General features: G+C 39.6%; 3 protein-coding genes across 3 annotated transcripts; all 3 read right to left on the bottom strand.

Annotated features, from left to right (window-relative positions):
- Window positions 1-41,844: 41,844 nt before the first annotated feature.
- Window positions 41,845-42,785, bottom strand: LOC118515209. The gene is made up of 2 exons (XM_036061904.1): window positions 42,153-42,785; window positions 41,845-42,073 (listed from the first exon to the last, which is right to left on the bottom strand). The coding sequence occupies exons 1-2, from the start codon at window positions 42,664-42,666 to the stop codon at window positions 42,069-42,071; spliced, it is 519 nt and encodes a 172-aa protein (XP_035917797.1). The 5' UTR covers window positions 42,667-42,785; the 3' UTR covers window positions 41,845-42,068.
- A 1,105-nt stretch (window positions 42,786-43,890) lies between these two features.
- On the bottom strand, window positions 43,891-46,113 carry LOC118515211. The gene is made up of 4 exons (XM_036061906.1): window positions 45,533-46,113; window positions 45,385-45,466; window positions 45,013-45,316; window positions 43,891-44,939 (listed from the first exon to the last, which is right to left on the bottom strand). The coding sequence occupies exons 1-4, from the start codon at window positions 46,111-46,113 to the stop codon at window positions 44,305-44,307; spliced, it is 1,602 nt and encodes a 533-aa protein (XP_035917799.1). The 3' UTR covers window positions 43,891-44,304.
- A 17,758-nt stretch (window positions 46,114-63,871) lies between these two features.
- On the bottom strand, window positions 63,872-65,822 carry LOC118515212 (HMG box transcription factor BBX-like). Its single transcript, XM_036061907.1, has 5 exons — window positions 65,127-65,822; window positions 64,979-65,060; window positions 64,607-64,910; window positions 64,142-64,532; window positions 63,872-64,091 (listed from the first exon to the last, which is right to left on the bottom strand). Exons 1-5 carry the CDS (start codon window positions 65,705-65,707, stop codon window positions 63,872-63,874), a joined length of 1,578 nt encoding a protein of 525 aa, XP_035917800.1. The 5' UTR covers window positions 65,708-65,822.
- Between the last annotated feature and the right edge of the window lie 6,267 nt (window positions 65,823-72,089).

Genomic DNA, 72,089 nt, shown 5'->3' with positions numbered 1-72,089 from the left:
AGCGGTTTTACTTCCCCATTTAGGTTAAGTTGACGCGCAACTTTTTCTTCTAATAGGGTTGAGGATGAACCTGGGTCTAAAAGCGCATAGGTTTTTATTTTGTGATTGCCGTTTATCAATTCAACTGGCAACACTTGGAAGTGCGTTGATGATGTTGCTTCTAGTTCTTGATGATTGTTTACTCCTGCGATTTCAAAATTTTGAGGTACATGAAGCATTTTATGATGCCTGTCGGTGCATCCATTTATCCCGCATATTTGCGCGGATCTACAATCATGTATTGTATGATTGTTAGATTTCAAGCAACCTAAACATAAACCTTTATTTTTAGCAATTTTTATTCGCTCAGGTGGCACCTCATTGACCAATGCATAACATTTGATCGATTCATGTAGCTTATTGCATATTAAGCAGTTAAGACGACAGCGCAGTAAGGAGTTAAGACGACAGCGCAACACGAGAAACGCCACGCAGCAGAACGCGCCACCGATAAACAAACAAACCACGCACGACCGATAAACAAACAAACCACAAAGCAGCGCGCACAACATAATTTGCAACGCAGCATTATTCAGCACGCAGCATAATTCAACACGGACCAGCGCACCAGCATCCATCCAAACAGTTCAGTTGATACTCAGACGCTAATCCGAACGGTTATTAACTCCGCCGGTCGATGGAAATAAAGTTAAGTTTTTTTTAAAAACACTTCTCCCGGACACCGTGCGTTAACTGGCGCCCGAATAGGGACCGCGCTATGTGAAAAATAAAGTTAAGGTGCAAGTGAAAAGTAACCACGTTAGAGTGAAAGTTACCACCAAATCCTAAACTAAAAAAGACTTCCTGATCGCCGAGTGCAGCCGTGTGAAAAGGATCCCGAGTCACCTGTGCAGTTAGCAGCTCACGCAGGACAAAAAGGAACCATCCATCACACTGAGAAGGAAGAATATCATAGCCGGTTTCCCAGCAAAAAACAACACATCGCCCGTTAGAGGAGCGAAAAACAACATAAGGCCCGTTAGAGGAGCGAAAAACAACATAAGGCCCGCTAGAGGAGCTGATAAAGACAACATAAGACGTACATCCAACGCCCGAAACAGTGAAGTTAAATCGTGAACTCAATCAAGTGAAGTTAAAAACGTGTTTAAACTAACGAAAAAATCCTGGAGGATCTAATTAATTCATTACAATCTCTAACATTGAAAATGTCGAGACCCGAACTTGATCAAATTATCAACCGCATTGCCGCACTCGAAGCGTGCAATATTGCCCCCACTTTTATCGATTATTCTGATCCACCGCTTTATTTCACAAAGCCAGATGGAACAAGTGTAAATCCTGAAACTTTTGAAAAAATTCCCGATTTGGTAAAAGATCTACCAACATTCACTGGGGATCCCAGCGAACTGAATAGCTGGTTAAATGATGTAGACAGTTTAGTGAAACTCTATCAAACTAAAGGTACAGATACCATCGAACGTCAAAATAAATACCACATGATCTGCAAATTCATTCGTAGAAAAATACGCGGTGAAGCGAATGACTCACTCGTCGCTTCAAACGTAGGCATAAATTGGAACCTGATCAAAAAAACATTGATCACCTATTACGGCGAAAAACGTGACTTGGAAACATTGGACTTCCAACTCATGAGCGTGCAACAGAAGAACCGCTCACTTGAAGTATATTACGACGAGGTGAATAGATTACTGTCCCTCATCGCAAATCAAATAAATACCGATGAAAGGTTTACACACTCCGAAGCTTCCAGAGCTTTAATTGAAATGTACAACAAAAAAGCAATAGATGCTTTCATGAGAGGACTCGATGGAGACGTTTACAAGTTCATAAGGAATTATGAGCCAACATCGCTTGCAGGAGCATACAGCTATTGTATCTCTTTCCAAAATATTGAATGCAGAAAAATGTTAACAAAACCGAGAACATACACTCCACCAACGGCACCAAGGAATATGATTCCCTTACCGCCACCAACACCAATAAGGTACACACATGCCCAGTCACCACCTAGGCCTCATTACCCAAAACCTCCAATGTATGGAAATCGAAATTTTAACAATTTCATTCCAAGGCACCAACAGCCCTTTCAAAAAATGCAATCTAATCAATTTCAACGTCAACCTCCACCAGAACCGATGGACGTTGATCAATCTATCAGAACTCGCCAAGTAAATTACGGAAATCGTCCAAATTCAAACAATGTGAGACCACCAAAACGACCTAGAGTCAATAATATCCAAACAAACGCCAGAAACATAAACAACATTAATCATATAGCAGATGCCAATCTTGCACAAACATTCGAAAACGTAAACAACAACGTGAATAACACAACGGTTGACAATGTGCAACAGTCATTCGAACGATATTTCAGAACAATTGAAAAACAAGAAGGTAATAACTTCAGAGAAACTTTTGAAGAAGCAGAGCTGAATTTTTTAGAATAAACTCAGCGTTGCCTTACTTCTTATTCTATGGTAACGCTTCAGAACCACTCAAAATGTTAATTGATACTGGATCTAATAAAAATTACATACATCCAAAATATGCAAAAATTTCACACAAGGTTGATAAACCATTTTTCGTATCATCCGTAGCAGGAGATATTAAAATCGACGCTTATTCTCAAGCACGATTATTCAAACCATATTCAGATAAAATGCTAAAATTTTATCATTTAGAAAATTTAAAATCGTTTGATGCCATAATTGGACACGATTCACTAAAGGAAATTAAAGCAGTAATTGACACAGCCAATGAAATATTAATCATTGATGGCACACATGTCATTCCATTACAACAATACCAACTACAGGAAGTAAATAAAATAAACATTCGTGATAATCATCTGAACCAAAACGAAAAAAGAAAGCTACATGACCTATTACAGGAATATCAAGATCTTTTCCAACCACCAGATTTGAAACTACCTTGTACATCGCGAGTAAAAGCGACAATAAGAACAAAAGATGAATCACCAGTTTATAGTAAAACGTATCCCTATCCCCAAGCACTTAAAGGTGAAGTTAACAAGCAAATTGAAAAACTCCTAAATGATGGAATCATCAGACCTTCGAAATCCCCATACAATGCACCAGTGTGGATTGTTCCAAAAAAACTGGATGCTGCCAATGAAAAAAAATATAGACTTGTCGTAGACTACAGAAAATTGAACACTCAAACAATAAGCGATAAATATCCTATTCCGGATCCATCTACTGTTTTAGCCAATCTAGGTTCAAATAAATATTTCACAACTCTTGACTTAGCGTCAGGATTTCATCAAGTACCTATGTCGGAAAATGATATCGAAAAAACTGCATTTTCAATAAACAACGGAAAATATGAATTCGTACGCATGCCATTTGGTTTAAAAAATGCCCCTTCAATATTCCAACGCGTCATGGACGACACTTTAAGGGAACACATCGGAAAAATTTGTCACATATACATCGATGACATAATCATTTTTAGCAAAACAGTTGAAGAACATCTGCAAAATTTAAGAATTGTTCTAGAAACTCTGAGAGCCGCTAATTTCAAAATACAACCGGATAAATCTGAATTTCTAAAGACAGAAGTTGAATTCCTCGGATTCATAGTCTCAAGTGAAGGACTTAAACCAAATATAAAAAGATTGAAGCCATAAAAAAATTCCCAGAACCACAAAACCTTAAAGAACTAAGAAGATTCTTAGGAATGTCAGGTTACTACCGCAGGTTTATTAAAAACTATGCACAACTGGCAAAACCCATCACAAAACTCCTAAGAGGGCAGGATGGCCATCGCCAAATTTCCAAACACGAATCAAAAAATTTCCCTATTAAATTTTATCAAACCGCAAAAAACGCATTTCAAACCCTTAAAGACATAATATCTTCTAATGATGTTTTAGCTTTTCCAGATTTCCAGAAGCCATTCGAACTAACAACAGACGCATCGGAAAAAGCACTAGGAGCTGTGCTTTCACAAAAATGTCACGACGGTGATAGACCGATAACCTTCATTTCTCGTACTCTTTCCAAAACAGAGGAAAATTATGCAACCAACGAAAAGGAAATGCTTGCCATCGTTTGGGCACTACAAACATTGAGAAATTTCATATACGGAGCTAAAATTAATATTCATACAGATCATCAACCATTAACATTTGCTTTATCTCCGCAGAACAACAACGCAAAACTGAAAAGATGGAAATCTTTCATGGAGGAACACGATTACCAATTATTCTACAAACCCGGAAGATCAAACGTTGTAGCAGATGCACTTTCCCGTATACAACTAAACTCATTAACGCCAACTCAGCACTCAGCTGACGAAGACGATCATTCTTATATACCTTCAACAGAAGCACCAATTAATGTATTCCACAACCAACTAGTATTTAAAATTGGAACTAATTCTTCATACCAATTAATTACCCCTTTCCCAAAATTCAGAAGACATATTTTTATTGAACCAACATTTACTTCTGATTTTATCAAGGATAAATTCAAAAAATTAATCAATCCAAATGTAATTAATGGAATTCACACAGATGAACAAACAATGGGAATTATCCAAGAAGTTTATAAAACTCTCTACAATCCAAAAACAATCAAAGCTAGATTTTCCCAAAGACAAGTACAAGACCTATGCGATGAAGAAACACAAATTGAAGAAATCAAGAATATTCATAATTTTGCTCACAGAAATGCTAAGGAAAACTCATTGCAATTTATAAAAAAACTCTACTTTCCCGGAATGAGAAAAAGTATTCAAAACATTGTAAAAAATTGTGAGATATGTAAAACAGAAAAATACGAGAGAAAACCCCAAGAATTTATACCAGTAAAAACACCAATACCGACATATCCTGGAGAAATTATCCATATTGACATATTTGCTTATAACGCAAACTTTTTATTTATCTCATCTATAGATAAATTTTCAAAATACGTTAAAATACGACCGATAAAATCGAAATCAATCGCTGATATAAAGGAAGTTTTACTACAACTCCTATATGACTGGGACTTACCAGCTCAAATTGTAATAGACAACGAATGTACGTTTGTCTCAAACGTTATCGAACAATCAATACTAAACCTAGGAACAAAAATATTTAAAACTCCAGTTAATCGTTCAGAAACGAATGGACAAATAGAACGTTGCCATTCAACAATTAGAGAAATCACTAGATGCACAAAAAAACTCAATCCAGAGATGAGCATTATAACATTAGTACAACAAGCTGTTTATAAGTATAATCACAGCATACATTCATTCATAAAGGATACACCACGAAATGTGTATGTAGGAGAAATATCAAACGATCCGCTAGAGAGATCAAGAATAAGAGAAAAAACAAATGAAAGAATACTACAGATATTCAAAAAGAATGAAGAAAAAATCAAAGATGAAAAATATAAGGATTACGTAGAAAACGAATATGCATTCGAAAAGAAAAAGACGAATAACAAACGCGAAAGTCGTTTTAATGCAGTAAAAGTAAAGGAGAATCATCCAACATATATTATCGATTCAAACAATCGAAAAATACATAAAGTAAACTTAAGAAAGTAATGAAAAAATATTAATACTTTTTCAAAATTGTTTTAACTATCGTTACAGAATACTTACGATCCTGTTGATCAAACTAATTTTCGCAGACATAAACATATATGATTTAAATAACAATCCATTAGCCATAATACCGATAGGTAAAGCTAAGATTCAAATTGGATACGTAAGAACAATACATCCAATAGATTTAACTGATATAAACGAAACAATAGAGAAAACATTACAAGATAGTCCAAATGGAAATTCTACTGAATCTATCGAAAATTTGATCAGCATAAAAGCTAGCATGCTAAAGGACACTTTTGCGAAAATCAAACCATTTGTGAAAAGACAAAAACGATGGGACACGATAGGAAAAATTTGGAAATGGATCGCTGGAACTCCAGATGCAGACGACCTACATGTCATAAACTCCACAATGAACTCCCTGATAGCAGAAAGCAACAAACAAATAATAATCAACCAAGGCTTCAACGACAGGTTGAAACAAATAACTGATGTCGCTAACCAAGTCGTAAATATCGAAAACGAACGCTATGAGTCACACCAAGTGGAAATTCGGAAACTTATTCTACTTTCCAACATAAATATGCTACAAGAAAAATTGGATGTCATAGAAGACGCTATACTGTTAGCTAAAAACGGTATTCCGAGCAGTAAGCTACTATCCCTTGAGGATCTGACATCAATAGAACAGTTTCTTGAGAAGAATAACATTAAATACAACACACCGGAAGAATTGCTAAGGCAATCAACTGCCCAAGTAGCAGTAAATGAATCTCATATACTATACATGCTAAAGTTCCCCAAACTATCTTCAAAAATCTACGAGTACGAATACATTGACTCGATAATACAACACGATGCACGTATAATCGTCACACAAAACTTTATATTACAAAATCAAACCCACGTATATTCCATGACAGAGAAGTGCCAACAACAAGAAGATGTTTATATATGTCCGCAAATCGGCATACAACAACCCACAACATGCATTCAACAAATTGTGAGAAGAGAAGATTCACAATGTGACTACGAAAAGATTTATAGTCGAGGCTTCATAAAAAGAATCAAAGACGACACAATACTAATCAACGACGCAATAGCAGAAATCGCATCAAACTGCAGCAAAATGAACCAAGTACTGAACGGTTCCTACGTCATACAATTCGAAAATTGTAACATTATCATTAATGGAGAAATTTATTCAAACGACGAAGTCACCATTCCTGGTAAACCATTCAAATCAACAGCAGGAATCAACATCGATAAGGGTGAAATCGAACATAAACCGCCTCTCCAACTCGTACAAAAACTCACCATAGAACATAGAGAAAAACTAAAAAGTATTAACTTGCAGAATGATTCTCTAAGATGGAAAATTAATGTATTCGGAGGAACTTTTGCATTCATATGCCTATGCGCATTTATAATCTGTTTATTCTTCCACTTCAAGAGAACGACGATAAAAGTAAACATGACTCAAGCGAAACGACCAGAAACGTTCGTTAGCAGACCAACTTCATTCCACGCAGCAACGAGACTTTGAGGGCAAAGTCATTTAAGAGGGGAGGAGTTAAGACGACAGCGCAGTAAGGAGTTAAGACGACAGCGCAACACGAGAAACGCCACGCAGCAGAACGCGCCACCGATAAACAAACAAACCACGCACGACCGATAAACAAACAAACCACAAAGCAGCGCGCACAACATAATTTGCAACGCAGCATTATTCAGCACGCAGCATAATTCAACACGGACCAGCGCACCAGCATCCATCCAAACAGTTCAGTTGATACTCAGACGCTAATCCGAACGGTTATTAACTCCGCCGGTCGATGGAAATAAAGTTAAGTTTTTTTTAAAAACACTTCTCCCGGACACCGTGCGTTAACTAAGCATTTGCCAGTTTCTTTCGAATTCTGTTCGAAACTCTTACCCCTTTTTGATTGGTTGTGTAAAACCTTTGTATGGGAGATTTTGTTCGTGGAGATGAATGCCTCCACGTTGTGTATGTGCGGATGTTGTTTTTAACATGTTTGCCGCTTTAGCGAAAGGTCTCAGCCAATCGCATAGCTTTTCTAAAGTTTGAACCTTTAACGGTGATTCAGCTTCAGCCATATACTGGGCTCTTCTTTCCTGAATTTGGTGTGGTAGCCTAGCAGTCAACTCCAACACTAGAGTGTGGTCTTTCAAGTAATCTGGTTCCTTCATTAAATTAACTACTTGAATGAGGTTTTCTAAAGCGTTTACCATTTCCACGACAATGCTTTTGGAATCTCCTCTCCAGATTATTACGTAGCTCAAGATACACTAAATCTGTTCTCCCGACGGAGTTCTTTAAGCGTGCCATTATTTCTGGCACGTTTGAAGAATCCAACATTAGTTGTTGAACGCTTTTGAGGGCTGGTCCATATAAGGCCTGTTTAAGGCGGTTTAAATTCTCTAAATTAGAGAATGTTCCCTCCTCATTAGTATCATCAAATGTTTGTTTAAAATTTGGCCATTCTACAGGATTCCAGCCAAATCTCGGCAACTGCATAAGCGACTGTCTTTTTAATAGCGTTTCTGTGTGCGGCGGTCCTTGCTTATCGTTTGTAAGTGTGGTTATCGCCTTTACAAGTTCTTGTATTTGCTCTTTTGATTGTTCTTGTTGACCAAGCAATAGTCGTGAGAACATAGCCTCTGTATCCTTACTAGCAGATTCTTTGGGCAATCTATTAAGTTCGTACGCTATTTTTTGACATTTTACGCAAAGCCAACATTCTTCCGGGTTTGGTTTACGTGATAGTTTGGCACATGTTAAATGAAACCATCTATCACATTCATAGCATGAGATCATGTTTTGTGCGGAAGAGTCTTCCGCCACGCACAATCGGCAACTGCCGGATGTGTTTGCGGTAAATTTATAAGGCGGATCTTTGAAATTCCTACTCTGAGCTATAAAATAAGAAAGTTTGACTTACCGTTTTCGGTGTTAGCTTTCCTTGACGTGCCCGGTAGTTTAATGTGGTCTCGATCTCGCTGATACTTCACTCCGGAGTCGTACTAAAATACCATCTGCGCCGATAGTCAACTGACTTACTCCGTTAAGATACGCCTTATGAGAACTCATTCCCACGTGCTTATTGCTAATAAGCTTCGTTTATGCACTGGTATGTTTTGTCCTTAATTGTTTCAACTCGAGCACTTTAATGCGATCGAAACGTCATTCACTCGGTTAACTTATTGTTCTGCTGTTGACCATTTACACTATAATACGATTTCTTTCATCAGCATAGACGTCTTCACTGAAGAGTTTTTCTTTCTCAAACATTTAAAGTTTCTTTCGAGTTGCTTCGGATGTGAACTTTTTTCGTTCACTCCGGAGCCGAATTGTAACACTATTGTTCTCGGATAAAATAACGTACTCCGTTTAGTTCTACCTTTTTGGAAGAACTTTATTACCCTTTGGTCTGGGTTAGTTCGGAGCCGTGTTTATTGCTTATATATATAGCTTATATCACGCACTGGCACTCACTGATGCTCTCCGATTTTGTTCTGCACTTGTGCACATTGATATGATCGCAACGACACTCGATCAGTTAACTTATAGCACTGTAGTTCTTAGTGTATTAATTGTAAACCGTTCCACTCGCTGCAATTCACTTTATTTTTCACGAGCGCAGAATTTAAAGCTGAACCTTTTTGAAGCACTGCTTGGTGCGGGTTCAGTTAGAGGCTGTTCTTTTGGCGACAGCACACCACGAACGTAAGTTCGCTCGAATGAGTTGTTAACGCGCGCGGATATTAACAACTCCTCTCTGGAGCCACCATTTGTTAGTTCGATAACGAACCGTTGTTGAACCAACCACGCGAAGGAATGATCGATTCGGGAAATTTCCGCGCAGATTCCTGGCCTTGTCAGAGTTGCTTGAATCAGGCGGCTAACCTTTTTTCCTGGAAAACCAGGAGAAGTTTTTAGCGGCGGACTCGCACTTCACTAACTCGGCGTGGACAACGGGAATGCCGTAGCTCGATCAGACGATTAACCTTTTTTCCTGGATAACCAGGAGAAGTATCTAACCGTGGTTCTTGCTTGGCTTATTATAGCCTAATTCTTCCGACGGAGTGGGGAGACACCAAAGTGCGGGACCAACATCCGGAGGGAAGGCAAAGGTGAAACTTTCCCGATTCTGTATGGATACCCAAACAATGAAACACAAGCTTCTTCGTTGAGGTCTGGATTACAAGTCGATTTAATTCTCAAAAAATCCTGTCTTATATACTAAAATAATCCCGAAAATTAGGTTGTTAGAATGAAAGGAAAAGTTTAAAAGAGATAGCACCTCTTTTTACCTGAGGTAACATAAATCTATAGCGTCGGGCGTATCCCGAACCTTGAAGCGACGTTTTCTTATCTGTTTATGGTTCTGGACCGTGAGATCGCGTGGGCGATCCTTTTTTTATGGCTCTGGGTAATGTATCGCGCATCGTCCTATGCATATTTTGATATGCTAAATTTATAGTGCAAGTGTGTATGTTTATTTTTTGCCTGTGCGTCGTTTACTCTATTCGCGAGTGATCTTTCCGTCACTGCACTACGGATAATACGATCGTACCTTGATCTTCGCGTTGGTCCTTTTTCATGAAACTAAATGCGCAGTGATAATGTATGTGTTAGGCTCTTTTCCGGTCTATGTTCTTTACTCTTGTATTTTATCACATGGCCTGAGTTTATTTATGATTTCCTGATGTCTGGATAATTTCGAGCAGTTTTATGACATGTTTTTACACGTTACCATTGTTTATCATAGTTTCATTATTCCTTTTGGTACGAGGCCTTTTTGTGAGTTTAGGTTTTTCCTAAATTAATATTTGCCGATGAGAATTTACCCTAAATAAAGATATTTAGTTATTTAAAGTTTTTCATCTAACTCTTGCAGGCCTTACAGTTTAGCTCAATTTTATTTTGTCGCGTTCGCAACATTCCGGCCCTCGTAAAACTACAAGTTTTACCAAATAATCGCGACGTATTACTGCGAGATAAAATTCAAATTCTCCCTTTGAGTTAATTTTCCTAATATTTTAATCAATTGAATTGTTTCGACTCTCATTACACCTGATTGTAATTGCACGCATTCTGCCGTTGATGGTTCATCGATGCTTGCAGTCGGTTGAAGAAACCATTTACAGATGTCTAGCTGGTGAGGATGCGTTGGTGCTCGTAGGTTGTCGCGGCGATAACGAAGAAGATGATAGTTGTGAGGCATAATTCACTGTTGGTTGCACATTGGACTACTCGTTGGGCTGCGCGTTGGGCGTTGAAGCTCAGATACGACTTTGATTGACACGATTTCAAGAATCTCTACAGGATAAGAGATGTTGTAGTTGCTCGTTGATTTCACATGTCGTCATCTTAAACACGATGACTTCAGTTGGGCGATTTCTCAAGTGGCTACGATGTGAAGAATAGTCGTCAACTCGATACTGGACTTTACGATAGTTGAAGATACATTCGAATCAGCTAGTCGACCAAGCTTATAGTTTAAACCGCAGTAAGGCGCTTTGCGGAAACTATTGTAGACTTGGGTGTTGTTCAGCTCTGATTTAGTTGCACAGAAGAAGTGACTCTCTCATCACTTTGTATAACAGGTTTTTCATCTTCTGGAGATCTCAGCATCTTGACCTTGCTTTCCATCAGAATCGGCCCATATGACCAAACAGTAGTCTCTCGATGGCGTAAGCAAGACATACAGCATATGTTCGACCTTAAACGTTTGATTGTTGAACATTAGCTAGCTTTCTTCGTAGATTATAGTTGTGACTTTGCACACCCTTTGAAGTTACACGTTTTTGTTGAGATAGCCAATTTCGTATCTAAGCACTAGCCAACCGCATATTACCGTTCCGTAGTTCCCTTCGAAGTTGACCGTTGTCATCTAATTGTTGATAGTAGACCAACTGTTTCTACCGGATGAAGAATGACACTCTGAAGACTTCTCTGATGCTGGTTGAACTCAGACGTTACTGATGAAATGCGTTGCCCTTGCGCGGGTGCGTTGCAATTACAAGACTTTTGATATAGAGAGTCGTAGTCGATTTTTTCTAACGTTTGAGCTAATCTCTTCACTTCTACTCTTTTAGAAAACTAATGTGTATTTTTTCTCGCAATGTCCATTTGACGATCGTTTTTTACTTTGCATTTTTGAAAGTTAAAATACTTGAACGCTTCATTTGTGTCGATTGGATTTGATAGATTTTCTTGTCTTCTTATATCATTTGGCATGCAAGAGGCTATTTTCTATTGCGAATAGTTTGTTGGTTGCAATCAAATATGTAATCAATCCCCTTGTTATATTACCCAGAACTTCAGCTGAAAAGAGAAATAACATGATTAATATAAAGGTCGATAAATTGTGGGACAATACCCTGAGGCCCATGATTAAACCAATAAACCCTTTTCCTATAGGCTTAATCGTTTGTGTGATTGCAGTAACTTTCCTTGAGCTGGGTGTCAAAACCTCGTAGTTCCATGTATCAGGAATTATTTTCTTACTTTTCATCTTTATTGTCGGTAATTCTTTATCGATTACCTCTTCGATAATATTTTCTTCATGAATTCCTATAAAACTACTTTCAATTGGTCCTTTATTGGGTAGCCTTTGCTTCTTGTTTAACGGTGATTCAAACTTTTGTTTGCCGTAAACATTCAAATCCGCCAGTTCATTGACTGGACGGCGATATTTCCCGTGTAAAGTTTTTACAGGTGTAGATCCTTTTCGATCTTTTTTCATCTGTACTTCCATAAAAAAGTTAGAGTTTGCGATGCAGGTATAAATCCTATTTCTTTTCTTTTTTGTAGTTGATGCATCAAAAACTGAATTTTTATTTATTAATTTGTAGCTCTTTTGACGAATCTCTCCGGATTTGTCTCTCTTTGACTGATGGCTATTGATATCTCTGCGAATTATTTTTTAAGATTTTATTTTCCGTCGTTTTGCTGGTTGTTTTAAGCTTGACTTTGCAATATCCGTAGGTTAAGAAATTTGAACACCTGGTTTTAATCCACACTTTTCTACTGAAAATTTGGTGGATATTGGTTTACGAAGACCTTCTTTCTCTTGTACTATCATGGAATATTCCTCTTCTTGGCTTTCGGTTGTTTTTCCGTAAATTAGCTAACCTAATCATGTCCTCATTGCTATCGGTTCCGTGGGTTTACCATATTTATGTTTAAACCCCATTAATAAATGATTGTTATTCAAGCCGAACATTATAGTGGGTTGAATGTTTTGAAATCCTGAAACAGGAAGATTAGCAAACAGGAAGGTGAGGATATTTTTTGCTTAGATCATCATAATCTAAAGATTGAACAGGTAATTTCAAATCTTTAACCGTTCTCACATTCTTCAGTTGAAAACCCTTTTTAGTTGGACCCTTGATTCTCAATTCCACGTTTTGGCTTTTAACGTGTCCAGTTTGTTTGCCTTGTGTCCATAGTAATTGGAGCGGTTTTACTTCCCCATTTAGGTTAAGTTGTCGCGCAACTTTTTCTTCTAATAGGGTCGAGGATGAACCTGGGTCTTAAAGCGCATAGGTTTTTATTTTGTGATCGCCGTTCATTAATTCAACTGGCAACACTTGGAAGTGCGTTGATGATGTTGCTTCTAGTTCTTGATGATTGTTTACTCCTGCGATTTCAAAATTTTGAGGTACATGAAGCATTTTATGATGCTTATCGGTGCATCCATTTATCCCGCATATTTCCGCGGATCTACAATCATGTATTGTATGTTTGTTAGATTTCAAGCAACCTAAACATAAACCTCTATTTTAAGCAATTTTTATTCGCTCAGATGGCACCTCATTGACCAATGCATAACATTTGATCGTTTCATGTAGCTTATTGCATATTAAGCATTTGCTTGCTTCTTTCGAATTCTGTTCGAAACTCTTACCCCTTTTTGATTGGTTGTGTAAAACCTTTGTATGGGAGTTTTTGTTCGTGGAGATGAATGCCTCCACGTTGGGTATGTGCGGATGTTGTTTTTAACATGTTTGCCGCTTTAGCGAAAGGTGTCAGCCAATCGCATAGCTTTTCTAAAGTTTGAACCTTTAACGGTGATTCCGCTTCAGCCATATACTGTGCTCTTCTTTCCTGAATTTGGTGTGGTAGCCTAGCAGTCAACTCCAACACTAGAGTGTGGTCTTTCAAGTAATCTGGTTCCTTCATTAAATTAACTACTTGAATGAGGTTTTCTAAAGCGTTTACCATTTCCACGACAATGCTTTTGGAATCTCCTCTCCAGATTATTACGTAGCTCAAGATACACTAAATCTGTTCTCCCGACGGAGTTCTTTAAGCGTGCCATTATTTCTGGCACGTTTGAAGAATCCAACATTAGTTGTTGAACGCTTTTGAGGGCTGGTCCATATAAGGCCTGTTTAAGGCGGTTTAAATTCTCTAAATTAGAGAATGTTCCCTCCTCATTAGTATCATCAAATGTTTGTTTAAAATTTGGCCATTCTACAGGATTCCAGCCAAATCTCGGCAACTGCATAAGCGACTGTCTTTTTAATAGCGTTTCTGTGTGCGGCGGTCCTTGCTTATCGTTTGTAAGTGTGGTTATCGCCTTTACAAGTTCTTGTATTTGCTCTTTTGATTGTTCTTGTTGACCAAGCAATAGTCGTGAGAACATAGCCTCTGTATCCTTACTAGCAGATTCTTTGGGCAATCTATTAAGTTCGTACGCTATTTTTTGACATTTTACGCAAAGCCAACATTCTTCCGGGTTTGGTTTACGTGATAGTTTGGCACATGTTAAATGAAACCATCTATCACATTCATAGCATGAGATCATGTTTTCTGCGGAAGAGTCTTCCACCACGCACAATCGGCAACTGCCGGATGTGTTTGTGGTAAATTTATAAGGCGGATGTTTGAAATTCCTACTCTGAGCTATAAAATAAGAAAGTTTGACTTACCGTTTTCGGTGTTAGCTTTCCTTGACGTGCCCGGTAGTTTAATGTGGTCTCGATCTCGCTGATACTTCACTCCGGAGTCGTACTAAAATACCATCTGCGCCGATAGTCAACTGACTTACTCCGTTAAGATACGCCTTATGAGAACTCATTCCCACGTGCTTATTGCTAATAAGCTTCGTTTATGCACTGGTATGTTTTGTCCTTAATTGTTTCAACTCGAGCACTTTAATGCGATCGAAACGTCATTCACTCGGTTAACTTATTGTTCTGCTGTTGACCATTTACACTATAATACGATTTCTTTCATCAGCATAGACGTCTTCACTGAAGAGTTTTTCTTTCTCAAACATTTAAAGTTTCTTTCGAGTTGCTTCGGATGTGAACTTTTTTCGTTCACTCCGGAGCCGAATTGTAACACTATTGTTCTCGGATAAAATAACGTACTCCGTTTAGTTCTACCTTTTTGGAAGAACTTTATTACCCTTTGGTCTGGGTTAGTTCGGAGCCGTGTTTATTGCTTAGATATAGCTTATATCACGCACTGGCACTCACTGATGCTCTCCGATTTAGTTCTGCACTTGTGCACATTGATATGATCGCAACGACACTCGATCGGTTAACTTATAGCACTGTAGTTCTTAGTGTATTAATTGTAAACCGTTCCACTCGCTGCAATTCACTTTATTTTTCACGAGCGCAGAATTTAAAGCTGAACCTTTTTGAAGCACTGCTTGGTGCGGGTTCAGTTAGAGGCTGTTCTTTTGGCGACAGCACACCACGAACGTAAGTTCGCTCGAATGAGTTGTTAACGCGCGCGGATATTAACAACTTCTCTCTGGAGCCACCATTTGTTAGTTCGATAACGAACCGTTGTTGAACCAACCACGCGAAGGAATGATCGATTCGGGAAATTTCCGCGCAGATTCCTGGCCTTGTCAGAGTTGCTTGAATCAGGCGGCTAACCTTTTTTCCTGGAAAACCAGGAGAAGTTTTTAGCGGCGGACTCGCACTTCACTAACTCGGCGTGGACAACGGGAATGCCGTAGCTCGATCAGACGATTAACCTTTTTTCCTGGATAACCAGGAGAAGTATCTAACCGTGGTTCTTGCTTGGCTTATTATAGCCTAATTCTTCCGACGGAGTGGGGAGACACCAAAGTGCGGGACCAACATCCGGAGGGAAGGCAAAGGTGAAACTTTCCCGATTCTGTATGGATACCCAAACAATGAAACACAAGCTTCTTCGTTGAGGTCTGGATTACAAGTCGATTTAATTCTCAAAAAATCCTGTCTTATATACTAAAATAATCCCGAAAATTAGGTTGTTAGAATGAAAGGAAAAGTTTAAAAGAGATAGCACCTCTTTTTACCTGAGGTAACATAAATCTATAGCGTCGGGCGTATCCCGAACCTTGAAGCGACGTTTTCTTATCTGTTTATGGTTCTGGACCGTGAGATCGCGTGGGCGATCCTTTTTTTATGGCTCTGGGTAATGTATCGCGCATCGTCCTATGCATATTTTGATATGCTAAATTTATAGTGCAAGTGTGTATGTTTATTTTTTGCCTGTGCGTCGTTTACTCTATTCGCGAGTGATCTTTCCGTCACTGCACTACGGATAATACGATCGTACATTGATCTTCGCGTTGGTCCTTTTTTGTGAAACTAAATGCGCAGTGATAATGTATGTGTTGGGCTCTTTTTCGGTCTATGTTCTTTACTCTTGTATTTTATCACATGGCCTGAGTTTATTTATGATTTCCTGATGTCTGGATAATTTCGAGCAGTTTTATGACATGTTTTTACACGTTACCATTGTTTATCATAGTTTCATTATTCCTTTTGGTACGAGGCCTTTTTGTGAGTTTAGGTTTTTCCTAAATTAATATTTGCCGATGAGAATTTACCCTAAATAAAGATATTTAGTTATTTAAAGTTTTTCATCTAACTCTTGCAGGCCTTACAGTTTAGCTCAATTTTATTTTGTCGCGTTCGCAACATTCCGGCCCTCGTAAAACTACAAGTTTTACCAAATAATCGCGACGTATTACTGCGAGATAAAATTCAAATTCTCCCTTTGAGTTAATTTTCCTAATATTTTAATCAATTGAATTGTTTCGCACTCTCATTATACGACACCTGATTGTAATTTCACGCATTCTGCAGTTGACGGTCCATCGATGCTTGCAGTCGGTTTTAGAAACGGTTTACAGTTGTTTAGCTGGTGAGGATGCGTTGGTGCTCGTAGGTTGTCGCGGCGATAACGAAGAAGATGATAGTTGTGAGGCATAATTCACTGTTGGTTGCACATTGGACTACTCGTTGGGCTGCGCGTTGGGCGTTGAAACTCAGATACGACTTTGATTAACACGATTATCAAAAATCTCTACAGGATAAGAGATGTTGTAGTTGCTGGTTGATTTCACATGTCGTCATCTTAAACACGATGACTTCAGTTGGGCGATTTCTCAAGTGACTACGATGTGAAGAATAGTCGTCAACTCGATACTGGACTTAACGATTTAGATATCGATAGTTGAAGATACATTCGAATCAGCTAGTCGACCAAGATTAAAGTTTAGACCGCAGTAAGGCGTTTTGCGGAAACTATTGTAGACTTGGGTGTTGTTCAGCTCTGATTTAGTTGCACAGAAGAAGTGACTCTCTCATCACTTTGTATAACAGGTTTTTCATCTTCTGGAGATCTCAGCATCTTGACCTTGCTTTCCATCAGAATCGGCCCATATGACCAAACAGTAGTCTCTCGATGGCGTAAGCAAGACATACAGCATATGTTCGACCTTGAACGTTTGATTGTTGAACATTAGCTAGCTTTCTTCGTAGATTATAGTTGTGACTTTGCACACCCTTTGAAGTTACACGTTTTTGTTGAGATAGCCAATTTCGTATCTAAGCACTAGCCAACCGCATATTACCGTTTCGTAGTTCCCTTCGACGTTGACCGTTGTCATCTAATTGTTGATAGTAGACCAACTGTTTCTACCGGATGAAGAATGACGCTCTGAAGACTTCTCTGATTCTGGTTGAACTCAGACGTTACTGATGAAATGCGTTGCCCTTGCGCGGGTGCGTTGCAATTACAAGACTTTTGATATACAGAGTCATAGTCGATTTTTTCTAACGTTTGAGCTAATCTCTTCACTACTACTCTTTTAGAAAACTAATGTAGACGATCGTTTTCTACTTTGAATTTTTGAAAGTTAAAATACTTGAATGCTTCGTTGGTGTTTTGATTTGATAGATTTTCTTGTCTTCTTATATCATTTGGCATGCAAGAGGATATTTTCTTTTGCGAATACTTTGTTGGTTGCAATCAAATATGTAATCAATCCCCTTGTTATATTACCCAGAACTTCAGCTGAAAAGAGAAATAACATGATTAATATAAAGGTCGATAAATTGTGGGACAATACCCTGAGGCCCATGATTAAACCAATAAACCCTTTTCCTATAGGCTTAATCGTTTGTGTGATTGCAGTAACTTTCCTTGAGCTGGGTGTCAAAACCTCGTAGTTCCATGTATCAGGAATTATTTTCTTACTTTTCATCTTTATTGTCGGTAATTCTTTATCGATTACCTCTTCGATAATATTTTCTTCATGAATTCCTATAAAACTACTTTCAATTGGTCCTTTATTGGGTAGCCTTTGCTTCTTGTTTAACGGTGATTCAAACTTTTGTTTGCCGTAAACATTCAAATCCGCCAGTTCATTGACTGGACGGCGATATTTCCCGTGTAAAGTTTTTACAGGTGTAGATCCTTTTCGATCTTTTTCATCTGTACTTCCATAAAAAAGTTAGAGTTTGCGATGCAGGTATAAATCCTATTTCTTTTCTTTTTTGTAGTTGATGCATCAAAAACTGAATTTTTATTTATTAATTTGTAGCTCTTTTGACGAATCTCTCCGGATTTGTCTCTCTTTGACTGATGGCTATTGATATCTCTGCGAATTATTTTTTAAGATTTTATTTTCCGTCGTTTTGCTGGTTGTTTTAAGCTTGACTTTGCAATATCCGTAGGTTAAGAAATTTGAACACCTGGTTTTAATCCACACTTTTCTACTGAAAATTTGGTGGATATTGGTTTACGAAGACCTTCTTTCTCTTGTACTATCATGGAATATTCCTCTTCTTGGCTTTCGGTTGTTTTTCCGTAAATTAGCTAACCTAATCATGTCCTCATTGCTATCGGTTCCGTGGGTTTACCATATTTATGTTTAAACCCCATTAATAAATGATTGTTATTCAAGCCGAACATTATAGTGGGTTGAATGTTTTGAAATCCTGAAACAGGAAGATTAGCAAACAGGAAGGTGAGGATATTTTTTGCTTAGATCATCATAATCTAAAGATTGAACAGGTAATTTCAAATCTTTAACCGTTCTCACATTCTTCAGTTGAAAACCCTTTTTAGTTGGACCCTTGATTCTCAATTCCACGTTTTGGCTTTTAACGTGTCCAGTTTGTTTGCCTTGTGTCCATAGTAATTGGAGCGGTTTTACTTCCCCATTTAGGTTAAGTTGTCGCGCAACTTTTTCTTCTAATAGGGTCGAGGATGAACCTGGGTCTTAAAGCGCATAGGTTTTTATTTTGTGATCGCCGTTCATTAATTCAACTGGCAACACTTGGAAGTGCGTTGATGATGTTGCTTCTAGTTCTTGATGATTGTTTACTCCTGCGATTTCAAAATTTTGAGGTACATGAAGCATTTTATGATGCTTATCGGTGCATCCATTTATCCCGCATATTTCCGCGAGTTAAAACTTTTCTTTCTGAATAGATAGAAAGAGTCTTTTACAGTTCGGTGTCTTGAAATTAACTATTTTATTGAATTCAGCCGATTCCGTTATCGGCCCATAAACGGCCCAGCAGCGATCGCCGCATCAGCATAACTCGTCGCGTTGGATACAACACGACACTCCCAATGCTGATTTAGCGATTACCGACGCTCGTTGCTAACTCGCCCCCCCTCAGATGTGAACGTCCACGATTCACTGTGTTTGTTTAGGAAATGTGACGTAGTCGGGTGTCTGATTTGGTGACGAATTATGTACTGTGACTACCGTTTGCGTGTTTTTGCACCTCTTTGTAAACCAGTAAAGCAATGCTACTCCCAGTATAATGAGAGGAAAGATGATACCTCCGAAAATGTTTATCGTTGGCCAGGTTATTTGAAAAGAGTTGTTTTGTAAGCGAATGTGCTCCAATTCTTTACGTGTCTCGATGTGCAGATTATGTAAATCTTCCAGACTTATGTTCGAAATTTCCAGCTGTCTTTTAATAAACACTCCGTCGAGTGGATATAAGTTCAACGTTCCAACTAGATCGGTGAGTTTGGATGAGTATCTCACGTCGTTTATGTAAATATCGCATGTGTTGAAGCTTATTACGAACGATACCTGAAGTGTTCTGTTGCTTATACCACAGTTGGAGACGAGTGTAAATTTCTCTACAGAGTTAATCAATATGGCGTGATTATTAATCTGTAATATTTCAGTTTTGGCTGGACTCTTCGTAAAGTTACATTCTGCTTCTCGACCTTCCATTAATCTTGGAATGCAATCTGATTCATCCAACTCTATTTCATTGATTTTATAGATTTTCGGGGTTAGAGTGCTAACACGGTATCTGATTGCTTCGTGAGTTATGAATCTGTCATACTGGAGGTGAATCTTGCCGTCGTGGTACAGGATTGGATAAATTTTTATCTTACGGAACGTTCTTGGGTCGAGTTTGGGTGTTTTTATGAGCAGCATTATTTCTTGGCGGTTGGTGGCGATAGAGGCGTCGGCGTAGGAAAGCGCTTCTAGAGTTGTGTCGAACGGAATGTTTTCTGCTGCCAGGTTTTTTTCCAAACAATTGATTTCATATTTTGACAATATTTTTTCGTTTAAAATATTCGCTTTCGTCATAACTATACTATCAACTATTTCCTGCAGTGTGTCTATCATCTTTTTTAGGTGGAGATAAATATTGATGGAATGAATTTCTAATGATTCTGATCTGAATTGAGTTATTACGTTACGAGTTTTTTCTGTTATTTCTTTAATCTGGTTGTTAATATTCCTATTGATTGTAACTTGTGCATTATTGTCATCGATGAGATTATTAATTGTTTTGTTAATAACACGAAGATCGTTTGCATCTGGTGTTCCTGCAATAAACTTCCAAATTGTTCCTATGGAATCCCAACGTTTGAATCTTTTAGTGGGAAGCATTCTTTTCAATATGGTATTCAGTTCTTCGAATTGGTTTTGGATAATACTGGAAAATTGATTATTGCTCATTTTTTCGAAATCGTCCTTAATTGCTTGAATATAACCCTTATACGCAGTTAAATTGTAATGGTGTATGTAAATATGGCTATCTATCCTTATTCTTGCCCAACCTTCGTCCATTGCAACTATAGGTTGGTTGTCTACCTTCAGAATAGAGATCCTCGGCTCAGCTAGGGTACATACTACAAATAGAAAACTGTAAGAAGAGAACAATGATGTTAGAATGACGGTATTGTTAGCTATCTTATTTTTATATCGTTTTTATGAATTTTTCGTGAATCATTTGTGTTTATAGTGCTTTTGTTTACTTTGTTAATCTTGATTTTCTTGTATCTCGGCTTGTGTTTTAATCTGGCTCTGGTTTTTTCATAAACTGTCATATCCTCTTTTATATTTATTTCCTTTTTTCTCTTATTGTAATATGAAATATCTTTCTCCTGTTTCTTTGTTAAATTTTTGTAAACATTTTCACAAATATCTGATGAACGGACAGACGGTAAAATTATCTCATAAGGAGTATATTTAGTAGTCGAATGAATGGATGAATTATATTTGTGAAGTGAAAGCTCGATTAGATCAGAAATAGTTAAATTGTTGTTCTCAAATTTCGTTATTCGATAAATTTCTAATATGGTAGAATGGAACCTTTCTATTACTCCATTCATTTCACTTCGACCTGTAGCTGTTAAATATATTTGGATTTGGTGAGTTTTATAAAAATCTATTAGATCTTGTGTACCAAAAGATTTTTCGCCGTCCATTACTAATATTTTAGGAGGATGGTATTTTGTAATTATTTCTTTAACTGCCGGAACAATATCTAAGGCGGCTCGCGATTGAATTTCTTTAATTTGAGCGAATTTTGAAAATTTATCGATGTAAGTTAAAAAATAATGTTTTTCGAGAAACATTATATCAATGTGTGCAATTTGGAAAGGGTGTACGGGGATTGGAGTTTGTTGTTGAGGATACCGGATAGGGTTTCGGTCATATTTGTTTTCATTGCAGATACAGCAATTGGAAACAATTTTTTTTATCTTGGCTAGCAGCTTTGGAAAATAGTATTTACGTAAAATTTGCGACTTATTTTCCTGGGCTCCACGATGTGCCCTATTGTGCTCTGCCGTGATTATTTCTCGTTGTTGATCTTCGTCTGTAATGTCTTCCAGAAGATTTTGAGTAAATCGAATCTTAAGGAGCTTCTGACTTCCAAAATACTTCCTATAAACCTCTTGAAATTTTCCCATTATGTCTTCACTCGTGAAAAGTCCGTTTACTTTTGATATTGTGAAATGATCCTTTAGAATCTGTAAAAGAGATGATTCGGTTATTATTTCGGAGTAAATTGTTGTACGTTTAAAATTTTGGAATGGATATTCAATTACTGTGTTTGGTTTCCCTTTTTTCAACACGATCTGGTTGTGAAAAGCATTAAGTGGTGCTTCTGTAGAGATAATGTAAAAATCGTCACTAGTTTGTGATGAATGTTGCGTACCAGTCATAGAGAAAACTATTCTGCTGAGGGCATCTGCTACAACATTGCCTTTGCCTGGTTTATACAAAATCTCGTGGTCATGCTCCTCTAAATATGCTTTCCAACGTTTTAATTTTGCGTTAGTATTTTTTGGGAGAGGGCAAAAGTAAGTGGTTGATGATCAGTTAATATTTTGAGTTTAGCTCCATACAAATAATTGCGGAAAGTTTGTAGTGACCAGAAAATTGCAAGCATTTCTTTCTCAGGGGTGGAATATTTCTCTTCAGTTTTAGATAGTGTTCTTGATGCGAAGTGAATTGGTTTATCTTTGCCTAATTCACCTTGAGAAAGAACGGATCCAATTGCATAATCTGAAGCATCGGTTGTCAAAATAAATGGTTTGTTAAAATCTGGATAGATGAGAATATCGCTCGATGATAGTATTTGCTTCATTTTATTGAAACATTCGATTTCTTGTTGATTTAATGTAATTTTCTTTTTGGATGTGTCAGATCCCTTTCCCCTTAAAATGTTTGTCAAAGGTTTAGCAATTTTGGCAAAGTCTTTGACAAATCGTCGATAGTAGCCCATTAATCCTAGGAAGGCACGCAAATCTTTAATGGTTTTGGGCACAGGGTATTTATTTATAACTTCTATTTTTTTATGGTTGGGTTTTATTCCCTCTGTGCAAATAATGAAACCAAGAAATTCAACTTCTTGGCGAAGGAATTCTGATTTGTCTAATTGAATTTTTAGTCCTGCATTATTTAATGTTGTCAAAATTGTGTCCAAATTTTTCAAATGATTTTCTAAATCATCGCCAAAAACTATTACGTCGTCTATATAAACGTAACATATTTTTCCAATAAAATTTCGAAGTACATCATCGATAGCCCTTTGAAATATAGCCGGTGCGTTTTTTAAACCAAACGGCATCCTAGTAAATTCGTATTTACCGTTATTAATAGCAAAAGCCGTTTTTTCAATATCTGATGCTTTCATCTTAATTTGATGGAATCCCGAAGCTAAATCTAAAGTCGAGAAATATTTTTTTCCTTTTAATTGGTCTATCACATAATTTATCTCGGGCATTGGATATTTTTCGGAGATGGTTTTAGCATTTAACATTCGATAATCGATAACCATTCTAAATTTCTTTTGTCCTGATGCATCCGGTTTTTTTGGCACAATCCATACCGGTGAAGTCCAAGCTGAGCGAGACGGTCTGATTATTCCATCCGCTAATAGCTTGTCAACTTGCTTATTTACTTCGTCAGCATATGCTGCAGGATATGGATACACTCTTTGATGGATAGGTGTATCGTCTGAAGTGTGTATTGCACATTCCACTTTGGTTGTACATGTTAGTTTACTGTCTGGTTTGTAAAATGCATCTCTGTTTTTATCTAAAACCTGGTTTAGTTTTTCTAGCTCTAATTTGGATAGATGAGATGTTCGGATCAAATTGTGGGATGACCGATTATGTGGAGAATAGTATGAGATTGGGATGACGAATCTTTTAGAGTTTCTACTCAATGTGATTTGGTCATTTTCTAGATCAATTTTAGCTTTCAATGTTTTCAACATGCTATTTCCAATGATTCCATAAAAAAAATTGTGAAATTTGTGTAACAAAAAGCGATCTTCAAAATCAATTTTGGGATGGAAAAAATTTATATTAATTGCACTAGTAGGAGCAAATGTACTATTTGCACAACTTATTTGACCTACTGAAAATTCGTACGGTTTACTGATTTCATATGCACGTGCCAATTGTGGATGTATTAAATTAATATTAGCACCTGTGTCTATTAAAAACGGAAAGTTTCCAATGGTAGTTTTAAGATAAATAAAAGGAAGGCTGGGAACTACCAACTCTTCTTCCACTCTAAAAAATGGTTCTGACCATCGCGACTTGATCCCTCCAACGGATCATGCTCGTGTTGCAAATTTATGTTTTGTAATTTGTCAACAAGATTGTTTTGCTCTGTGAGCTCAAATTCATTTATTGTTTGTCCGTGACAATACCTTGCGTCGTTGGCATTTTTATTCATTTGATGAGCATATAATGGGTGAGCTTGCCTCTTTACCCACGCTTCTTGACTTGATGGTGGTCTTGGTCTTTTTTCGCCATATGTGGGTCTGTTACCATAGTCAATATGACGTGAATTTATACTTCTATCTACCTCCATTGGCTCGGGCTGTTGCCTCTGTGGGGTATATTGCTGATTAGGCAGGTAATGGGAATTGTATCGTGGAGCTGGACGAGGCGCTGCTCTAGGAGGGGGTACTGGTTGATAAACAATTTTTCTGGGTGCTACCCTAGGGGGTTGAGGCTCGAAGCCTAAATCTCTTGGCTTGGGAATATTAAGAGAATTTTGATTTCCATATTGATTTTTAAAAGGTGCTGATCGAACGTCCATATTAAAGTAATCAATGCAAAATTGATATGCTTTGCTAAGGGTCTTCGGGTCAGCAGTTTTTAATAAAGTGGATAATGGTTTTTCTAAACCTCTAATAAACGAATCCAAAGCTTTCTCTCTGAAATAGTTTATGTGGACATTTGCATGCAGAGAGTACTTACTGTCAGTTTGAACTTGTGCTATTATAGCGGCTAACAATTGGTTAAACCTGCTATAATATCCGGCGAGGCTTTCCGAATTACCCTTACGAATACACGTCAATTCATAATCCAGGGTCTTCACGTCACGCTTATCTTTATAGTAAAGCATTAGGATAGATTTTATCTGATGCCAACTACATGTTGCATTATTTGCATTTAACACATCGGAAGCTTCTCCACGGACTTTCCTTCTGATTGTTCGTTCGATCAGATGGAACTGCACAGAGTCGTCAGGAAGATCTCTATACATGATAAAAACATCTTCCACATCCGAAATCCAATTCATCAACTCATTTGGGTTTCCATCAAAAATAGGAACATCCCTCAAAAAGTCAGGGGTTTTTCCCATCTCCACGAAAGATCGTAGAACCATTTCAGTGTTGGGATTGGTCATTTTTGTGTTTTAAATGCTCACTTCACTTAACACTTGTCACGATCACGATTCACCACTAACAAATTACAGCAGAAGCTATTTAATTAAACACCAAAATTTCACTGATTTCGGATTTTTTAGGTTTTTACTTACAGTATGGTTGAGTTAATTTCCATGGGCATCTGACTTCTTTTTCTTCGGGGGAAAATTGGGCAGCTACAGCAAGATGTTCCTTTTTATCCTTCTGATGACTGGGGGCTCGCTGGCAGCAATCGGGAATTAACCACGGTGTCCCAAAGTTCGCTTCGTTATTATGATGGCTCCTTCAACCACGAGATTAGCCACAATTTTTAAATGGCTAACTTTATAGGATTTTTTTTTAACTTATACACTTCCCGCTGATTTTTTTGTCAGGTCCCTATTCGGGCGCCAGTTAAAACTTTTCTTTCTGAATAGATAGAAAGAGTCTTTTACAGTTCGGTGTCTTGAAATTAACTATTTTATTGAATTCAGCCGATTCCGTTATCGGCCCATAAACGGCCCAGCAGCGATCGCCGCATCAGCATAACTCGTCGCGTTGGATACAACACGACACTCCCAATGCTGATTTAGCGATTACCGACGCTCGTTGCTAACTCGCGGATCTACAATCATGTATTGTATGTTTGTTAGATTTCAAGCAACCTAAACATAAACCTCTATTTTAAGCAATTTTTATTCGCTCAGATGGCACCTCATTGACCAATGCATAACATTTGATCGTTTCATGTAGCTTATTGCATATTAAGCATTTGCTTGCTTCTTTCGAATTCTGTTCGAAACTCTTACCCCTTTTTGATTGGTTGTGTAAAACCTTTGTATGGGAGTTTTTGTTCGTGGAGATGAATGCCTCCACGTTGGGTATGTGCGGATGTTGTTTTTAACATGTTTGCCGCTTTAGCGAAAGGTCTCAGCCAATCGCATAGCTTTTCTAAAGTTTGAACCTTTAACGGTGATTCCGCTTCAGCCATATACTGTGCTCTTCTTTCCTGAATTTGGTGTGGTAGCCTAGCAGTCAACTCCAACACTAGAGTGTGGTCTTTCAAGTAATCTGGTTCCTTCATTAAATTAACTACTTGAATGAGGTTTTCTAAAGCGTTTACCATTTCCACGACAATGCTTTTGGAATCTCCTCTCCAGATTATTACGTAGCTCAAGATACACTAAATCTGTTCTCCCGACGGAGTTCTTTAAGCGTGCCATTATTTCTGGCACGTTTGAAGAATCCAACATTAGTTGTTGAACGCTTTTGAGGGCTGGTCCATATAAGGCCTGTTTAAGGCGGTTTAAATTCTCTAAATTAGAGAATGTTCCCTCCTCATTAGTATCATCAAATGTTTGTTTAAAATTTGTCCATTCTACAGGATTCCAGCCAAATCTCGGCAACTGCATAAGCGACTGTCTTTTTAATAGCGTTTCTGTGTGCGGCGGTCCTTGCTTATCGTTTGTAAGTGTGGTTATCGCCTTTACAAGTTCTTGTATTTGCTCTTTTGATTGTTCTTGTTGACCAAGCAATAGTCGTGAGAACATAGCCTCTGTATCCTTACTAGCAGATTCTTTGGGCAATCTATTAAGTTCGTACGCTATTTTTTGACATTTTACGCAAAGCCAACATTCTTCCGGGTTTGGTTTACGTGATAGTTTGGCACATGTTAAATGAAACCATCTATCACATTCATAGCATGAGATCATGTTTTCTGCGGAAGAGTCTTCCGCCACGCACAATCTGCAACTGCCGGATGTGTTTGTGGTAAATTTATAAGGCGGATGTTTGAAATTCCTACTCTGAGCTATAAAATAAGAAAGTTTGACTTACCGTTTTCGGTGTTAGCTTTCCTTGACGTGCCCGGTAGTTTAATGTGGTCTCGATCTCGCTGATACTTCACTCCGGAGTCGTACTAAAATACCATCTGCGCCGATAGTCAACTGACTTACTCCGTTAAGATACGCCTTATGAGAACTCATTCCCACGTGCTTATTGCTAATAAGCTTCGTTTATGCACTGGTATGTTTTGTCCTTAATTGTTTCAACTCGAGCACTTTAATGCGATCGAAACGTCATTCACTCGGTTAACTTATTGTTCTGCTGTTGACCATTTACACTATAATACGATTTCTTTCATCAGCATAGACGTCTTCACTGAAGAGTTTTTCTTTCTCAAACATTTAAAGTTTCTTTCGAGTTGCTTCGGATGTGAACTTTTTTCGTTCACTCCGGAGCCGAATTGTAACACTATTGTTCTCGGATAAAATAACGTACTCCGTTTAGTTCTACCTTTTTGGAAGAACTTTATTACCCTTTGGTCTGGGTTAGTTCGGAGCCGTGTTTATTGCTTAGATATAGCTTATATCACGCACTGGCACTCACTGATGCTCTCCGATTTAGTTCTGCACTTGTGCACATTGATATGATCGCAACGACACTCGATCGGTTAACTTATAGCACTGTAGTTCTTAGTGTATTAATTGTAAACCGTTCCACTCGCTGCAATTCACTTTATTTTTCACGAGCGCAGAATTTAAAGCTGAACCTTTTTGAAGCACTGCTTGGTGCGGGTTCAGTTAGAGGCTGTTCTTTTGGCGACAGCACACCACGAACGTAAGTTCGCTCGAATGAGTTGTTAACGCGCGCGGATATTAACAACTCCTCTCTGGAGCCACTATTTGTTAGTTCGATAACGAACCGTTGTTGAACCAACCACGCGAAGGAATGATCGATTCGGGAAATTTCCGCGCAGATTCCTGGCCTTGTCAGAGTTGCTTGAATCAGGCGGCTAACCTTTTTTCCTGGAAAACCAGGAGAAGTTTTTAGCGGCGGACTCGCACTTCACTAACTCGGCGTGGACAACGGGAATGCAGTAGCTCGATCAGACGATTAACCTTTTTTCCTGGATAACCAGGAGAAGTATCTAACCGTGGTTCTTGCTTGGCTTATTTCGTCTAATTCTTCCGACGGAGTGGGGAGACACCAAAGTGCGTAACCAATTTCCGGAGGGAAGGCAAAGGTGAAACTTTCCCGATTCTGTTTGGATACCCAAACAATGAAACACAAGCTTCTTCGTTGAGGTTTGGATTACAAGTCGATTTTATTCTTAAAAAATCCTGTATTATATACTAAAATAATCCCGAAAAATAGGTTGTTAGAATGAAAGGAAAAGTTTAAAAGAGATAGCACCTCTTTTTACCTGAGGTAACATAAATCTATAGCGTCGGGCGTATCCCGAACCTTGAAGCGACGTTTTCTTATCTGTTTATGGTTCTGGACCGTGAGATCGCGTGGGCGATCCTTTTTTTATGGCTCTGGGTAATGTATCGCGCATCGTGTTATGCATATTTTGATATGCTAAATCTATGGTGCAAGTGTGTATGTTTATTTTTTGCCTGTGCGTCGTTTACTCTATTCGCGAGTGATCTTTCCGTCACTGCACTACGGATAATACGATCGTACCTTGATCTTCGCGTTGGTCCTTTTTCATGAAACTAAATGCGCAGTGATAATGTATGTGTTAGGCTCTTTTCCGGTCTATGTTTTTTAATCTTGTCTTAACATATGGCCTAAATTTATTAAAGATTTCCTGACGTCTGGATAATTTCGAGCTGTTTTATGACATGTCCTTACACGTTACCATTGTTTATCATAGTTTCATTTTTCCTTTTGGTACGAGGCCTTTTTGTGAGTTTAGGTTTTTCCTAAAATAATATTTGCCGATGGGAATTTATCCTAAACAAAGATATTTAGTTATTTAAAGTTTTTCATCTAACTCTTGCATGCCTGTCAGCTTAGCTCAATTTTATTTTGTCGCGTTCGCAACATTCCGGCCCTCGTAAAACTACAAGTTTTACCAAATAATCGCGACGTATTACTGCGAGATAAAATTCAAATTCTCCCTTTGAGTTAATTTTCCTAATATTTTAATAAATTGAATTGTTTCGCACTCTCATTATACGACACCTGATTGTAATTTCACGCATTCTGCAGTTGACGGTCCATCGATGCTTGCAGTCGGTTTTAGAAACGGTTTACAGTTGTTTAGCTGGTGAGGATGCGTTGGTGCTCGTAGGTTGTCGCGGCGATAACGAAGAAGATGATAGTTGTGAGGCATAATTCACTGTTGGTTGCACATTGGACTACTCGTTGGGCTGCACGTTGGGCGTTGAAGCTCAGATACGACTTTGATTGACACGATTATCAAAAATCTCTACAGGATAAGAGATGTTGTAGTTGCTCGTTGATTTCACATGTCGTCATCTTAAACACGATGACTTCAGTTGGGCGATTTCTCAAGTGGCTACGATGTGAAGAATAGTCGTCAACTCGATACTGGACTTTACGATTTAGATATCGATAGTTGAAGATACATTCGAATCAGCTAGTCGACCAAGCTTATAGTTTAAACCGCAGTAAGGCGCTTTGCCGAAACTATTGTAGACTTGGGTGTTGTTCAGCTCTGATTTAGTTGCACAGAAGAAGTGACTCTCTCATCACTTTGTATAACAGGTTCGACGTTGACCGTTGTCATCTAATTGTTGATAGTAGACCAACTGTTTCTACCGGATGAAGAATGACGCTCTGAAGACTTCTCTGATTCTGATTGAACTCAGACGTTACTGATGAAATGCGTTGCCCTTGCGCGGGTGCGTTGCAATTACAAGACTTTTGATATACAGAGTCATAGTCGATTTTTTCTAACGTTTGAGCTAATCTCTTCACTACTACTCTTTTAGAAAACTAATGTGTATTTTTTCTCACAATGTCCATTTGACGATCGTTTTCTACTTTGAATTTTTGAAAGTTAAAATATTTGAACTTTTCGTTTGTGTCGATTTGATTTGATAGATTTTCTTGTCTTCTTATATCATTTGTGGCATGCAAGAGGCTATTTTCTTTTGCGAATAGTTCGTTGGTTGCAATCAAATATGTAATCAATCCCCTTGTTATATTACCCAAAACTTCAGCTGAAAAGAGAAATAACATGATTAATATAAAGGTCGATAAATTGTGGAACAATACCCTGAGGCCTTTGATTAAACCAATAAACCCTTTTCCTATAGGTTTAATCGTTTGTGTGATTGCAGTAGCTTTCCTTGAGCTGGGTGTCAAAACCTCGTAGTTCCATGTATCAGGAATTATTTTCTTACTTTTCATCTTTATTGTCGGTAATTCTTTATCGATTACCTCTTCGATAATATTTTCTTCATGAATTCCTATAAAACTACTTTCAATTGGTCCTTTACTGGGTAGCCTTTGCTTCTTGTTTAACGGTGATTCAAACTTTTGTTTGCCGTAAACATTCAAATCCGCCAGTTCATTGACTGGACGGCGATATTTCCCGTGAAAAGTTTTTACAGGTGTAGATCCTTTTCGATCTTTTTTCATCTGTACTTCCATAAAAAAGTTCGAGTTTGCGATGCAGGTAGAAATCCTATTTCTTTTCTTTTTTGTAGTTGATGCATCAAAAACTGAATTTTTATTTATTAATTTGTAGCTCTTTTGACGAATCTCTCCGGATTTGTCTCTCTTTGACTGATGGCTATTGATATCTCTGCGAATTGCTTTTTAAGATTTTATTTTCCGTCGTTTTGCTGGTTGTTTTAAGCTTGACTTTGCAATATCCGTAGGTTAAGAAATTTGAACACCTGGTTTTAATCCACACTTTTCTACTGAAAATTTGTTGGATATTGGTTTACGAAGACCTTCTTTCTCTTGTACTATCTTGGAATATTCCTCTTCTTGGCTTTCGGTTGTTTTTCCGTAAATTAGCTAACCTAATCATGTCCTCATTGCTATCGGTTCCGTGGGTTTACCATATTTATGTTTAAACCCCATTAATAAATGATTGTTATTCAAGCCGATCATTACAGTGGGTTGAATGTTTTGAAATCCTGAAACAGGAAGATTAGCAAGGTGAGGATATCTTTTGCTTTGATTATCATAATCTAAAGATTGAACAGGTAATTTCAAATCTTTAACCGTTCTCACATTCTTCAGTTGAAAACCCTTTTTAGTTGGACCCTTGATTCTCAATTCCACGTTTTGGCTTTTAACGTGTCCAGTTTGTTTGCCTTGTGTCCATAGTAATTGGAGCGGTTTTACTTCCCCATTTAGGTTAAGTTGTCGCGCAACTTTTTCTTCTAATAGGGTCGAGGATGAACCTGGGTCTAATAGCGCATAGGTTTTTATTTTGTGATCGCCGTTTATTAATTCAACTGGCAACACTTGGAAGTGCGTTGATGATGTTGCTTCTAGTTCTTGATGATTGTTTACTCCTGCGATTTCAAAATTTTGAGGTACATGAAGCATTTTATGATGCTTATCGGTGCATCCATTTATCCCGCATATTTCCGCGGATCTACAATCATGTATTGTATGATTGTTAGATTTCAAGCAACCTAAACATAAACCTCTATTTTAAGCAATTTTTATTCGCTCAGATGGCACCTCATTGACCAATGCATAACATTTGATCGTTTCATGTAGCTTATTGCATATTAAGCATTTGCTTGCTTCTTTCGAATTCTGTTCGAAACTCTTACCCCTTTTTGATTGGTTGTGTAAAACCTTTGTATGGGAGTTTTTGTTCGTGGAGATGAATGCCTCCACGTTGGGTATGTGCGGATATTGTTTTTAACATGTTTGCCGCTTTAGCGAAAGGTCTCAGCCAATCGCATAGGTTTTCTAAAGTTTGAACCTTTAACGGTGATTCCGCTTCAGCCATATACTGTGCTCTTCTTTCCTGAATTTGGTGTGGTAGCCTAGCAGTCAACTCCAACACTAGAGTGTGGTCTTTCAAGTCATCTGGTTCTTTCATTAAATTAACTACTTGAATGAGGTTTTCTAAAGCGTTTACCATTTCCACGACAATGCTTTTGGAATCTCCTCTCCAGATTATTACGTAGCTCAAGATACACTAAATCTGTTCTCCCGACGGAGTTCTTTAAGCGTGCCATTATTTCTGGCACGTTTGAAGAATCTAACATTAGTTGTTGAACGCTTTTGAGGGCTGGTCCATATAAGGCCTGTTTAAGGCGGTTTAAATTCTCTAAATTAGAGAATGTTCCCTCCTCATTAGTATCATCAAATGTTTGTTTAAAATTTGTCCATTCTACAGGATTCCAGCCAAATCTCGGAAACTGCATAAGCGACTGTCTTTTTAATAGCGTTTCTGTGTGCGGCGGTCCTTGCTTATCGTTTGTAAGTGTGGTTATCGCCTTTACAAGTTCTTGTATTTGATCTTTTGATTGTTCTTGTTGACCAAGCAATAATCGTGAGAACATAGCCTCTGTGTCCTTACTAGCAGATTCTTTGGGCAATCTATTAAGTTCGTACGCTATTTTTTGACATTTTACGCAAAGCCAACATTCTTCCGGGTTTGGTTTACGTGATAGTTTGGCACATGTTAAATGAAACCATCTATCACATTCATAGCATGAGATCATGTTTTGTGCGGAAGAGTCTTCCGCCACGCACAATCTGCAACTGCCGGATGTGTTTGTGGTAAATTTATAAGGCGGATCTTTGAAATTCCTACTCTGAGCTATAAAATAAGAAAGTTTGACTTACCGTTTTCGGTGTTAGCTTTCCTTGACGTGCCCGGTAGTTTAATGTGGTCTCGATCTCGCTGATACTTCACTCCGGAGTCGTACTAAAATACCATCTGCGCCGATAGTCAACTGACTTACTCCGTTAAGATACGCCTTATGAGAACTCATTCCCACGTGCTTATTGCTAATAAGCTTCGTTTATGCACTGGTATGTTTTGTCCTTAATTGTTTCAACTCGAGCACTTTAATGCGATCGAAACGTCATTCACTCGGTTAACTTATTGTTCTGCTGTTGACCATTTACACTATAATACGATTTCTTTCATCAGCATAGACGTTTTCACTGAAGAGTTTTTCTTTCTCAAACATTTAAAGTTTCTTTCGAGTTGCTTCGGATGTGAACTTTTTTCGTTCACTCCGGAGCCGTTTTGTAACACTATTGTTCTCGGATAAAATAACGTACTCCGTTTAGTTCTACCTTTTTGGAAGAACTTTATTACCCTTTGGTCTGGGTTAGTTCGGAGCCGTGTTTATTGCTTATATATAGCTTATATCACGCACTGGCACTCACTGATGCTCTCCGATTTAGTTCTGCACTTGTGCACATTGATATGATCGCAACGACACTGCTTGGTGCGGGTTCAGTTATAGGCTGTTCTTTTGGCGACAGCACACCACGAACGTAAGTTCGCTCGAATGAGTTGTTAACGCGCGCGGATATTAACAACTCCTCTCTGGAGCCACCATTTGTTAGTTCGATAACGAACCGTTGTTGAACCGACCACGCGAAGGAATGGTCGATTCGGAGATCTCCGCGCAGATTCCTGGCCTTGTCAGAGTTGCTTGAATCAGGCGGCTAACCTTTTTTCCTGGATAACCAAGAGAAGTTTTTAGCGGCGGACTCGCACTACACTAACTCGGCGTGGACAACGGGAATGCCGTAGCTCGATCAGACGATTAGCCTTTTTTCCTGGATAACCAGGAGAAGTATCTAACCGTGGTTCTTGCTTGGCTTATTTCGTCTAATTCTTCCGACGGAGTGGGGAGACACCAAAGTGCGTAACCAATTTCCGGAGGGAAGGCAAAGGTGAAACTTTCCCGATTCTGTTTGGATACCCAAACAATGAAACACAAGCTTCTTCGTTGAGGTTTGGATTACAAGTCCCTTTTATTCTAAAAAATCCTGTCTTATATACTAAAATTCTGTGGGAAAAAGAACATGAAATAGCATTACATCGATCTCCTTTTTCCTAATGCGGTATGCTGATGCGTTGACCCCTGCCAGGCGTCGACTAGTGTAGGAGATCTGTAATGTTACAATGTCTGGCGATTGTTACCCTATCGTTTTATGACCATGGGTAATGCATCGCGCATTTGTGGTTCAAGTGCGTATGCCTATTTTCCTATTGCCTATTGCCTGCGCGTCGTTTGTTCTATTACGACCGTGCGTTGGTCGTTCTTTGATGAAACTAATCGCGCAATGACAATGTATGCATTGTGTTCTAGTGTAAACCCTTTTCGGGCCATGTTCTTCACTTTCGTTTTTATTACACGGCTTGAGTTTATTTATAATTTTCATATGTCTGGATATTGTCCCCTTTCTGATATTTCCAATAACGCACCATACTTTCGTTTTCCTCACGGTATGAGGCCTCTCTGTGACTTAAGGTTGTTTTCCTAAGATAATATTTTCCGGTGAGAATTTATCCTAAACAAAGATATTTAGTTATTTAAAGTTTCTCATCTAACTCTTGCATGCCTGTCAGTTTAGCTCAATTTTATTTTGTCGCGTTCGCAACATTGACTATGAGAACCCTCCGGAAATCTCCCCTTGCTCCCCTCCGAAGACCGGATTCGACCCCTCAGCGGTGTCTACCACTTCGTCGGAAGCTAGGAGAGAATCCAGTGTCGAGGCGTTGGTCAGCGGAAGATTCGACCTCGTCCTCCCTACGGAATTCGGGCCGGTGCTCTAGTAGTACCAACTGCTCCGTCGGAGGAATTGGAAGATTCGCAACCGCTTCTCCCATCAGGTCCACTTTTGCAAGATCGCCCGGTAATCCGGGAATGAAGCCACTTGTCTGACCTGTGCGAGGTACGTTGCATCCGTCGATTCAACGCACGAAGGAAGGTGCGCGACTCCTTTTTCGAATCGGCCATACCTTCGCGTGGCCGGTTCACCAACGGGGACGTTTTGCGTCCATTGTTGTTCCCGTAGCAAGCCCGTAGCGTGTTTCGCTACTGAGTTACCTTAAATTTAGGTAAAAGTTAAGCTAAAGTGTAAAAAATTGTTTTAATAATTATTTATAATAATTAAAAATAATAAATAAACAATCAATAAATAAATTTGGGTAGCTCAGTTGCAAAAATGAGTGTCCGTGAGTGGAGGTGCATCTATTCAGACTTTAGCCAAAAATTTAATATCTACCAAATAAACGATCACAAAGGGGGAGTTTGTTTTCTTCTTCAAAGCCATGCGATCGAATAAAACCGGTTACGTTTACATACTCGTAACGATTTATCAGCCAATGGAGAAAACAAAAGCAAAACTAAAATCTAATTGCTGTTGCATGCGTCACTCGTTAAGTACGATGCAATCACTGGAATTCGCTTGGATCGTCACCAGCTTATCGAAGTATAAGGCATCGATTGGGCCGCCGATGTTCTGACTCATCTGCCTGGAATTTGCTTCGTAGTAAAATTTATGCAATGCAATTTAAATTTAAATACAATTTAAAGTTGTGCACCTGCAAAACCTGTGAGCATTTGTGTCAAACGACCAAACCATACATAAACGTTCGTTTATTGATTCAATTTGAATAATTAGGCCTTAAAGGGTTACGATTTTTAAGAATAAAAACAAGAACTGTATAAGGTAGCTAAAATTGATGCAATATGGTAAGTTGTAAAGAATAATAAAACAGACATTTATAAAATAAATATAATTTTACACACACTTTGACAATTTTTCAGGAATTAATTGTTTTTCTAATTATATTTTTGAGTTGTACTAAATGTATATACTGTATTAAATGACCTTGGCTCCCTGCCATGCAGGTTTTACTTTTAGCTTTATTTTTTTAATATTTTGATTTTAGAATTATTTTCACATTGCATGTATTCATGTTATTTTTAAATGATTTAAAACTTTTACAATAACAGGAGCCTAGAGAAAGGTTGGAAAATACCGGCCATACTTTGCTTTACATGTGTACAGATAACGAAAATCTTATGTTGTAAAATAATCCTTAGGTCACATGTCGTAAAAAATAGTTACAGAAGCGCCCCAGTGCGTTAATGGACAGTTACATACAGTTAGAAAAGATTCGCATCGCGGCAATATCACCTTTGTTTCCTCTGGAGTTTCTACAAAATAATCCTTCCATCGCTAAAATAAGTAGTAAATGTTGTGTCTAAAGACCACTTGCTTAAACTACTACTGACTGCAAAATTCCACTAATATAGATAATATTACGATAACATTCAAAGTCTCGAAATCCGTCACGGTCTGTACGGGTGACAATATCCCGGGTTTGCTGGCGGACGCATCAAGGTCATTACTGCATCTCCGTTTAAGCCTTCCATATCGCCTACGTTCATTTGAACGGCGTAATAAGACTTTGCCGACGAATGGGTCGTTCGGTGCTATTTTCATGGAAAGATCAGCCCACCGGAGCTGATCAATATGCAAACAATATGCAAAAATATGCAGAACAATATGCAAAAATCCATATTGCCGTGTAAAAAACCGAACGAACGGCACAGCATTCCAACGCACTGTTTGTTTGAACCTGTGTCTATCTTTTCTACCGTGCGGCACTCGCATCAGCGCTTAGAACACGCACACAAACAGGCCAATGCTTTTCAATAAAATTCGTAAACATAGCGCACAAAGCTCCATCGTGCTAGTTGCCATACTGCTACATGCGCCGCTTCTATGCGATATGCGTGCCTCGGTAAATGAACTAATACTTCCCTCCAAGGCTAAAGTCTGAATAGATGCCCCCCCACTCACGGACACTCATTTTTGCAACTGAGCTACCCAAAACGGTATATTTTTCAGACTTTTTAGTGTAAGTATTTATTTATTTAAAATTAATTCATTATTTTTAATTGTTATAAATAATTATTAAAACGATTTCTTATATTTAACCTTCACTTTTACCTAAATTTGATGTAATTCAGTTGCAAAAGTGAGTGTCCGTGAGTGGGGGGGGGGCATCTGTTGCGAACGCGACAAAATAAAATTGAGCTTAAATGACTGGCATGCGAGAGTTAGAGGAAAAAATTATAAATGACTAAATATCTTTCGTTTAGTATAAATTCTCGCCGGAAAATATTCTCTTAGGAAAACAACCTTAAGTCACAGAGAGGCCTCATACCGTGAGGAAAACGAAAGTATGGTGCGTTATTGGAAATATCAGAAAGGGGACAATATCCAGACATATGAAAATTATAAATAAACTCAAGCCGTGTAATAAAAACGAAAGTGAAGAACATGGCCCGAAAAGGGTTTACACTAGAACACAATGCATACATTGTCATTGCGCGATTAGTTTCACGAAAATACGACCAACTCTATGATCAAGGCACGGTCGTAGGGCAGTGAAGGAAAGATCAATTTGACGAATAGAATAAACGACGCGCAGGCAATAGGCAATAGGAAAATAGGCATACGCATTTGAACCACAGATGCACGATGCATTACCCATGGTCATAAAACGATAGGGTAACAATCGCCAGACATTGTAACATTACAGACCTCCTACACTAGCCAACGCCTGGCAGGGGTCAACGCATCAGCATACCAAATTAGGAAAAAGGAGATCGATGTAATGCTATTTCATGTTCTTTTTCCCACGGAATTTTAGTATATAAGACAGGATTTTTGAGAATAAAAGCGACTTGTAATCCAAACCTCAACGAAGAAGCTTGTGTTTCATTGTTTGGGTAACCATACAGAATCGGGAAAGTTTCACCTTTGCCTTCCCTCCGGAAATTGGTTACGCACTTTGGTGTCTCCCCACTCCGTCGGAAGAATTAGACGAAATAAGCCAAGCAAGAACCACGGTTAGATACTTCTCCTGGTTATCCAGGAAAAAAGGCTAATCGTCTGATCGAGCTACGGCATTCCCGTTGTCCACGCCGAGTTAGTGTAGTGCGAGTCCGCCGCTAAAAACTTCTCTTGGTTATCCAGGAAAAAAGGTTAGCCGCCTGATTCAAGCAACTCTGACAAGGCCAGGAATCTGCGCAGTAGATCTCCGAATCGATCACTCCTTCGCGTGGTCGGTTCAACAACGGTTCGTTATCGAACTAACAGCATCTATTCAGACTTTAGCCATCTCCCCCTCCAATTAAGAGAGATGCAACACTGGGAATACATTTTTCCGCGAAAATGTACCGAGAGTGAGCGTGAGTGTGAAAGAGTGAGAACAACAACATTGGCTACACACACTTGGTTCACACACACGAACGCGTGCGGATACCATTTTCATTAGAAAAGCAACCTGTGCCAGCGACAGGGGAAAAAGGGAAATTAATATCCGCGAACGAACCCTGCATTTGATGTGACTTCGGTTTGGTTTGTGTTTTATGTTTCTCTCGCCTTTTTCCGATACATCTACGCGCTTGTTTATTGTGCTGGATGCACTTTTGCTTTTTCCTTCCTTACTTTTCTACAGTTTGTTTGTTCGATGTGTTGTGTGCATCCACGTTCTATTACCTCATGATTCACACACTTCAATACATAGAGATTGACGCTTCACCGAAAACTGCTCAATATTGGCTCATTTGTTGCGGTACTCTAAATGAGAATTTCATTGTCGACATTTTTTTAAAAGAATTACATACGAAATAAAAGATAACATTATTTTCTAACATCATAAATTCAAATAATAGTTTTAAAAAAGTGTCCGAGCTTTATGTAAATCTAGAAGTAGCTACAACCTCGCTCGAAAAATATAGCAAAATAGTAATTAGCCTTTATATGCGACGCTCCATCTCATCAATATACAAATACTGTAGCCAGAATGTGTGCTTCTCGTATTTTCATTTCTCGATAGCTCGTCGTCGTCGCCTACTGTAATCATATTCAATATTACACGTACGAATTCGGCCACCGTCAAGTAGCGCGAAGCATATGATACCCATACGACTGTATGTGTTGCGAACGCGACAAAATAAAATTGAGCTAAAATGACTGGCATGCAAGAGTTAGAAGAACAATTTTAAATAACTAAATATCTTTCGTTTAGGATAAATTCTCACCGGAAAATATTATCTTAGGAAAACAACCTTAAGTCACCGAGAGCCCTCATACCGTGAGGAAAACGAAAGTTTGGTGCGTTATTGGAAATATCAGAAAGGGGACAATATCCAGACATATGAAAATTATAAATAAACTCAAGCCATGAAATAAAAACGAAAGTGAAGAACATGGGCCAAAAAACGGTTAACACTAGAACACAACGCATACATTTTCATTGCGCGATTAGTTTCACGAAAATACGACCAACTCTATGATCAAGGCACGGTCGTAGGGCAGTGAAGGAAAGATCAATTTGACGAATAGAATAAACGACGCGCAGGCAATAGGCAATAGGAAAATAGGCATACGCATTTGAACCACAGATGCACGATGCATTACCCATGGTCATAAAACGATAGGGTAACAATCGCCAGACATTGTAACATTACAGACCTCCTACACTAGTCGACGCCTGGCAGAGGTCAAACGCATCAGCATACCGAGTTAGGATAAAGGAGATCGATGTAATGCTTTGCAGAGAATTTTAGAATATAAGATAGGATTTTTTGAGAATAAAATCGACTTGTAATCCAAACCTCAACGAAGAAGCTTGTGTTTCATTGTTTGGGTATCCATACAGAATCGGGAAAGTTTCACCACTCCCTCCGGAAATTGGTTACGCATTTTGGTGCCTCCCCACTCCGTCGGAAGAATTAGGCGAAATCAAGCCAGGCAAGAACCACGGTTAGAAACTTCTCCTGGTTATTCAGGAAAAAAGGCTAATCGTCTGATCGAGCTACGGCATTCCCGTTGTCCACGCCGAGTTAGTGAAGTGCGAGTCGGACGCTAAAAACTTCTCTTGATTATCCAAGAAAAAAGGTTAGCCGCCTGATTCAAGCAACTCTGACAAGGCCAGGAATCTGCGCGGAGATCTCCGAATCGACCATTCCTTCGCGTGGTCGGTTCAACAACGGTTCGTTATCGAACTAACAGTATGGGTGACCGTGATCGCACAAGTGTCGCGGCCACAATATTTGTGTACCGTGGAAGAATGCACATACGATTGCAACATCGCAGTGTAATGGAAGGAACGCTGTTTTTCGTAGATTTTATGAGAGAAACATGATGAGAAAACGATATTTTGTATTTTCTCACTGCTTTCCGTACGTTGACACGCACGCAAATTAGGTGACCTTCATTTCCGCCCACTTCTATTATCATCCTGTCACCTCTTCTTGCTTGCTGCTCACACTGATGCAACAGGATGGGATTATGCACCAGGGAACAACGACATGCGTAATCCGTCAACGCATTTTCGCTCTCATTTCTCATCTCATCTCGCGACCATCTCGCCGCGTTTAAACGCCAAAAACTCACCGCATACACACTTTTCATAACCTGCTTAGCTTATCTACTCACCTTTAACAACAGAAGTAGCAGACGGCAAAGGCTGATAGGAGGGCTGATGGGAGAAGACACACTGAAACAAGGAGAGTTTGAAATTAGTCGAACGGAAAAGAACGCTTCTCTTTTGCTCGGAAAATCAAGATAGAGTTGGATAAACTGCCTCAAAACACATCCAACAACCACCTTACACACGGACGACAGAACTTAGCTAGTGCGTGACGTCGGCACCGTTTCACAACACACACTACACTGAGTCCATGAAGTGATTGTAACGATGAAAACTGCACAAGCAACGCAGATCTTCCAAATGGTCACAAAAGCGATACGAACCTCCTTTGGTTAGAAGATACTCGAGTTCCTAGCGCAGGCGATGACACAGAGTCACTGCAGGAAGGCAAAGCGAGCGCATCTGTCCAGCACTAGAGTTGGTTGAACAATAAATCAACTGCAGCGGCTCCAACAGCTACACAACTACCTTTGACGACTCTCAGCGTTCTCCACCGTGCAAACCCGCACACACTTACACGCAACCCACCGCCGTTGCATCGGTTTGATCGGGGTTTGTGTTTTCGCATATGTAGAGTTGTCATCGGTTGAATTTGAATAAAAATAGAAAAACATATATTATATATCCACAAAACACAAAAAAGTAGTTAAAATTTGCTTGAAATCATCAGCGTACGGGGCCGCATTTCATTTTCATTTAAATGTGGTTAAATCGGAACTTTTTCTGCCTAAAACCATCTGCCAAAATCCATTTTTAAGATCTAATACTGTAAATACACGTTTACCTGACATGCGACTTAAAAGATCTTCCGATTTTGGTATGAGAAAGTGTTCTCTTTTAATACAAGCATTCAACGGTTTTGGATCCAAACAAATACGTAAAGAACCATTTGGTTTCTCAACAATCTGCATGTTATTTACCCAGTCTGTTGGATAATTAACGGGGCTAATTATTCCTTGAGCTTCGATTGCTTTAAGTTCTTCTCTCAAACGGTCATGTAAACTGATTGGTATGCGCTTTTTATAATCCAAAGAAGGGACAGCATTTTCCATAAGCACTATAGTACATTTTCCTGGAAGATTTCCCAAACCTTGAAATAAGTCTGCATTTGCCTTGATAAAAGATTCTCTATCTGATGGAAATGATTGCAAAGATGCCACACTGTTTAAACGTTTTAATAACCCAAATGCAATACATGTTTGTAGTCCCAATATTGGTTGAAGAGAATCCTCTACCACAAAGAAATTTGCTGAGTGCGAAATATTTGTGTTTTCATCCACACAGGTTAAACGAACCTGACCGTGTATTTTAATGTAATTATTGTTATAGTCCACAATATTAAACGAACACTCGTTCGACAAAGTTAAATTCATAGGGTTCACCACTCTCAACGGAATACAATTGACATCAGCGCTCGTATCAAGCTTGAATTCTACCGGCCTGTCCTGAATAAGGTATCGTTTAGTCCATTTGACATTAGATCCTCCTGTTGTTTCATTAGAGTTTACTCTATAATTAGAATTATTACAACGCTCTTGAGAAAATCTAACATTTTCCTTTATGTTACTTTTATGGACATGTACATTACCTGATTCAGACCATGCAATCATATGTACGTTTTTCTCTATCTTCTGCTTCGAACCAATTTGTGCTCGCGTTGCTTCCAGCGGTACCCTAGTAGTATTGTTGTTCTTGGCAGCCTTGCAGAATTTCTTTAAGTGACCTCGTCGTCCGCAATTGTTGCAATTCACATTTTTCGCTGGACAGTAGCGACGATGGCTCCCGTTGTAAGCTTGGCCACAATTAAAGCAACTGACGTTGTGGAAATCGGACCGTTGAATGGCGGCTACATCTTTACTTCCGTCCTGCATTTCAACACTGTTGAGGCTTTGAGCTTCACTTTTTTCAAACAGTTGTTTGTGTTCGGAGGCAGCTTCATGGATTTTACACATTTCTACGACATTGTTTAGTGGCTCATCCTTCGCATCCAATAACTTCAGCTGCAGACTTTTATCTCGAATGCCAATTATCAGCCGATCGCGAAGCATTCGATCCGCATAAGATGCTTGGCAATTGTCACATTCGAATTCGCAAAACGCCATTTGTGTACGTAATTCCGTTTCAAATTCAGCGAAAGGTTGATTTTGTTTCTGCACAATAACATTGAATTTGAATGCTTCCACAGCCAAGTTTTTCCTTGGAAGGCAGTACGAGTCAAATGCAGTGATGACGTCATTCATGTTCGGCCTTCTTTTACGGTGCTGTCAGTTACAGCGGCAGCGGTAGCGGTTTCCTTTGCTGGAGCTTTGACGGGTGCTGGAGCTTTTGGTACATTTTTATGCACACCAAACATTGTGTTCGTGTCTCCGTTATTGGGAAATAAATTGTTGTATATTTCCAATCCGTGGTCACCAATCAGCCACAAGAAGGTAGCGATTTTATTCTGCTCATTTTCGTTCATTTTTTTGGTAGCGATCATGAAAATATGAAACTGCTGTTTCCATTTCGGCCACTCTTTCGCCAAATTCGAGCAGTCCAGAGCTCTCGGTAGACGATCTGATGTGATTCCTGCCATTTTGTTCTTTATGTTTTACCACACGCGATACACGACTTTTTATACGTTTATTCTTTATAAACGACACTTGATTCCAAGATTCCAAGAGTTTAGTACTTAATAACGACTGTAAGGGAGTTCTTCTACTTCTGACACCATGTAAAAAGTGTAGAATACTGTTTATTTAACTATTTCTAGACGACCCACATACGTGCGTGGTTTCCCTGTACAGTTACCGTTAGCGTCTGCCTGACAGCAAGCTAGCTGTCATGTCCAGTGTTGCCACTGCTGCCTTAGATGTCACATGCCAGTGCTTCCAGCATCCTAACTTATTACAGGTATGTCGATAGAAAACACGGCCTCTACGGAACAAAACAAATCCTCAAATTGAATCCCTTTTTCTCTAACGTACACGATAATCATCTCCGGTGGTAGGGTAACTTAATTACTTCCTTTTTCACTATATCGGATGCCAGGATATAGCGCTTCAGCTGAAAATATTCAGTGACTGGAATTTGCTCTGCCAGAGCCGGTCACGACGACCACGTGATGGAACTGTGTGATGATAAGTAGCAACTGCTTCCATCTAGGGACGACTAGGGTCTGGTTCCAACCTTTTTTGGACAGACAACTATGGCCACTCGAGCACCGCTGTGTAGCAAACTAGCATGAATCTTCATTTTTTTTTGTGGTTTAGCATACTGTTTTCCTGTTGTTGTTATGATTAGCTTTGCTAAACATTACTAAAATGCAAATAATAGTATCTCCCACTTTCTCGTTACGCTTCTTAGTCTATCTCTCATTACGTCCCTTAATCTAAGGTTTCTAAGCCCTAAGTCCTAACTGAGTAAGCAAATAAGGATATCGTTTTGTTCCCGAACTAAATTACCGGTGGATTTTAAGGACTGGGCGCGGAACTTATAACAATCCGAGAAAACAATCCATGAAAAAAACGGAAAAAACGATGCCCAGCATATTTGTCCAGGTAACAAAGTTAACAGGCATTGCATTGTAGCTCTTACCGCAATACTTTTGTGCTTAACTAGTATGCTTAGTCTTACAGGAAAAAAAAACAAACAAAAAACGTTAGCCCTGTTTTCCGTCCTAGCCGAGATCGGGAAAGGGAGATCGGAGATCAAGATCTTCACCAATGCCACCATATTGCGGAGCCCAGTACGCAGAGCACCTATCTTTGGTCAGTCCTGGGTAGGACATACCGGATTATTTTTTCTCGCGGTTGCTTCCGCTTCCGGCAACCGACGGGATTGGTGGCTGGCGGTGGTACCGGTTGCACGGTCGATGGCACCACAGAAATCCGGTTTTCCGGCGTAGACCTTGTATAGCCGGTAGTAGCTTCCGGAGACGATGGCCGCATGAAAATCTTTGTTGTGGCTTTCGAGCCAGACGCTAGATGGCAGGGTTCTGTGGTGTTCTGTTCGTTGTTCTGAATGGCACGGAAAAGATCGATACTAAGCGCGGGTATGTTCATAAGCTCTTTGTCTAGTTCCCGTTCCAGGTTTTTGTTCAATGCTTCTACATCTGTGGGTTCCACTAGACATCCCGTATTTGACTCGCGATTCCGACTGGTACGATCATTGTGCGCCTTCTGCGTTTTCTTCGAGCTAGTGGCACGTTTGGCCTGCACACTCGGGTACATATGACTCATAAAGTCATAGTACCGCTTGGCCTTACAAGACCTAGCAGCACGAGTTGTGCTTTCGGTACCATCATTAACCTGATCCGGGACATTACCAACACCAGTGGAACATTGATCTGATTCGGAAACTCGGTTGTATCGTGGCTTCCAAGGCTGTCCCGCATCTAAAGCGAAAGGAAGGAATGCTTATGCTGCTGTTCCGTCTTCTTCTTAATCCTTCAGTCTGCTAACACTTACCTGCTCTATCACCGCACTGGCGCGTTTCGACGCAAAGTTTGTTTAAGCTTTCCATGTCCGAATCATCCGCCAGCTTGAACGTAGTGAGCGGACGGCGATCCTCGACGCTTCCACGCAAGCTCAACAAAGCTTGGGCCGCCTCCAATAGATCAGGCGATAGGGTTGCCTCCGGTTCGGTCTCCATTGGCTCAGTCTTTACTTCACTCAAAACTGGTTCGTCATCAACGTTTTTGTCACACGACGCCATGGTGGAACTTTTGCACCACCGGAATCCTGGATTAACGTCCAGAAACTTAGTTTTGTTCTGAAAAAAACAGAAACAGCAGTGTTAATTGAGTTCCCACCTGAACGGAAAGGAATGTGTCGGGATACCTTTTCCGCCAGCAGCTGGTAGGGTTTTTTCTGTTTCGCTGTTGCATTTTTCCACCATTTGCCAAGCTTTTTTGTGGTTTCCCTGGGATGAGGAGTAGATAATGAAGGATTAGGTCAGATGTAGACACAGACACACAGACACACGCACCTGTTTTCCTCCGGGTAGTGCTCCTTCAACACTGACCGATGCCGTTTACAAAAAAGGATGAACGCATTCATTGGCCGCCGCTGTCCTGCCTTCTTCTTCGGTCTGCACGCCACAGCAGCCGCGATGTTGTCTTGCGGTTGTGTGACTTCCTCGGCCGGCGTTTGGGCGTGTGGCACCATGTGCTGCTGGCACGTGCCAATAAGCACCTCTTCACCATCGGCAGCATTCGGAGTAATCTCGTCGTTGCGCTGTGATGTATTGTTCTCAGTCTTTAATGGTTGAACATCGTGCGCTGCTGGTTCCGGCGTGTGCCGTGTGTAGTTTGTATGGTCCAACAGACGGCCATACCAGCCATCGTGTTCGACGGTTGGAGTTGATCTCTCGACGGCATATCTTGGAGGTGCGAGGATACTGCTGCTGTTGCGATAGGCTATGTCCGCATTATTGTTGTTGTAGATCGTGAGCTGTTGAGGTTCTGCGACGATGTCCAGTTTGTCCAATGTTTGATGATGGGAGTAAATCTCAGGCAGTACCGGTTTGCCGTCCAGCATCGGTGTCCCGAAGGCACTGTTTTGTAGCATGGTGCTGTCGACGATTTGTTTGTTCTCTTACTACAAGCGGCACTTTCGTGATTGTTCTGATTATTGTTTTAAGTTTTATATGTTTACATAAAGGGGCGTTTTGTGTGTGTGTGTGTGTGTGTGTGTGTGTGTGTGTGTGTCTAGCGTTCTGAAATAAATAACTGGAAAAAAGAAATTTGGATGAGAATGCTACCATTGTCGAATGTCTTTACCTTTTGTCACTAGGAAGTAGTTTAACATCAAACAACTACAACTGCATCCCACACGTTCAAGCTATCCCTCAATGTCTTTTGTATAGAAAATCACCTCCATCTCTGAACTTTCCTTGGTTTTGACATCCTTTAGATGTTGTTCCTGCACCAGAGTTCTCTCGCAGCTTTACCTCTACTGACAATCTACTGACACTTTTGTTCTCCTGGTTACCCTGAAAGAAACCCAGCCAACCGCCAGATCTTAGGGATATTACCATGTTTAGGTGGTCTTCCCATAACACTCGAAGGGTTTATCCTCTTTGTTGCGAACGCGACAGCGCTAGGGACAGAGGAAGGTAACCTTGGGCATAATCAAACCAAATCTTGATTGAAAATGTTGCATGAAAGAAACAATTTTTTCGATAGAATGTTCCACGCACCGAGAAGATTTCAGCTTAGGCAGTAAATCAGCGCGGATAAGGCATAAGCAGCGCGCGACCAATGTTTACGATACAGTGTGGCGTACACAACGCCTTTAGTGCGGTGCTAGAGCGTCGAGAATGTTTACAGAAAAATGCGCGCCTCAACATGCGCATTCAGCGCGATTAACGTTTACATTACAGCATGTGACAAACGGCAAGTGCGTCCAGCGCGATGAATGTTTACCTTATGTGAAACGCAAGTGTTCCTGATCAATGAACAAACATTATAGCATGGGTTTGAACTGGTGGTTTGCGACCACGATAGTGAGTTAAACTTTAGCATAATGCAGCGTTAGCATAAAGGATATGTAAACACAAGCTGGAAAGGCAATAGTTAAACAAGAAAGAATGTTGTTGTTGTTTGTAGAGTTTTGAGAGACTTTGGGTCTCTTGGACCTCTTTCGTCTCTTACCCGTAGTATTGTTCCCGTTTTTTGTTTTGTATGATTTAAAAATGAATTTTTGGTTATTGTACTATTATTGGGAAAAAAAAGTGAAATTTAAAGGATAACGGGGATAGGGAGGATTAATAGTGTGAAAAGTTGTTTAAGGTAACTCAAGCCCCTGAACCCTGGTTGCACCAGACCAAAGGAGAGAAGCAAATCTCTCTCTTGGTCGAATTTGCCCCTTCGTGAGTTGTTTGGTAACTCCTACCTTCTGACCATGTATGCTCCAGCCTGTATTTAATACAGTCTAATTAGCTACTTGGATTATATAATTATTCCTCTCTTCTTTTTATATTGGTAATATTTTGATTATTATTATTATTATTATTATTTTTTGTTTCAAATGAATTTAAATTTTGTCATACAGTTGCGTTTTCCTGAGGAATCGCAAAAGATTTTTCTGTTTTTTGTCATCAGGAGACAAAATATCATCGATATTATCATCCAAATTACACGATTTTTTAAAAGTAATATACCCGTAGCATTCTGTTAGAAGATGTCGGACTGTGGTTTGTTTCCCACAGAATCGGCAGATTGGTGGAGATTCTTTTGAGAATAAATAGCTATGTGTTAAGAGGGTGTGCCCGATTCTTAGCCTTGAGATGACCTGTTGGTCTTTGCTGTTCTGGAGATCTGGCCATGGTGATGTGGATGTTTTGATGAATCTTAGTTTATTTGATGTGTCCTGTAACCATGTGTGTTGCCAAGCATTGGTAAGCTCGTGTTTGCACTTTTTTATTGCATCCCTTTTGGATAAGGGATGTGTATTTATATCTGGTGATTTTCGGCCTTGATTAGCGAGTCTATCTGCTTTTTCGTTTCCTGTAACTCCGATGTGGCTTGGTATCCAACAGAAGGTTATGTTGTTTTTATTGATAGCCAGTTCTATTGATTGAATATGCGGGTCTTTAATTTGCCCATGTTCTAATGCAGCTAAAGCACTAGCGCTGTCAGAAAATATTACATTTAGTTTGTGTGGATTAATGGCTTCCTCGGCAGCTATGGTGATTGCTATGGCTTCAGCGGAGAATATTGACGTAAAGTCAGGTAATTTTACTGCAGAATTAGTGATTGGGTTTGTATTTTCAGAGTAAATTTCACAACCAGCCTGAATAGTGTTAATCGAACCATCCGTATAAATTTTATGATATGTTGAGTAATTATTTTTAATATGCTCTATTGTGAGTTGGTATGCTTGATTCGTGTTTGTCCTAGTAAGTTTATGTAAGGTCCAGTCTATCGTTGGTGTTTTTTCTGTCCAAGGGCGTCCAGACAGGCGAGGAATTTTTAAAACCTTTGCAGTTTTAAGTTTGTGATCTCTTCAAATCTCGCATTAGTTCTATTAAGTAAGGAAGTACATTCAAACTCTTTTTCTACACAGCGGTACGCAGATCCAATCAGTCGCATTATGGCAACATAGTTGAATGGGAGTGCTCCGCTTTCGCATATAAGGGAATCCGTAGGGCTGGTTTTGAAAGCACCGGTAGTCAATCTGATTGCTGTATGATATATGGGAGCTATTTTTGTATGGAACGTATCAAATTGTGAACTAATTATTTCTGTCCCATAAAGCATTGTTGGAAGAAGCCAGTTATTTATTAACCGGATCATGATTGCTCTCGAGGCTCTGATTTTGCCCGAGCCTAACATTTTAAACAAATTTGAATGGGATTTCGTTATCGTTTTGATGTAATTACAATGTGCAATAAAGGACATTTTGCTGTCTAAAATGACCCCTAAAATTTTTGCTTTACGGACATTTGGTATCTGTATACTATTTATCTTTAATGTATTATTTGGGCGTGAATGTTTGAGATTACAAATATGTAATATTTTGCATTTATCCGGAGCCACTTGAAACCCGGTCGATTTGCACCACTGCTGTAGTTTGTATAGACCCTTTTGCAGTTTTATTCTAGCTTCTCTGGGTGAAGAGTCCATAGAGATTATTGTTATGTCGTCTGCATATACTAAACAGGTAACATTTTGAGGTATGGAAAAGAAAAGGGATTCAATACTGATAAGAAAAAGAGTTGGCGAGAGAATAGCGCCTTGAGGAACACCGTTTTCCACCATTTTTATTTGAGAAAAAGCGTTTCCTATTGTGATTGAGAATGTCCGGTTTTGTAAAAAGTTTTTTATGAAGATTGGCAAATTTCCTTTGAAACCCCAATTTTTTAATTGTTTTAAAATGCCATGTCGCCAAGTTAAATCATAGGCTTTGGCAAGGTCTATTATAGCTAGATCTGTGTGTTTTTTATTTTCTTTTGCTGTTGAAAGCATATTGTCCAGTTTTGCAAAGTAAGTTTCTGTGCCATGACCACTTCTGAATGCGTGTTGATTGATATGTAATAGTTTTCTGTTTTCCAACTCGTGGCTTGATCGTCTGTTGACCATTCTTTCTAAGATTTTACTTATACAGTTTAATAATGATATTGGTTGGTAGCTATTGACATCAAACGGAGATTTTTGTGGTTTAGGTATAGGTATGACGTAACTATGTTTCCATCCATCTGGAATTTCACCTGTGTGCCAAATATCATTGTAAATTTTTAACAAGTACTCCAATGCACAAGATGGGAGGTGTTGGAGCAGTGGGTATCCCACACCATCTGGGCCAGCAGATTTTCCATTGCACTTTTTTAACGCATGTTGAAGCTCTTGTATTGTGAATGGTTTATTGTAGTGTATATTTTGGGAGGTTGTAAAGGAGAGACTTTTTTGTTCGGCCGCTAATTTATACTTCAAAAATTTGGCAGAGTAACTTTTGTTCGAGGATATATTTTGGAAATGTTCAGCAAAGCTCTCAGCTATTTCGGAAGGATTAGTGATTGGATTTTGAGGATTAATTAGATTTGGAAGGTGAGAACACGATTTTTGTCCTGTCAAAAGCCTTACCCTACGCCACACTTCTTTGGAAGAAGTGGATGGGCTGATTTCAAGGATAAGTTTTTCCCAGGACTTGGATTTTGCCTTGAAAATTGCTATTCTGGATAGTTTATGTGCATCTTTATATTTTTCGTATATGTCTTGGCGAATGTGATCGTTACAATTTGAGGGTGCTAATTTCCGGAGTTTTCGCAGATATTTTCGTCTAAGCCTTATCGCTTCTGCTACCTCCCTATTCCACCAAGGAACATATCTTTTGGATATAGTTCCATTGGTTTTCGGGATGCTTTTTGAAGCCGCTTCTAATATCAGCTCTATGAGTCTTTGTTCACTCACTGTCATTGAACTCCATGGGGAACTATTTAGCACATGTTGGTAGGTTGACCACTCCGCTTCTTCGTATTTCCACCGTGGTCGGTATGAGGGTTTTGTTGGGTTTGGGATTGAAGGTACGTGCTTAATTGTTAGTGGAAAATGGTCGCTGCCAAAAAGATCTTGTTCAGAAGAAAGGCTGAAGTTAGTGACTATTGAGTAGGAAATTGCACAGTGATCAATTGAGCTTTGATGGCCTGTGGAAGGATCAATGCGAGTGGGAAATTGGTGAAAAATTGCGTGTATCTGGCTATTTTCAAAAGTGCTATGAACAATTCTGCCTCGATTGTTTATTATGGGACAGCCCCAGTCCTTATGTTGTGCATTAAAGTCTCCTATAAGAAGCATGGGGTGTGGTATTATGTTGATCATGTTATTTAGTTCCGTTTCGATATCGTAACTATTGTTTGGTGATAAGTATAAGCAAATTATATAAATTTCTATTGGGCTTTTTATATGGGCACATAGAGCTGGCATTTTTGAATTGATAGGAATATTTTTGTACGGTAGGTCTTTATAAATTCCAATACAGATGCTATGATGTGTGGTGGAGGAAGGCTTAACAATCCATGCGTATTTATTAAGAGGAGTTCTAAGTATGTTTGGAGGTATATGTGCTTCTTGTAGGGTAATTATACTCGGCTCATGTTTATTTATTAATAGCTTTAGTTCACTCAAGTTTTTCGAAAAGCTTCGTATATTCCAATTGAACAAAAATTTTGGTTCTGAATTCCCGTTGTTCGTATTTATGTTTTGGGTTGTATAATCCATTTAAAAATAAAAAGAGTTTTCGTGTACTCAAATCTTCAAAAAGTCACTTATTTGTTGAACGTTTCGATTTTTTTGTCTGTTTTTCGTCGCTGGATGATGTACGTGGGTGTTTAAAGATCATAGTTTTGTTTGTTGCTGATGGATTTGTGTTGTTTGGTTCTGAGTAATCTGATTCCATGTCTGATTCGTTTGGCGGTCGGTGTGTGGTGTTCTTTTGTTTTGTTAGTTTTTCTACAGTTTTTGTCAGAGTTTCGATTTGCTCGTTAAGCTTATTTATTGTTTTTACGAGACCTTCAATTATTTTATCTTTTGAGTCTGACTGTTGTGCAGTAACCAATCTTTGTTGCACAATGTTTGCCATGGTTTGTTTTTGATTGTTTTGTTCTATTTGTGTTCGGGCCTCTCGGAAAGTGCAATTTTGGTTCACTTTTATTTTGATAATTTCAGTTTCCTTCACATATAATGGGCATTTTTGTCAAAGGTGTTGTGGTTTTCCTGGCAGTTAGCACAGTTTGGTGTGGAGTTGTTGAGGGACCGTGAGAATTTTGTCCGCAGTTTGAACAAATTTCTTTGTTTGAACAGTTCTTTGTAGTATGTCCAAAACGGAGGCATTTGTTGCAACGCATCGGTCGTGGATAATATACCCGTGTTTTTATCCTCTCTAGCCCAATGTATATATATTCCGGGATTTTCGTTGCTTGCATTGTCACGACGTACGAATTTGTCGGCGTAACTTGGCCGTTTATTCTCTTCGTGAATCGGTACACTTCCGTTATGTTTTCGGCTGCTAGGTGTGTTTTTATTTCCTCCATGTCCATTTCGTTTATCGAGTTGCACGTGAAAACAAATTTCACGGAATTGAGAGTAGCGTGTGGTGTGATTGTTATTCCCTCGCCGTTTGTTAGAGAGGAAATCTTTTGCAGTGAGGTAAATTTTTTTCGGATCTGGTTTCGATGAGATATGTGCTATTGTCCAGTTGACGTCCCTGCTCTATCTTACCTATCGCTCTCTTGATGGTGTCAGAGAGAATCCATGGGTTCTTTGGTAGTTGCTTTCCTTCTAAAGCGCGTAGAACCAGGAACCGTTTTTCCCCGTATTCATTTGTATCGTCCAAGTATGCCGGAAGCGTTCTCCCTCTTTGTTCCGTAGAACGGAGCGGGGGGAACCCGGCAGTGAGGGTCGGCGAACTCATCGCGACACCTCACGCTTCCCCGAAAACACTGCTGCTGTTTTACCCGTAGTACGAAAAAGAAAAAACCTAGTTAGAAAGATCCTTTATTCCTTCATCGCTTTTTCCCTCCAATTACACATCTGAATCCCCTGCCCTTCCTATTTCGGGCGATCCCCAAAACTCACAAAATTCCTCTAGCCAACAACCCCTTTTTGCATTATCCTGGAATATAAGAAGCATGAAAAATAACCTAAATGAATTAAAACTCCTCATAACCAAGCATAACCCCAGCATCATCACCCTACAAGAAACTCAAGCCATTCCCTCTCTTTCTAACACTCCTTTCAATAAGTATAACTGGTTTTTCAACATTAATCCTACACATCCTCACTACATCGTGTGTTTAGGAGTTCTTAAACACATTCCCACTAACAAATTAACCTATCCACCTCAATACCTTCAGTAACCGTACAAATAGCATTCCCGATAAAAGCAACCATTCTCTGCATATATCTATCTCCTTCTCTCAAATTATCTCCTCTACAAAACGATCTTCCTGACCTACTCTCTCAGTTTTCTTATCCACTGATCCTCCTAGGAGATCTTAACGCCCAAAACAACTCCTGGGGTTGTCCCCTTACAAATTCCCGTGGCAACCTCTTAGATGAAATATTCCATACTGTAGACTTACAAATCCTCCACAACCATACCCCAACCCGTGTTTCTCCGTCTGACGGAAGTAGCTTTATCCTTGATTACTGTGCGGTGTCATCTTCTATGGCACCTCAATTCCACATAGACGTTGACACAGACACACACAATAGCGACCACTTTCCACTTTTTATCCGTAGTACTTTTCGCTCTCAGCCATCTCTCGTACGTCCTCGTTGGAAGTATGAGGAGGCTGACTGAGAAAAGTATCAAACAGAAATCCGCTTCAATCTACCTTTTGACGAAAATCCTCCCATTTCCCGTGTTAGTTCGATAACGAACCGTTGTTGAACCGACCACGCGAAGGAGTGATCGATTCGGAGATCTCCGCGCAGATTCCTGGCCTTGTCAGAGTTGCTTGAATCAGGCGGCTAACCTTTTTTCCTGGAAAACCAGGAGAAGTTTTTAGCGGCGGACTCGCACTGCACTAACTCGGCGTGGACAACGGGAATGCCGTAGCTCGATCAGACGATTAGCCTTTTTTCTTGGATAACCAGGAGAAGTATCTAACCGTGGTTCTTGCTTGGCTTGATTTCGCCTAATTCTTCCGACGGAGTGGGGAGACACCAAAGTCCGTAGCCAATTTTCGGAGGGAAGGCAAAGGTGAAACTTTCCCGATTCTGTATGGATACCCAAACAATGAAACACAAGTTTCTTCGTTGAGGTTTGGATTACAAGTCGATTTTATTCTCAAAAATCCTGTCTTATATACTAAAATTCTGTGGGAAAAAGAACATGAAACAGCATTACATCGATCTCCTTTTTCCTAACTCGGTATGCCGATGCGTTTGATCCCTGCCTGACGTCGGCTAGTGTAGGAGGTCTGTAATGTTACAATGTCTGGCAATTGCAGCTAACGCTACCCTGTCGTTTTATGACCATGGGTAACGCATCGCGCATCTGTGGTTCAAGTGCGTATGTTTATTTTCCTATTGCCTATTGACTGCGCGTCGTTTGTTTATTCATCAAGTTGGTCTTTCCTTCACTGCCTTACGACCGTGCCTTGATCTTCGCGCAGGTCCTTTTTTCGTGAAACTAATCGCGCAACGATAACGTATGCGTTGGGTTCTAGCGTTAACCTTTTTCGGCCTATGTTGTTTACCTTCGTATTTTATTACATGGTCTGAGTTTGCGATTACCATATGTCGAGATTTGTTCCTTTTTCGAGATATTTCCAATAACGCATCATAATCTTGTCGCTCTGTTAGTTTAGGGTTTTCCTAAAATAATATTTGCCGGTGATAATTTATCCTAAACAAAGATGTTTATTGATTTAAAGTTTTCATCTAACTCTTGCATGCCTGTCAGTTAAGCTCAATTTTATTTTGTCGCGTTCGCAACATTCCGGCCCTCGTAAAACTACAAGTTTTACCAAATAATCGCGACGTATTACTGCCGAGATAAAATTCAAATTTTCCCTTTGAGTTAATTTTCCTAAGAGTTTAATCAATTGAATTGTTTCGCACTCTTATTATACGACACCTGATTGTAATTGCACGCATTCTGCAGTTGACGGTTCATCGATGCTTGCAGTCGGTTTTAGAAACGGTTTACAGTTGTTTAGCTGGTGAGGATGCGTTGGTGCTCGTAGGTTGTCGCGGCGATAACGAAGGAGATGATAGTTGTGAGGCATAATTCACTGTTGGTTGCACATTGGACTACTCGTTGGGCTGCGCGTTGGGCGTTGAAGCTCAGATACGACATTGATTGACACGATTATCAAAAGTCTCTACAGGATAAGAGATGTTGTAGTTGCTCGTTGATTTCACACGTCGTCATCTTAAACACGATGACTTCAGTTGGGCGATTTCTCAAGTGGCTACGATGTGAAGAATAGTCGTCAACTCGATACTGGACTTTACGATTTAGATATCGATAGTTGAAGATACATTCGAATCAGCTGGTCGACCAAGATTAAAGTTTAGACCGCAGTAAGGCGTTTTGCGGAAACTATTGTAAACTTGGATGTTGTTCATTTCTGATTTAGTTGCACAGAAGAAGTGATTCTCTCATCACTTTGTATAACAGGTTTTTCATCTTCTGGAGATCTCAGCATCTTGACCTTGCTTTCCATCAGACTCGGCCCATATGACCAAACAGTAGTCTCTCGATGGCGTAAGCAAGACATACAGCATATGTTTGACCTCGAACGTTTGATAGTTGAACATTAGCTAGCTTTCTTCGTAGATTATAGTTGTGACTTTGCACCCCCTTTTGAAGTTCCACTTTTTTGTTGAGATAGCCAATTTCGTATCTAAGCACTAGCCAACCGCATATTACCGCTTCGTAGTTCCCTTCGACGTTGACCGTTGTCATCTAATTGTTGATAGTAGACCAACTGTTTCTACCGGATGAAGAATGACGCTCTGAAGACTTTTCTGATTCTGGTTGAACTCAGACGTTACTGATGAAATGCGTTGCCCTTGCGCGGGTGCGTTGCAATTACAAGACTTTTGATATACAGAGTCATAGTCGATTTTTTCTAACGTTTGAGCTAATCTCTTCACTACTACTCTTTTAGAAAACTAATGTGTATTTTTTCTCGCAATGTCCATTTGACGATCGTTTTCTACTTTGAATTTTTGAAAGTTAAAATACTTGAACGCTTCATTTGTGTCGATTTGATTTGATAGATTTTCTTGTCTTCTTATATCATTTGTGGCATGCAAGAGGCTTTTTTCTTTTGAGAATAGTTTGTTGGTTGCAATCAAATATGTAATCAATCCCCTTGCTGTATAACCCAAAATTTCAGCTGAAAAGAGAAATAACATGATTAATATAAAGGTCGATAAATTGTGGAACAATACCCTGAGGCCTTTGATTAAACCAATAAACCCTTTTCCTATAGGCTTAATCGTTTGTGTGATTGCAGTAGCTTTCTTTGAGCTGGCTGTCAAAACCTCGTAGTTCCATGCATCAGGAATTATTTTCTTACTTTTCATCTTTATTGTCGGTAATTCTTTATCAATTACCTCTTCAATCATATTTTCTTTATGAATTCCTATGAAACTACATTCAATTGGTCCTTTATTGGGTAGCCTTTGTTTCTTGTTTAACGGTGATTCAAACTTTTGTTTGCCGTAAACATTCAAATCCGCCAGTTCATTGACTGGACGGCGGTATTTCCCGTGTAAAGTGTTTACAGGTGCAGATCCTTTTTGATCTTTTTTCATCTGTACTTCCATTAAAAAGTTGGAGTTTGCGTTGCAGGTAGAAATCCTATTTCTTTTCTTTTTTGTAGTTGATACCTGAACAACTGAATTTTCATTTATTAATTTGTAGCTCTTTTGACGAATCTCTCCGGATTTGTCTCTCTTTGACTGATGGTTATTGATATCTCTGCAAATTATTTTTTCAGATTTTATTTTCCGTCGTTTTGCTGGTTGTTTTAAGCTTGAATTAGCAATATCCGTAGGTAAAGAAATTTGAACACCTGGTTTTAATCCACACTCTTCTACTGAAAATTTGGTGGATATTGGTTTACGAAAACTATATTTCTCTTGTACTATCATGGAATATTCCTCTTCTTGGCTTTCGGTTGTTTTTCCGTAAATTAGCCAACCTAATCTTGTCCTCATTGCTATCGGTTCTGTGGGTTTACCATATTTATGTTTAAACCCCATCAATAAATGATTGTTATTCAAGCCGATCATTACAGTGGGTCGAATATTTTGAAATCCTGAAACAGGAAGATTAGTAAGGTGAGCATATTTTTTGCTTAGATCATCATAATCTAAAGATTGAACAGGTAATTTCAAATCTTTAACTGTTCTTACATTCTTCAGTTGAAAACCCTTTTTAGTTGGACCCTTGATTCTTAATTCCACGTTTTGGCTTTTAACGTGTTCAGTTTGTTTGCCTTGTGTCCATAGTAATTGGAGCGGTTTTACTTCCCCATTTAGGTTAAGTTGACGCGCAACGTTTTCTTCTAATAGGGTCGAGGATGAACCTGGGTATAATAGCGCATAGGTTTTTATTTTGTGATTGCCGTTTATCAATTCAACTGGCAACACTTGGAAGTGCGTTGATGGCGCTTCTTCTGTTTCTTGATGATTGTTTACTCCTGCGATTTCAAAATTTTGAGGTACATGAAGCATTTTATGATGCCTATCGGTGCATCCATTTATCCCGCATATTGGCGCGGATCTACAATCATGTATTGTATGATTGTTAGATTTCAAGCAACCTAAACATAAACCTTTATTTTGAGCAATTTTTATTCGCTCAGGTGGCACCTCATTGACCAATGCATAACATTTGATCGATTCATGTAGCTTATTGCATATTAAGCATTTGCCAGTTTCTTTCGAATTCTGTTCGAAATCCTTACCCCTTTGGATTGGTTGTTGAAAACCTTTGTATGGGATTTTTTGTTCGTGAAGATGAACGCCTCCACGTTGGGTATGTGCGGATATTGTTTTTAACATGTTTGCCGTTTTAGCGAAAGGTCTCAACCAATCGCATAAGTTATCTAAAGTTTGAACCCTTAACGGTGATTCCGCTTCAGCCATGTACTGCGCTCTTTTTTCCTGAATTTGGTGTGGTAGCCTAGCAGTCAACTCCAAAACCAAAGTGTGATCTTTCAGGTAGTCCGGTTCGCTCATCAAGTTTACTGTTTGAATGAGGTTTTCTAAAGCGTTTACCATTTCCACGACAATGCTTTTGGAATCTCCTCGGATTTTATACAGATGATTACGTAGTTCAAGATACACTAAATCTGTTCTCCCGAAGGAGTTCTTCAAGCGTGTCATTATTTCTGGCACGTTTGTAGAATCCAACATTAGTTGTTGAACGCTTTTGAGGGCTGGTCCATATAAGGCCTGTTTAAGGCGGTTTAAATTCTCTAAATTAGAGAATCTTCCCTCCTCATTAGTATCATCGAATGTTTGCTTAAAATTTGGCCATTCTACAGGATCCCCTCCAAATCTCGGCAACTGCATAAGCGATTGTCTTTTTAATAGTGTTTCTATGTGCGGCGATCCTTGTTTGTCGCCCGCAATAGTTGTTACTGCTTTTAGAAATTCTTGTAACTGTTCCTTTGATTGTTCTTGTTGACCAAGCAATAGTCGTGAGAACATAGCCTCTGTATCCTTACTAGCAGATTCTTTGGGCAATCTATTAAGTTCATATGCTATCTTCTGGCATTTTACGCAAAGCCAGCATTCTTCCGGCTTTGGTTTACGTGTTAGTTTGGCACATGTTAAATGAAACCACCTATCACATTCATAGCATGAAATCATGCTTTCTTCGGAAGTGTCTTCCGCCACGCAAAATCGGCAACTGCCGGAAGTGTTCGTGGTAAATTTGTAAGGCATCTCGGCGGATCTTTAAAATTCCTACTCTGAGCTATAGATAAGAAAGTTTGACTTACCGTTTTCGGTGGTACCTTTCCTTGACGTGCCCGGTAGTTCAATGTGGTCTCGATCTCGCTGATAATTCACTCCGGAGTCGTACTAAAAAACCATCTGCACCGATAGTCAACTGACTTACTCCGTTAAGATACGCCTTACGAGAACTTTTTCCCACGTGCGTATTGCTGATAAGTTTCTTTTATGCACTGGTGTTTATGTCCTCAATTATTTAAACGCGAGCACTTTAAAACGATCGAAACGTCATTCACTCGGTTAACTTATTATTCCGCGGTTGTCAACGTACTGATTGTTAAACACGATTTCTTTCGTTAGCATAGACGTCCTCGCTAAACATTTAAAGTTTCTTTCGAGTTTGTTTCGAATGTGCACCTTTTTCATTCACTCCGGAGCCGTATTGTAACACTATTGTTCTCGGATAGTAAAATAACGTACTCCGTTTAGTTCTACCTTTTTGGAAGAACTTTATTACCCTTTGGTATGGTTTAGTTCGGAGCCGTGTTTATTGCTTAGATATAGCTTATATCACGCACTGGCACTCACTGATGCTCTCCGATTTTGTTCTGCACTTGTGCACATTGATATGATCGCAACGGCACTCGATCGGTTAACTTAGAGCACTGTAGTTCTTACGTGTATTAATTGTAAACCGTTTCACTCGCTGCAATTCACTTTATTTTTCACGAGCGCAGAATTTGAATCTGAACCTTTTTGAAGCACTGCTTGGTGCGGGTTCAGTTATAGGCTGTTCTTTTGGCGACAGCACACCACGAACGTAAGTTCGCTCGAATGAGTTGTTAACGCGCGCGGATATTAACAACTCCTCTCTGGAGCCACCATTTGTTAGTTCGATAACGAACCGTTGTTGAACCGACCACGCGTAGTGATCGATTCGGAGATCTCCGCGCAGATTCCTGGCCTTGTCAGAGTTGCTTGAATCAGGCGGCTAACCTTTTTTCCTGGAAAACCAGGAGAAGTTTTTAGCGGCGGACTCGCACTACACTAACTCGGCGTGGACAACGGGAATGCCGTAGCTCGATCAGACGATTAGCCTTTTTTCCTGGATAACCAGGAGAAGTATCTAACCGTGGTTCTTGCTTGGCTTGATTTCGCCTAATTCTTCCGACGGAGTGGGGAGACACCAAAGTCCGTAGCCAATTTTCGGAGGGAAGGCAAAGGTGAAACTTTCCCGATTCTGTATGGATACCCAAACAATGAAACACAAGTTTCTTCGTTGAGGTTTGGATTACAAGTCGATTTTATTCTCAAAAATCCTGTCTTATATACTAAAATTCTGTGGGAAAAAGAACATGAAACAGCATTACATCGATCTCCTTTTTCCTAACTCGGTATGCCGATGCGTTTGATCCCTGCCTGACGTCGGCTAGTGTAGGAGGTCTGTAATGTTACAATGTCTGGCAATTGCAGCTAACGCTACCCTGTCGTTTTATGACCATGGGTAACGCATCGCGCATCTGTGGTTCAAGTGCGTATGTTTATTTTCCTATTGCCTATTGCCTGCGCGTCGTTTGTTTATTCATCAAGTTGGTCTTTCCTTCACTGCCTTACGACCGTGCCTTGATCTTCGCGCAGGTCCTTTTTTCGTGAAACTAATCGCGCAACGATAACGTATGCGTTGGGTTCTAGCGTTAACCTTTTTCGGCCTATGTTGTTTACCTTCGTATTTTATTACATGGTCTGAGTTTACGATTACCATATGTCGAGATTTGTTCCTTTTTCGAGATATTTCCAATAACGCATCATAATCTTGTCGCTCTGTTAGTTTAGGGTTTTCCTAAAATAATATTTGCCGGTGATAATTTATCCTAAACAAAGATGTTTATTGATTTAAAGTTTTCATCTAACTCTTGCATGCCTGTCAGTTTAGCTCAATTTTATTTTGTCGCGTTCGCAACAGTCCGCTTCTTAGAAACCATAGAAATAGCAGCTTCCCGTAGTATCCCCCATACCAAAGGTAATACATCCTCCAATAGAAATGTCCCCTGGTGGAATGAGACAGTCGCACAGGCTATTAAAGCCCGTCGCGCTGCTCTACGCCGTTTCTGCCGCGCCAGCCATGTCCCCAACAATTTTTTCACACCCATATTTGCCGATCGGTATCGGGAGGCCAATCGCCTTGCCAAAGAAGCCATCCGTGCAGCGAAAGAGAGTAGTTGGAATCAGTTCGTGGCTGATATCAACCCTCTCTTGACCTGTAAGGAGCTTTGGCGGCGGGTGAGTGTGCTTTCGGGCTCAAACCAACATTCGCATGCCCCTTTTATTCTAAACCAGCCCTCTGATCCTACTTCAACTATTCCACCATCTGAAGTACCTGAATTTTTTGCAAAACATTTTGCAAACGTTTCAGCTACAGATAATTTTTCTCCACGATTCCGCAGACGCAAATTTTCCGTAGAACAGATTCCACTTCCCCAAGTAGATGCCACTAACCATAGATACAATAGACTTTTCTCAATAGCAGAACTTAACTGGGCCCTTAGGAAATGTCAAGGCAAATCTTCCGGCCCTGACAACGTAGGCTATCCTTTACTTAAAAACCTACCACCGTATGCAAAACTAACTCTTCTTAATATTTACAATAGTATCTGGTCCACCGGGAATATCCCGGCGGATTGGAAAACTAGCCTAACCGTACCGATTCCTAAACCTAACAAATCAACTAATGAAATAGATAACTACCGTCCTATCTCGCTCCTTAACTGCATAGCTAAGGTGTTGGAAAGGATGGTAAACCGTAGACTAACTCAGGAATTAGAGGACCGCAATCTCCTTAGCAATAACCAGCATGCGTTTCCGGATGGGTAGAGGCACGGAAACGTACTTTGCCAAGCTGGACGATCTGTTAGATAAAGCCACCAGTAGAGAACGTCACATAGATCTAGCAATAATTGACCTCTCCAAAGCTTTTGACCGAACATGGCGTCACGCCATCCTAGTACAACTGTCCCGCTGGGGCTTTGGTGGACTTTTAACCAAGTTCATTGCAAGCTTCCTTACGGACCGGACATTTAGAGTATTAATAGGAACCGAACTATCCAACCCCTACACACTAGAGAATGGTGTTCCGTAAGGAGCCATTCTATCGCCTACCCTTTTCCTTATTAGTATGGAATCCCTTTTTAGTTTTATTCCTACAGAAATCCAAGCATTCCTCTACGCAGACGATATCATTCTGGCCTCTTCATCACGTACTGCTTGTGAATCTCGTAAACTCCTGCAAGCAGGGGTTGACAGGATTCGACAGTGGTCGAGATGGACAGGTTATGAAATATCACATACCAAATCCAAAATCCTCCATATCTGCAAACACTCTTTCTGCAAACAACGACGATCTATTACATACAACAATATACCAATACCTAACACACGAACTGCCGACATACTCGGCATAACACTCGACAGACACCTTTCCTTTCTTCCACATTCCAACAAGGTTAAGAAGGAAGCTAACAGCCGGCTGAACCTGTTCCGCATGCTCGGAGCTGGCAAAGCTCGGGCCTCCCGATCAACCCTGAACCGCATCATCAACGCCTGGCTCCTCCGCCGGCATCGAGATTGTTTCCCGCGAGCGAGCAACCTTCGAGAAGAGAGTAGCACCCGTCTACCATACAGCCATCCGCTACGCCACTGGTGCTTTTGTCACCAGCCCGATTGTTTCCCTCCTCTGCGAAAGCGGTTTTCTTCCATTTCAGCATATCATCACCAACAGACTCGTGGCAGCTGCAGCTCGGATCCTTGAGAAAGGAATCGACGCAACTGCCCTCCTTACCAGAGCTAACTCCGACCTGCAACAACTCACCAACCACCAGATTCCTCCGATCATCCCATCCAGCCGCCGGGGAACACGTCCCTGGTACCATAGCACTCCTGCCATAGACTGGGAACTGAAACAAACTCTCCGGGGAACCGGAAAAAGCAGCCACATCGCCAATACCACCTTTACGCACCTGATCCGGACCAAATAGCAACACCATCACCACATCTACACAGACGGCTCCGTTAATCGGGATTCTGCCGGCTGTGGGATCCATTCCAGCCTCGAAAATTGCGCCATCAAGCTTTCCTAAGCCGACCGTCTTGCCAACGAAGGTCGGCTCCATCCGGCCGAACCGCACAGCTCTCTTTCACGCCGTGACGCCATCCGCTTCACTAACGCAATAGTCGTTCAACACTGGAACACCACCTGGCACAACCTAGACCTCTCCACAAAACTCCGCTCCATCAAGCACAACACCGCACCCTGGGACGATCCCGATTCCAGCCACATCCAACGAGTCCTTTCCCGGCTTCGCATTGGTCACACCCGCCTGACCCACTCCTACCTTCTCGACAGATCCAGTCCTCCACTTTGCAGCTTCTGTGGCGTCGACATTACCGTCCGCCACATCCTTACCGATTGCCATGGATACACTACACACCGAACAACCTGCCAACTAGATACCGACCTAGCCATCATACTATCTCCCGACAAGCAACAGCAGAACCGCCTCATCCGATTTTTACACATCAGCAACCTGTACCGCGAACTATAAATTTATAGCACAATAGTTTCCATATAACAAAAAGAATAATAGTTAAGCAATAGTTAAGCCATAGTTTTTACCACACATATGTAACAATAGACAGGAAAGAGGCGAATGAAGTCTCAAAGACCCAAAGCCTCTATAAATAAAAGAAAAAAAAAATCTAGGGACGACTAGGGTCTGGTTCCAACCTTTTTTGGACAGACAACTATGGCCACTCGAGCACCGCTGTGTAGCAAACTAGCATGAATCTTCATTTTTTTTTTGTGGTTTAGCATACTGTTTTCCTGTTGTTGTTATGATTAGCTTTGCTAAACATTACTAAAATGCAAATAAATAGTATCTCCCACTTTCTCGTTACGCTTCTTAGTCTATCTCTCATTACGTCCCTTAATCTAAGGTTTCTAAGCCCCAAGTCCTAACTGAGTAAGCAAATAAGGATATCGTTTTGTTCCCGAACTAAATTACCGGTGGATTTTAAGGACTGGGCGCGGAACTTATAACAATCCGAGAAAACAATCCATGAACAAAACGGAAAAAACGATGCCCAGCATATTTGTCCAGGTAACAAAGTTAACAGGCATTCCATTGTAGCTCTTACTGCAATACTTTTGTGCTTAACTAGTATGCTTAGTCTTACAGGAAAAAAAAAACAAACAAAAAACGTTAGCCCTGTTTTCCGTCCTAGCCGAGATCCGGAAAGGGAGATCGGAGATCAAGATCTTCACCAAACGAATTGGCCAGGTACAATGGTACACGTCATAAGAATGCCACCATATTGCGGAGCCCAGTACGCAGAGCACCTATCTTTGGTCAGTCCTGGGTAGGACATACCGGATTATTCTTTCTCGCGGTTGCTTCCGCTTCCGGCAACCGACGGGATTGGTGGCTTGTATAGTCGGTTGTACTAATCGATGTACATTGTACATGTATCGATGTGCATGTACATTTAGTAGCTTCCGGAGACGATGGCCGCATGAAAATCTTTGTTGTGGCTTTCGAGCCAGACGCTAGATGGCAGGGAAGATTTGTTAGTCACTGTTAAACATAAGGATCTCTTACTTACTTTGACATTTTTTGCGCCTTTTTTCGTTGTTCTGAATGGCACGGAAAAGATCGATACTAAGCGCGGGTATGTTCATAAGCTCTTTGTCTAGTTCCTGTTCCAGGTTTTTGTTCAATGCTTCTTTATCTGTGGGTTCCACTAGACATCCCGTGTTTGACTCGCGATTCCGACTGGTACAATCATTGTGCGCCTTCTGCGTTTTCTTCGAGCTAGTGGCACGTTTGGCCTGCACACTCGGGTACATATGACTCATAAAGTCATAGTACCGCTTGGCCTTACAAGACCTAGCAGCACGAGTTGTGCTTTCGGTACCATCATTAACCTGATCCGGGACATTACCAACACCAGTGGAACATTGATCTGATTCGGAAACTCGGTTGTATCGTGGCTTCCAAGGCTGTCCCGCATCTAATGGCGAAAGGAAGGAATGCTTATGCTGCTGTTCCGTCTTCTTCTTAATCCTTCAGTCTGCTAACACTTACCTGCTCTATCACCGCACTGGCGCGTTTCGACGCAAAGTTTGTTTAAGCTTTCCATGTCCGAATCATCCGCCAGCTTGAACGTAGTGAGCGGACGGCGATCCTCGACGCTTCCACGCAAGCTCAACAAAGCTTGGGCCGCCTCCAATAGATCAGGCGATAGGGTTGCCTCCGGTTCGGTCTCCATTGGCTCAGTCTTTACTTCACTCAAAACTGGTTCGTCATCAACGTTTTTGTCACACGACGCCATGGTGGAACTTTTGCACCACCGGAATCCTGGATTAACGTCCAGAAACTTAGTTTTGTTCTGAAAAAAACAGAAACAGCAGTGTTAATTGAGTTCCCACCTGAACGGAAAGGAATGTGTCGGGATACCTTTTCCGCCAGCAGCTGGTAGGGTTTTTTCTGTTTCGCTGTTGCATTTTTCCACCATTTGCCAAGCTTTTTTGTGGTTTCCCTGGGATGAGGAGTAGATAATGAAGGATTAGGTCAGATGTAGACACAGACACACAGACACACGCACCTGTTTTCCTCCGGGTAGTGCTCCTTCAACACTGACCAATGCCGTTTACAAAAAAGGATGAACGCATTCATTGGCCGCCGCTGTCCTGCCTTCTTCTTCGGTCTGCACGCCACAGTAGCCGCGATGTTGTCTTGCGGTTGTGTGACTTCCTCGGCCGGCGTTTGGGCGTGTGGCACCATGTGCTGCTGGCACGTTCCAATAAGCACCTCCTCACCATCGGCAGCATTCGGAGTAATCTCGTCGTTGCGCTGTGATGTATTGTTCTCAGTCTTTAATGGTTGAACATCGTGCGCTGCTGGTTCCGGCGTGTGCCGTGTGTAGTTTGTATGGTCCAACAGACGGCCATACCAGCCATCGTGTTCGACGGTTGGAGTTGATCTCTCGACGGCATATCTTGGAGGTGCGAGGATACTGCTGCTGTTGCGATAGGCTATGTCCGCATTATTGTTGTTGTAGATCGTGAGCTGTTGAGGTTCTGCGACGATGTCCAGTTTGTCCACTGTTTGATGATGGGAGTAAATCTCAGGCAGTACCGGTTTGCCGTCCAGCATCGGTGTCCCGAAGGCACTGTTTTGTAGCATGGTGCTGTCGACGATTTGTTTGTTCTCTTACTACAAGCGGCACTTTCGTGATTGTTCTGATTATTGTTTTAAGTTTTATATGTTTACATAAAGGGGCGTTTTGTGTGTGTGTGTGTGTGTGTGAGTGTGTGTGTGTATAGCGTTCTGAAATAAATAACTGGAAAAAAGAAATTTGGATGAGAATGCTACCATTGTCGAATGTCTTTACCTTTTGTCACTAGTGAAACGCCTATCTACTTTCCTTCTCCTTTATAAATAAAATATTTTTATCTAATTCAACGCCAAAACCAACTAATCTTTATTCCACGCACCAGAAACCACCACCAAACTCCTTGATAACCGCTAACAAAATCGTCCTTTTTTTTCGCCATCGCACCGCAAAACCGTTCGATCATCGAACTCCGCTTCGTCCGATCGCTCGCTCTCTCGAATTTCGGTTCGCTCGTTCTCCTCTCGCAACCAGCCGCAATTTGTTCTCACGGCCGCCCGTTTAGCCGCGGCTACACGTAGCCTTATCGAAAACTGATAATCGTAGCGGCCAAGGTCGCTACATCTCATTACACTTTTTTTTTTTTTTCGATAGCAAGAAAATTTGTATATGTGCTTTCTATTTCAAGCATGCTGTCTCCTTGTTATCAATTCTGTTCAATTATCCTACCACTTCCGTCGCAATAAACGTGCACAGTGTTTCAACAACGTGCAGTGTATAAGCAATCGCTTCGTCTCTCATAAAGGATCTCTCGCTTCTTGGCTTATTAGCATCGCTCGCAACCTAAGTATACGGATCGAACAATCTGCTTCGCTGTGCTTATTGTTTCGTCTTATTGTTTAAGGTGCTGTCTAATAATTTGCCGTGTGCCTGTTCAATCCTCTACTAAGAGCAATCTCTGGGGAAGCATTCGATCAACTTTGTCCTATCAAATTCATCCGCTCAACCGCACCAGATCAACCTTTAAATTGAACATCGAATATTATGCCGCTATGCCATGAACTCGGTTGTTTGCTTTCCGCTTCTCTCCGTGCGTGTAGCGTTCTACCCGTGCGTGCAAAGTGTATGTGTGTACAGTGGTGACGTGTGATGTGTGCCTTAAAGTGTAGTTAGCCTGCCAAACGTTTCTTTTTTTTTTTTTTTTCACTAATTTTACAAATTTTTATTATGGATATGCATAAAAATTAATATAATAAGCTTATAAATCGATAACATCCTAATTTTAAACCCGATCAGCTAAATTAGCATTATTATAGAAATGTTGATGCATACACATTTTTTTTTATCCTAATTTTTTAATTTTGCTTAAGTCCCTAGCTATGCCCTATTCTCAATCTGCTCCGTTTTCCCTACACTACCTAATCTAAACTTAACCCTAGTGCAGGGCATTTCCTCCTTTTGCACGTCCTTATCCCGGGCAGACTCGGTAAATTTTTAGTCTATTCTATTTTCATTTATTTTATTTTTTTATTCGTTGAACCTCTTCAACCTGTTGTTGTGGACCTTCTCTAGCCTTTTCCCATTTCTTATTGTACACGTCTGATCGCTTGGTATTTCCACCACCTCATACGGTCCTCTCCAAATACCTTGCAACTTTTGCCCTTCACCCGTTTGATTGTTCCGGACCAGTACCATTTCTCCCCACATGGGTTGCCACTCATTAGCGTTCTGGTCGTACTTTTTTTTTCTTTTATGTTTCGATTGTATAAGATTTTTCCTAGCAATCAAGTGCATCTCCCTTAGTTTTGTTTGCATTTCTTCACAAAAATCGGAGTACAATCTTTTCCTTTCGTTTTGATTATACAGTGATGTTGGCAATCTAGCTTTCCTCCCGAAAACCAACTCATATGGAGTGTACCCTGTCGAAGTGTTTATACACGTATTGTATTCCATAGCGAAATATGGTAATACTCTATCCCAAGTTTTATAATTTTTCCCGACAAATTGTCTTAAATATATTTTTAATTCTCTATTCGCTCTTTCAACTATATTTCCTTGAGGGTGGTATGCAGAAGTATTAATTTTTTTAATTTTTAAAAGCTTACATACATCTTTCATGACCTGACTCATGAAATTTGTGCCCTGGTCTGTTACTAATTCTATAGGAACCCCTACAAGGCAAATAACCTCTTCTACAAAGGCTTTCGCTACTGTTGTTGCCTCTTGATTTACCATGGGCGTTACAATAAGATATCTGGAGAGATCATCTTGGATAACCAATCCATATTTGTTCCCTTTTTCTGATTCTGGTAAAATCACAATATCCATGTATACTTTTTCAAACGGATAATTTGAGGTGGTTGTGATTTGCATAGGAATTTTGTTGCATCTTCCTATCTTATTGAGCTGGCACGATTTACAACTTCTTACGTACCCTTCGATATCCTTGTCCATCCCCTTCCAAAAGAATAAGTCCTTAATCCTTCTTTTCATTCTTCTGGTTCCTAAGTGGCCTCCTAATGGAGCATCGTGAAACTCCTGAAGAACGGTGTTAATTTCAGATCTTTCTATTTCCACTTTATCAGCACCTGGTGTGTAATTTTGAAATTTTAGTTTTGCTTTTTCTTTTAAATTGTTCAATTTGTCCCTCCTCTGTATTTCTTTTTCGCTTGTTTCCCTTTCCAAATCCATTTTCATTAAATCTTCCCAGTGATTTGTCTGTTTAGTATCCTTCATTGTTTGCCCGCCGATACTTTCCTCTACGTTATTTGGAATAAGGTTTTTCTTGATTTGTTGGCGTGTGATGACTGCTACCGTTTTAATTTGTCCATCTTCTTGTATTTCCCTCAGTTTAATTTGAGGAAGCCTTGATAAAAAATCGGCAACCACATTCTCCTTCCCTTTTCTATACCTTATTTCACATTGTAATCCCTGGAGCCTTAATCGCAATCGCGATAATATTGGAGAATTTTCTTTGAGTCTCCATATCGACACTAATGGTCTATGATCAGTGTATATGATGAACTTCTGTCCATAGACATAATGTTTAAAGTGCTCTACGGCCCACACGATCGCCAAAAGCTCTTTCTCGATTGGGTGGTATCGTTTCTCTGCTCCCACAAGAGTTTTGCTAGCATAAGCAATTGGCCTTTCAATGGTTTTCTCATTCGAAAGGACTGCTCCGAGAGCGTAATCACTGGCATCAGTGGTGATTACAAAAACATCATTATAGTTAGGACGTACTAATAAAGGCTCAGAAGTAAGAAGTTGTTTTAATTTTTCAAATGCTAGCTGACAGCATTCATTCCAAACAAAATTTGTATTTTTCTTTAATAATTCGTGCAATGGTTTGCGAATATTGGAAACGTTTGGAAGAAATTTCCCATAAAAATTAATGGTTCCCAAAAACGAACGTAGCTCCTTGAGAGTTTTTGGAATTGGCATATTTAAAATAGATTTTACATTAGCTGAAGTAGGTTTAATCCCTTCCTCATTTATAGTGTGGCCCAAATAGTTTATTTGTTTATGAAGAATTTTACATTTTGATGGTTCAATCTTGAGGTTGTGCTGTTTTAATCCGTTTAGAACTTTCACCAAATTCAGATTGTGTTACTCTTCTGATTCACCAAACACTACAATATCGTCTAAGTACACGAATGCCTTAACGGGTTGTATAGCGTAAAGAACTGTGTTCATAAGTTTCTGGAAAGTTGAAGGACTATTTTTCAAACCCATTGGCATTCTTAAAAACTCATAATGTCCTTTGGACGTTGAAAATGCTGTTTTCGCAGCGTCTTTACGTGCTATAGGTATTTGGAAAAACCCGGATTTCAGATCAATTGTGGAAAAATATTTACTTTGGCCAATGTTATCCATGATATCATCTATCCGAGGAATTGGATAAATGAAAGGCTTTGTAATTGCATTGAGAGCTCGAAAATCAACAACAATTCGGTATTTTCTTTCCCCATCAACATCAGATTTTTTTGGTATGCACATCACAGGAGCATTCCAAGGGCTCTTACTAGGTCTTATAATTTGTTGTTTTAACATTTCCTCTATATGTAACTCCATAATCGTATTTAATGCTGCCGGAAATCTATACTGTCGTTTGTAAATGGGGATATTAGAGTTTGTTTCTATTTCATGTGATGCTGCATCTGTATATGTTAAATTATGCCCTGGCAAATAAAATATATTTTTAAAATCATTAATGATATTTTTTATATCCTTTGCTGTAGTCTGTTCTAAATGATCAAGACTAATTTTTCTCAACAATTCCACATATCTTTCAGAACCTATCAGTTGTATCTCCTTACTTGTTTCAACTACATCACAATCTATTTCTTGTTTCTCAATGTGTGGAAGTAGTTCGAAATCTTCTGTGGGGGAAGCTAAATCGCATTCAAAGCTATTAATGGTTAATTTTTCAATATTACTTTCATTGACCTCTCCGTTAACTGGAATTTTTAAGGATATGCTTTGAAAGTATTTATCGACTTTTATTGTGTATTCCTTTAGAAATTCTGCCCCCAAAATTCCTGGGACATTAAGTGTTTTAATTATGTAAAATTTTATTGGGTATGTTGACCTACCAATATGTAAGTCAATTAGAATTGAACCTACAGTTTCGGATACTGTTCCATCAAAACTAGCAAATTTTATAATATCATTATAATCGATTGAAGATGCCCCAAGCTCTTTTGCTAATTCCAAACTTAGAAAGTTAAAGCAGGCTCCAGTATCAATTAAATAATTAATTTCTTTTGCTCCCATACATGTCGATAAAACTTTGGCCATTAATTTACCGTCTTTTATATAATCGATATTAAGCAATTCATTCTCTTCTACCAAATCGCTACATAAACCGTTATCAGATTTATTCCGATGTTCTTGGCATGAACCGAAGAAGAATATATTGTTTTGGCTTGAAGGAACACTAGTGTTTTTATTAAGATTGACTAGTGCTCCTTGTTTTAGTTTTTTTGATTATCGGATTGTTGTTGATTGTGTGAGCTGTTAGAGTTAGTGTAGAGGTTATTTTGAGAAGGCCCTTGTGTAAAATTATTTCGAGGTATTGTGTTTTGTGTGTTATTGTTTCTATATGGTGTAAAGTATCTTCTCGGGCGTGAATAATTATTATTAAAGTTAGGAGGATTATTATTATGTGTTGTACTGTTGTGTTGGGGAAAATCAAAACTACTAATTTGTGAATGGTTAATGCTACTGTTAACATTTTCGCAGCGTTTTCTACTATCAGTGCTTAAATCTACGTTAGGAGCAGTTTGGTTATTTGGATAGGTGTAATTATAGCTGTTTTGGCACGGGTTCATGGAACTCTCACTGCTGTGAGTTTCGAAAAATTGCATGCCGTTTAATCTTTCCTCGATCTTTCGGATATATTCGATTTGAACTACCTCTTCCTGGAGATATTCCAAAAGTTCATCAAAACTGAGATGCTTATTGGTTCTCGCAAGAGTTTTTAATTCCGGGTTCTTTAAACCAGCTAAGAAATGTATTTTTAAGTTTTTAAGTGCGTATGAATCTTCCGTATTTGTTCTATCATTATTAATAATATGTTCTTTAAGTTTCATCACTCTTTCTTTGTATTTGGAAAAAGGTTCATTGACCTCTTGTTGCAGCGTCTCGACTTGCTGGAAAATGGCTTCCAAGCTAAATTTTTCTCCAAACACTTTTATCAGATTCATTTTAACGCTGTCCCACGAATCATCCAAAATTCGATTAAAAGAACCCGCAGCCTCTCCCTTCAATTTGAACATTACCGTTCGTATGAGGTCCTCTTCTGATTCCCCTTCAGGAATTAGTTTAGCAAAATACTCTATTTGATATAGAAAACCGTCCAGATCTTTTGCTGTTCCGTGATATTCCGGAATGTAAGCATTGCTTTCTCTATCGGAAATTCATACGCCATACTTGAAATTGTACCGTTTAACGCTCTTTCGATTTCGACACTTTGGTTAAGAAGCTCTGCTTTGAGGATCTGGAGGCGTTCTTTATAACTATATTCCTGATTCATACAGGATTCGCTAACAGTTGTGGAGTTTAAGGTATATGTAGGTTGGAATGCACAAATATTAGTTAAGCTACCTGTATTAATTTGAATTGCTCTATTCCTAAGTGCTAACACCCTATTGCTGTTATTGCACCTTACGCACTACGAAAAAAAATGAAGGATTTGTGGATAAATTACAAAGAAAAAGATCGTACAAACTATTTTAACTATTTACGGATGTTTTTCTAATTATGTTTAAAACGAATTAATAAAAGATAAAAAAGCACTTATTTGTAGTATTATTCACTATAATTTAATATCACCCACTATAACGCTGCTATTTTCCGCCACCACTTACCAACAAAATTTCACCAGCTAATCCCGTTTTTTTTTTGCACACCAGTCAGAAATGTTACCTGCGCTAAAAAAATTGCGCTTTT

Source organism: Anopheles stephensi (genome assembly GCF_013141755.1).
Source record: "Anopheles stephensi strain Indian chromosome Y unlocalized genomic scaffold, UCI_ANSTEP_V1.0 chrY33, whole genome shotgun sequence".
NCBI lineage: Eukaryota > Metazoa > Arthropoda > Insecta > Diptera > Culicidae > Anopheles > Anopheles stephensi.
This window is presented reverse-complemented; position numbering and strand designations above follow the sequence as displayed.

Bases quoted from the DNA above. Each gene is read 5' to 3' on its own strand.
- LOC118515212 (XM_036061907.1), bottom strand. From the start codon at position 65,707: ATGCTACAAAACAGTGCCTTCGGGACACCGATGCTGGACGGCAAACCG. The intron at 64,911-64,978 runs GTATCCCGACAC...TGTTTTTTTCAG, and splicing joins ACCAGCTGCTGGCGGAAAAG to AACAAAACTAAGTTTCTGGA. The intron at 64,533-64,606 runs GTAAGTGTTAGC...TTTCGCCATTAG, and splicing joins CCAGTGCGGTGATAGAGCAG to ATGCGGGACAGCCTTGGAAG.
- LOC118515209 (XM_036061904.1), bottom strand. From the start codon at position 42,666: ATGGCGTTTTGCGAATTCGAATGTGACAATTGCCAAGCATCTTATGCG.
- LOC118515211 (XM_036061906.1), bottom strand. From the start codon at position 46,113: ATGCTACAAAACAGTGCCTTCGGGACACCGATGCTGGACGGCAAACCG. The intron at 45,317-45,384 runs GTATCCCGACAC...TGTTTTTTTCAG, and splicing joins ACCAGCTGCTGGCGGAAAAG to AACAAAACTAAGTTTCTGGA. The intron at 44,940-45,012 runs GTAAGTGTTAGC...CTTTCGCTTTAG, and splicing joins CCAGTGCGGTGATAGAGCAG to ATGCGGGACAGCCTTGGAAG.